The sequence below is a fragment of the Balaenoptera acutorostrata genome, chromosome 1 (genome assembly GCF_949987535.1).
Source record: "Balaenoptera acutorostrata chromosome 1, mBalAcu1.1, whole genome shotgun sequence".
In the NCBI taxonomy this organism is placed as follows: Eukaryota; Metazoa; Chordata; class Mammalia; order Artiodactyla; family Balaenopteridae; genus Balaenoptera; species Balaenoptera acutorostrata.
In genome coordinates this window covers 156,989,884-157,061,972 of record NC_080064.1, presented here as the reverse complement: position 1 = coordinate 157,061,972, position 72,089 = coordinate 156,989,884, and the positions used below count along the sequence as shown (strand labels likewise).

At 37.6% G+C, this 72,089-nt stretch overlaps 1 protein-coding gene and 1 pseudogene across 5 annotated transcripts; one reads left to right on the top strand and one right to left on the bottom strand.

The window, feature by feature from the left end:
- The first annotated feature begins 41,109 nt into the window (after positions 1-41,109).
- CD55 (CD55 molecule (Cromer blood group)) lies at positions 41,110-69,414 on the top strand. 5 transcript variants are annotated; one of them, XM_057549291.1, is made up of 12 exons: positions 41,111-41,442; positions 42,260-42,442; positions 43,857-44,048; positions 44,440-44,539; positions 46,498-46,583; positions 50,382-50,570; positions 54,278-54,391; positions 55,082-55,165; positions 59,006-59,026; positions 63,803-63,875; positions 65,907-66,012; positions 66,895-69,406. In XM_057549291.1, exons 1-12 carry the CDS (start codon positions 41,343-41,345, stop codon positions 66,907-66,909), a joined length of 1,263 nt encoding a protein of 420 aa, XP_057405274.1. In that variant the 5' UTR covers positions 41,111-41,342; the 3' UTR covers positions 66,910-69,406. The 5 variants fall into 5 exon arrangements, with proteins under 5 accessions (XP_007163999.2, XP_057405280.1, XP_057405274.1 ...); XM_007163937.3 differs by having other exon boundaries at positions 41,110-41,442; positions 65,907-69,413; XM_057549304.1 differs by lacking the exon at positions 65,907-66,012 and having other exon boundaries at positions 66,895-69,405.
- Positions 45,917-46,489, bottom strand: LOC103013463 (DNA-directed RNA polymerase II subunit RPB11-a-like; annotated as a pseudogene).
- Positions 69,415-72,089: the final 2,675 nt, after the last annotated feature.

The window sequence follows — 72,089 nt, the reverse complement described above, 5'->3', positions numbered from 1 at the left end:
TTTGAGATGATTAGGGTCAGAGTGGAGACATGCTGGTGGGAAGTGCAGAGCCGATGAAGATCAGCAGAGCTGGAGAAACAGGAATTGGGGCATAAAGATGTCAAAGAGGCCAAAGCAGTAGATACAAATAGACCTGACACATAAATGTTTTAAAAAGGTTAGCTCACGAAATGAATGATAGTAGCAGGAATTTGGATGGAAAATAAAAATGGGAGAGCAAATATCATCAATAAAAGCCATGTGGGGGAATTCCCTGGTGGTCCAGTGGATAGGACTCTGTGCTTCCACTGCAGGGGACTCAATCCCTGGTTGGGAAACTAAGATCCTGCATCCCACATATTGTGCAGGGGGGCAGCCAAAAAAACCAAAACCAAAAGAAAACAAAACCATGTAAACAGTGGGTTAACATTCTGGAAGTTAGTAAGTGTAATGATCAAGGGTTGGAAAGACTTCTAATAAAAATAGATTAATGGGTTGAAAGGCACAAAAGGATAGAAATTTCTCTTCCATCAAAAAACAAGTGGGAGTGGAAGATGGGGATTTCACAAGGAAAGGCAAGCTGGGCATGAAGTAATATCAAGATAGCTACGTTTCTGTTAAGATAAGAGGCAATCAAGGTGAGCCTAACAAGGCCAGCTGTGGGTATAGGCCTAGTAGGAAAGTCTGACGATGGAGAGCAGGGTTGGATTATTTTGACGGGAAAGCAGAGGTGATGGTTTTGGTTTGTTTGTTTGTTTTAGGTTGGGTAGTAGAAGTAAATAGCAAGGATGAAGGAAATTGAAGGCTTAAGTAGTAGGCCGGGAACAAAATTCGGCACAAGGGCAGGGAGGAACAAGCTAGAGCACATCTTATTGGTAAAGGGGGCTGAGGTGGGTGGCAGGAAGGTACCAAATTGATAGCTTTATTCATGTAGGCATAGTTTATTCCAAATAAACACTCCTGAATTTAATTAGACATTCAAGAGCTGAGCAAAAAATGTTTTCTAGACCTGTTTCCTTTTCCAATAAATAGAAAACATTTTGTTTTTGTCTGAATTCATGTTTATGAACTCGGTGGAATCAATAGGTCAGAAGTCCATATCCTGCTTTTCTCAGGCTTCAGAGGCCAAATGATAAAAGTGGAGCCTTTAGTTTCAGCTCATTCACCATTCTTTTTAAAGAAGAGGAAGTTCTGGCCATAAGTCAGCAGGTTCCTTTTCCTATTCATTAGCTTCCTGACATTCATCATGAGGTTAGAATGACTGAACTTATAATGACAAACATTAATGACCAAATATCTAATCCTCTATTTTGGGAACTTGAGCTTGTCCATGGCAAGCCCAGTTTCTCCTAACTATCACCACATATCTTGTCCTTGCAAAGACTCATGCAACCTTATCAAATATATTCAGGGTCTGTGTAGGTTTGGGCAAGCTGATCACATGAGACCAGCGTAAAGGAAAAACTTTATTGATGGAAATCTTATGCAGATAAATCAGTAGTTGTCATTGTATATAAACAGTATAGTGTTGGAAAAGTCATCAAGCCTCTTTGCTTCAATAAACACTCTAATGACATGAACCCAATGATAAGCTACTGGGACAGAAAAAACTTGGTAGTTTTCAATGTTAATTCAGGGGTTGGGGATAGCTTATTTGATTTCTATGGGGGAAGTACAGCTCTTGAACTGCCCCTATCTCCTCACCCACTCTCATTGTATGGACAGGGGAATGCTATATTAATTAATCATTTATGGTATCTTATATTATTGGACTTCTACAGGATGAAGGCATCTTCTGGTGTGTGGGAGTAGGAGTCTCTCACCTAAGGAATGGAGTCCTTCATGGCCATCAATCACTTGACTAAAATAGTGTTTCTCTGGTGTAGGGGTGGAAAGATTTTCCTCTACCCTTCTAGGTTTTTCTGGCTGGTCTGCGAATTAAATTGACGTGAGACAGCTCAATAAGAGAAAATCAAACAAAAGTTTAATAACATGTATACATGGAAGAGACACAGGAAAACTGAGTAACTCATCAAAAGGGCCTAAGCCCTCAATTTAGATACCATCTTCAGCTAAAGACAAAAGAGAATGTTGGAGGTAGTGGTTTGGGACTTCAAAGGGGACAAAGGCAATTTATATGGAGACGGAAAAGCAAACATTTGATAAACAAATGTTTGCTGGGCTTTGCAGAGACAATGGGACACAGAGTGGACTCTGATCTCTCCCACCACACCTAGCCCATATTCTTTGCAGATATCTCTGGTAATAGCTCTATTCCAAGAACAGGTCCTTTATCTAAATTCTTTTAGGCAGTTAAAGGGGAAGAGGTAACAAGAAAAACTTCCTGAATCTTCTATTTCTTAAAAATAATCAGTCTAAAGTATCCTCATGCCAAAGAGAACATTTTGGGGTGGCAAATTTTGCTGCCTATAAGGATCAGAACATAGAAGGAGGCCCTGCTGGTGCTGGTAGAGAGGGGAGGCAGAAGCCCTGGGGACGGAGTGGAAACCCATCTCTCTTGATCTTGACCACAATGTAGTCAAGGTATCTAGAAGGTTATCAGCATGTTCCAATGATTTCGTCCATAGGAAGCTGAGCCAGAACTTTGTAAGTCAGAACACAGGTAGAAGGCTATAAATTTGTGTCAGCCATTTAGGGTTAAGTAAAACCGTCTCAGATAGGGTATAAAATAGGACAAGTTCTATAATTCCTGGATGCACACCCGCACATATAAAATTAGAAAATTGTAGTCTATATGCCACAGAGTTTTCATGTATTTTAGGTTCCTTTACTGTTTTGGTTTTAATTGGCATTTAGAAAAGCTTTTGTGAAAGTTCCACTCTGTCTTAGCTGTGCTAAGGGGGAAACAGAGAAATGAGTTTGTGTCCACACTTTGGCCAAAATGAAATGGCACAGAGTTCAAGTAGGGGTCAGTGTAGGGTGATAGAAACAACCAAAAGCTGAGAGCCTAGAGCAGAAGGTAGATTGGGAGGAGCAGAGCCACTTGCCTAGCTGTTGGACTCATTTGAAAATTCTCTTATAAAACGAAAGGTTAGAAGTACTGCATTTCCTTTTACTAATGGATTTGGCAGTTCCTTTCTAGGCAAACCCAGAACTCTAAAGTGAAAATATCATCACAGCCTTAGGCAAGACTTATTACTGACCTTTAGTTGTTTTCATTCCAGGATACTAGATCACCAAACAGCTGGGTGAGATGATCTCTCCCTTTAAAAACAACCCTAAGTGATTTGTGCAGAAATATTTGACCTCTTAGATCTGCAGGAGACATTTATGACAGAGCTGGTCTTATTAATACTTATGGTCAGTAGTTGCTTACCTTAAATTTAAAAATACATTTTATTTTTCACCTGGACTGGGCTAATGCTGGAATTTCTGTCATTTACAATGCATTTGTGTTGATCATCACTGCTTTTCTGCATCTTCTTAAAAGGATTTTTTCTCACAGAGAAAAGTTATTAAGCTCCATTTGTTTGTAACATGTTTTCTGAAGTCAGGAATAATAGTAAGCAACTGGCCAATTTGTGGTGGAGAATGCAATGGAATCAATCAGGGCAGGGGGCGAGGAGAGGGGGAGATATGGAAACATGAGCACAGGAGGCACACTTAGGACAAATGACCTATGTCTTTTCTGCTTACAATTGGTCACAGTTGTTTTTTCTGGCCAGATTTCCTTTCAGTTTGTAAATAGGCATGACCTTTAGGATTGTAATCGAAATATCATAGGGTGAGTATCATTTAACAAACTTTTAATCCCAATTTTCATCATAATTTATGTAACTTCACTGTATTATCTGTTTTACTTTGTATTCAATGACACTGTAGCTGGAAAATATGTTCTGTGCGCTCCTTCCTCTGAGGGTTGTTGCCAGGTTGAAGGATGAGAGTGGCGAGAGCAAACTGAGTGTTTTATGTTAAGAATATTACTGGCCAGCCCTTCCCAGATGATGACTGTTTGATTTTACTGCAGTGAGTCTCATGAAGACTGATAGCCAGAACCATACAAACAGCTTACTAGTGCTGTACTTGTTAAAAAACAAAATTCAACTGAGTAAACTTAAAGATCTGTCTTTATTAGGTGATTCATGAATCAGGCAGCATCCTATCCAGCAACTGGAAGGGTGCTCTGAGGGGTTGTACAAAACAGAAGGTTTTTATAGGAAAAAAGGTGGGGCAAGGGAGCTATAAGCAAAAGAAAATAATTATTTTTATTCCAGGACATGTTTTGGGGGTGAAGAGATGGGAGGGGTTTTATCATGTAGATTGCTTCTTACTGGGCAGGGTTGGGGGGATGGGGAAGTGGGGGATTGGAGGGTGGGGGGATGGGAATGAAGAGGGCCCAGGCAACAGATTACCCCATTGGTGGACCAGAAAATTCCAGAATGGCTGATCAAGATTATATTTCTGGGTAAGGTTGAAACTGCAATTGAGTCAGGTATTAATTCTAAGTTTGGTATCATGGATTTTAGCACCATTGACACCATTTGGGGCCTGTAGTTTTTCTTTTTAACAGACTCTAGAGTGTAAAATGTTGGGGGAATCAATTTAGTCTAATGGGACTGCTGCAAGAGGAGAAGGGAGGAAGAATCCTTTATTCATCAAGCAAATATTTAATGAGGGCTTAATACAGGGTTATTGGAGCATGTGTTACTAGGAAATAAAGGGAAAGTTAAAACAAGGCCTCCTCCCTTTAACAATTCAAACTCCACCTGGAGAGATAAGACGTCAGTAGCAGAATAACTAAGTAGAAGGTCAGAGCTGTTTTGGTTAAATGTCAGTGCCATGTATAGGAATTCAGGGCTGAGACAGAGAGAGAGACCATTTTAGCTGGGAGGCTTTGCGGAGGTCGTGGTATTTCATCCATGAAATTTACACTTAGTAATTGCCTCTGTCCATTGAGCTTGCCTTAGCTTTTTGAATGTTGCAATTTTTCAAGACACATATTAACCAAGTTCAGGATGGAACAGAAGCCACATGGTACTCCCACAGGTCAGTAGGATTGGGAGAAGAGAATTAACCAGAACTGACATGAGTGTTTTACATTTATTGAGTTCTGTTGAGGCTCAACCTCAGGAGAAAAACGGATTTTTCTTCTGAGAGGGATTCAGAACAAAGCAAAAACCTGTCTTGGTGACTCTGGGAATATAATACAGCTGAAGCTTTTCCATCTCTGCTTTATCCAGCCATGCCTGGAGCTCAGCCAAAGGCATGTGAAGACACTCACAAGTGTCTAGTGCCATAGTTGGGAACTGAGTTCAGACATTTCTCTCCATTCTTTTCAGGATCCTGCCTCATGTGAAGCTGTGACAGGATCAAGCCTGCAAACAAGAACAAAAGTCAAACTCTTCAGATGTTGGAAAAAAATATGCAGAAAAGGAACATTTCTACCACACAAAATTTCAAAATGTGGTGGGCACAGGGATTGGAAATTATAAGGATGTAGAGCATGAAAGGAATTTGAAACACCAGAATGATGACTAGTCCAGTGGGGAATGCCTGTGAATTACCTCTTACTCCTAGGACAATGATTGCAGGTAAGGCTGTCAGATGTATCTTAGTTCTTATCTGTGTATGTGTCTTTTAACTTCCCCTTTAACTTTCTCTTAGCTTTAATAAAGAAACCACATAAAGGTTTGAGTTATTCAGATGGGTGTGATATGTACCCAGCATGGTACATTTTGCAATCATTTTCCCGTAAGCAGGGGGAATCTCCCTCTCCACCTTCACCAGCAACTCATATTTCTTTCCCGTGCTGTTACTGGCATGCCCCAGAGGCGTGTGTGTGCCCAGAACTCACCAGCTTTAACATCGACTGAGCCACTATGAGATGCCTGGTTTACAGATTCTAGCCAGAATCTGCCCTCCCTAGAGCTTTGCATTGTAAATATTGTGGTAAGGAATTTCCCAGACACACAGTAAGATGTTTCCAGTTGAGAGAAAAACGTTAACTGAATCAGTGAAATGGAAGGATGTGGCCCTTGGTCAGTAGGGTTTTTGTGGCTCAGAGTCAATAGTGAGCAGTTTTCAGCTTTCTAGCAGTAAGACTGCTGATTCCAAAATATAACTTCATGAAACATTTAATACACACACAACATGGGTGTGCATCTCTTTCTTTAAATTCCCTCCTACAGAGTGCTTATTTTTCCTTACTCATCCTCTTTTGGATATAGGGGAGCAAAATTTGCCACCCCAAAATGTGTCTCTTTGGCATGATGATTATTTTAGGCTGATTATTTTTAAGAAACAGAAGACTCAGGAAGTTGTTCGTCTGTTTTACCTCCCCCTTAACTGCCTAAAAGACTTTAGATGAGGAGCCTGAACCAGAAGAGAGCCATCACCAAAGATAACTTTGTTGTACATAAGAAAGACTTCTCCAAGTGGCATGGCAAACATTTGTTTACCAAACTGCATGCTCTTCCCATCTCCCAGTGAACTGTCTTCCTCCCCTTTGAAGTCCCAGATCCCTACCCACATCTCCTTAGCTCAGAATAGCATATAAGCCTCAATTGCCTCATTGTCCTTTGGGGCCTCATATTCTTAAGGAGCCCCTTCTGTACAAGATTAAATTTGATTTTCTCCTGATAATCTGTTTTAATCATTGTACCAGCCAGAAGAACCAGGAAGGGTAGAGGGAAATGTTTCCACCATGAATACTGGTGTATCTATTTTAAAAAACTATAAATTGAAAATCAAACCCTCCCCATGAATTAAACATAAAATTCGCAGATTTTTTTTTTTTTTTTAATGGGAAGGATTTTTTCCCCACAGATTTTCATCTGGTTTACAAATGACAAAGGACTTGCTCAGCATAATTGTTGTCTTTGGGTGGGCTGGTCACATTCAGGGAAGCCAGAGACAGGAAGAGGATGCTATTTCTGCTCTGAAATATGTTGTATTTTGACTCTGCATCAGCTATGCTTAAATTAACAGGAAAATGAATGTTTTAGTGTCTTTAGCGTCTATAACTTTTTTTCCTGCTCTAAACAAATAACGCCTCCAGATTTTGCAAAAAATTTCATCTGCAAGGCAGACGTGTTTTTTTGTGGAATGGGGAGAGTTTCCAAAGTCATTTAGTGTCAATAGTATGGATGATAGCATTGGTGTTGTCACCTGGTGTTCGTATAAATTGCATTTCTCTCTTTGGTAAGGACTAGATGGATTTGGGCATTACAAGATGATCTCATCGTCGCATTGTACCATCCTGTGGTCCCAGAGTAATTGCTATATTCCTTCTCCCTAGAAGACATCCCCTTCCAAGAAAAAAATAAGTTCCCTGCCAACTTTCCCATATTTCCAGAAATCTAGGGGGTGGGAGGATTCTATAAATCACAGAACAGTGTATAGGCTATGATGTATCCAAGGACTTTTTAGAAACTGTTAGTTAATACCGGCCTTATATCTTCAGTGGTCTGGAGTAGAGGTCTCTGATCATCAGCTAAATGCCATGATGCTGAAGATTAAGAGGATTCTCACATTTGTGAGGTCAGCAGTTGTATTAACATTGCTGCTTCAATCCCCCTGGACACTTACACAGATACGGTGCATTTGTGTCCATGGCAGGAACTAGAATCCATGTATCAGCCTCAGCTTAACTGAAGACAAAAAAAACTTCTTCTCCCCAGCTCAGGCTACTGCTGAGCAACCTTGGAGCACCCCAAGAGCTGAGGCAGCCAGCTGGGTTAGGCATGCCATTTGGTACATGCACCAAGGGGACTCTGCAGAGCACCGCTGCCTGTAACTCCCAAAGTGAGAGTCCAAGAGGGAAAGGGGAAATAAAGAGATCTCACCTGAAGTACGTTCCAACCAGTCAGAGCTCCCTTTGGAAGAAACAAGTTCAAAATGTCCCTGGGAGTTACTGAAGTAAAAAGAGTAAAAAAGAGTCTAGTGATTACCCCATGAGGGTGTGGCAAACATGAAGGGAAGGTAAAATTTGGGTGAAATGCTCTTAACACGGCCAAGGTCATTGCCCAAATAGGCAGTTATCTGGAGGAAAGTTTTACAAGTGTGGTCTGTTTGTAAATGGGGGATTTAAAGTTTAGCCTTTTAAAAAATTGTTCCCACTGGTGACTGTCTCGTGAGCCAGAAGGAGCGTTGCCAAGCAACAAGAGAAACAAAGGCAAGTTCCAAGTTCATTAAAATCCACAGCTGCAGGGCTTTGCTCTACTGTTCTCCACCCTAGTGGAAGGGACAGACCCAGTCAGAACCGATCCCTTTTCTCTCTCTCTGCCCTCTCCACCCCCTCCTCTGAGCTCCCACAGCTCTCTGTTTACACTGTTTATTTTAGCACTGAATACATTTTTGCCTTGTGCCATAGCTTTTAGTACGTCTATATGTTTTCCAATTAGATCACTGGCTTCTTTCAGGCAGGACTTTTGTCCTATTTGTCTTCTTACTAATTTAGTGCCCAAAACTATCTTCCTGTACATAATAAGTTTACAGTAAATTGCATGTTAACTGCATATAATTATCTCTGCCTATTGAATTTCTAGCCTTCTTTTAAGGCCTATCACTAATACTCCCTTTTTCAAGAAGCCTTTTCTTAACTCTGATGTGCTGTCCTTTCCCTCTGACCTCCTATAGAATCTTTCTTGTACCTCTTCTATGAAACTTATTTTGCTTTCTATTAAAGTCATTCCAGTTTGGCTTTAACTGTGTGCTCCTTCGGGGTAGGAACCATGTTTTCCTTGGCTCTGTATCCTTGGATACGAAGACTTGAACACAGCCTTGCTCATTCATTTACTCACTCATTTGGCAAATATAACTGAGCATCAATTATGTGTATTCTGTTCTAGGGCTGAGGGTATAAAGCAAATTAAATAGACATGGCTTTTATTCTCATAGAGCTTAAGGTCTCAAAGGAAGAATTTTGACAATTTAATAGGAAATTAAACCTCAGTGCTTTGACGAGGTTTAGAAGCCATGAGATCACTTGACCTGATTCAGGGAATTTGAGATTTCCATGAGGAAGTGATATGCTGAGAATTCAAGAATAAAGAAATTGCATGTGCAAGGGTCAGAAAGTGAGAGAGAGACTGATATATTTAAGGAGACGAAGGATGTTCAGAAGTTCAGATTGGCTCAAATGAAGAATGATTTAAATTTAGATCATAATTTTTCCCTCTAGATAACTGAAATCTATAGGGACAAGACATAAAAAGCGGGAACCCAGGTTCATACATATGGCTAAACTAGCAAAAACTCACTTAGTCTGACTCCCAGATCAGTTCTCTTTCCTCTAAATATTTCTATTTCTGCATTTCTTTCAATGTCAAGCCTCTTTTTCCTTATCACACTCGTGGAAACCTGTTGATCGGAAGATAAACATATGCAAGCACTTGATGTAGTTTATGCCACCTTAAGTCATTTCATATATTTCTGCAATCTAGTTAAAGTGTTGTCTCTTGACTGTTCATCCTTAAGAGAATTACTTAAGTCCAAGATCACATGTGGAACTTTGCCACAAGTAAGTTGGCAAGTAAGTAAAAATGTGGGGAACAATTTTATAGTCTTTGAGCACATAGACCTGAATGAGACCTGGGCGAAGCTGACTTCAGGAAATCTGCATTTAGAAGGCTTTTGTTTTGCCCATCTACAAAGTTTCAATTGGGAAGGAGGAACTGAGACTATAGGTAGTGTTAACCAAAATTTGAGAAATTTAGACTTGATTGAAATAAAAAGATGTTGGTTTGGGGTTTGTTGGGACTGCAGGCTGGGAGACTCAGATTCAAGACACACTTGAACCGTGTTCTGCCAGACTACAAAGTGGGGGAGGCTTATAAAAGGCAAAATCTGCAAGGTTACAGTTAGTTATATGGTTTGCTTATCAAGAATTATAATTGGAGCTGGTAAGAATTAAGGGTGCTTGTTAAGTAAGTATTGTTTGGCATCCAACATGGTTCCAAGGGAAGACTTTGCGATCTTAAGGCTGCAGCTGGCAAGTGTTGTTCTGAATACGGCTGGTGGTGTCCTTGGGTCTGGTACAGTTCAAAGAAAGTTCAAGTTCTCAATGGTGCAGAGATGTGTCTGAGACCAGGTCTCCAATGGTCCTTCAGAGTCCATTTTTGTATGCCTGAAGTATGATTACTCCATTATAATTTCAATTTGTCATCAGTAAGGTGACCATATAATTTATCATCCCAACTGCAACACTTTGAGAGTAAAATAGAGAACTCATAATATCGATAACCATGCACCAAGAAAACAGGTGCAAACTGGGGCTGCCCAGGTAAGTTGGGACATATAATTATTCTATCTATAACCAAAAAAATTCATAGATTTAGATATCTTAATGTTCAGCATTTTTCTTTTCTTTACCCTATTCTAGGTCACATTTTACAGAAGATGCTCTGAAAATAGTTGATGTTCAAAGAATGTTAACTATAACCTAGAAAATGTCCCCTTTCCTCATGCCTAGCAAATTGGATCTCTCATCTCTAATTACAAAATCTCTAAATATTGGCCACTCAAACTTTTAAGAATTTTCATGAGTATGAAATAATAAGCAATACATATACTGGTTTCTCCTACTAGTTCCTGCTGACATTTGGTCTTTGACTCCAGTTTCTGACATAGAGCTTGTAAAAGTCTTGTAATTTCCTGAGTGATAGGAGCAACTGACACAGAGGTCCTGACTCCCTTGGATTGCCTGAGTGATAGGAGCATCTTTTGTTCTAATGAGGTGACTCTTGGTGGGCTCCTGAATGGGGGCTGGTCACCAAAAAGACCAAGCCATGATTAGAAACTTGGAACTTTTAGCTCCACCCACCATTCTCCAGAGAGAGGAGGGGACTGGAAATTGACTTAATAATCAATCATGCCTACCTGATGAAGTCTCCATAAAAATCCTTATAGTATGGTGTTCAGGGAGCTTCCAGGTTGATGAACACATCTATGTATCAGGCGGGTGGGCCACCACAACTCCACAGGGACAGAAATTCCTGTGCTTGGGCCCTTCCAAACCTTGCCTTAGGTATCTCTTCTTCTGTCTGTTCATTTGTATCCATTAAAATACCTTTTGTGATAAATCAGTAATAGTAAGTAAATTCTTTTCCTGTGTTCTTTGAGCCACTCTAGCAAATTACTGAACCCACAGAGAGGGTCATTGGAACCTCAGATTTGTAGCTAAGTCAGAAGTTGTGGGTAACCACTACTTGATATTGGCATCTGAAGGGGTAGGGACAGTCTTTTGTAATTGAGCCCTTGACCTGTGGATTCTGCATTAACTCCAGGCAGTGTCAGAATTTCTTGGTGTGGAAAACCCACCTATCTGGTGTCAGAAGTGTTATGAGTATGAGTAGAGGAAAACAGTGAGTTTTATCCCAGACAGTGGGAAAGTGATAAGATCACCTAACATAAGATCTACCCCCTTAGCAAAGTTTTAAGTATATAATACAGTATCATTTACAATAGGCACTATGCTATACACTACATCTCTAGAACTTATTCATCTTGTATAACTGAAACTTTGTACCCTTTGACTACTGCCTTCCTGTTTTCCCTTCCCCCCAGCCCCTGGCAACTACCATTCTACTCTCTGCTTTTAAGAGTCTGACTATTTTAGATCCCTCATGTAAGTGGTATCATGTAGTAATTGTTCTTCTGTGTCTCGCTTATTTCCCTGAGCATAACGTCCTCAAGGTTCATCCATAGCAAATGGCAGTATTTCCTTCTTTTTTAAAGCTGAATAATATTCCATTGCATGTACAGACATCTATATTGCTTCCATGTCTTGGCTATTGTATATAATGCTTCGATGAACATGGAGAACAGATATCTCTTCAAGATAATGATTTCGTTTCCTTTGGATATATACCTAGATGCAGGATTGCTGGATCACACAGTAACTCTACAGTCATTCTAGGAGGTATGAGGTAATATCTCATCATGGTTTTGATTTGCATTTCTTTGATAATTAGCGGTATTGAGCACCTTTTCATACACCTGTTGGCCGTTTGTATGTTTTCTTTAAAGAAATTTCTATTCAATTCCTTTGTCCATTTTTAAATTGAGTTATTTGATTTTTTACTATTGACTTGAGGGGGTTCCTTATTTATTTGGGGTATTAACACCTTATCAGATATATGGTTTGCAAATATTTTCTCCCCTTTCATAGAAGCCCTTTCATTTTGTTGATGGTTTCCTTTGCTGTGCAGAAGCTTTTTAGTTTGATGCAATACCGCATGTCTATTTTTGCTTTTGTTGCCTTTGCTTTTGGTCTCATATCCAAAATCTTTGCCAAAGTCTTTAATCAATTTTGGATAGATTTTTGTGTATGGTATAAGATAAATTGTCCACCAGTAAAATAATAAAAATACTGGGAAAATGTACATAAAGGATGTTTTATCTTTGCCTTATTTACAATAGTGAAAAACTGGAAACAACCTAAGCATTCAACAATAGGAGAATGATTAATAAGTTACTGACAACTTAGAAATGGACTATATTTTAAAAGTTTTTATTCATATAAGAATGTTCACAATATAATATTAAGTAAAAATAATATGAGAGAAAAAAGTCAGGAGGGAATACACCAAGATACTGAGTGGTGACTTCCGATCGTTCAGTTAGAAGTTTTTTTGTCTTTAATTTATATTTTACTCAATGTCAATAATATGAAATCTATATTAGTATGTAATATGTGATTTGACACTAATTATTTTCTCTTTTTTAGAGGTAATTCTGACTAACAGGACAATTGTCAAACTTCTAGAAAGCCAAACACTCATAGATTATGCTTTGTATGCATCTTCATATCTTTTTATAACAAAACTTTGATTGCTTTCTGCCCAGCAGATTAAAAAAAAAGTGGTCAGTATTTGTGTAGGACGTAGAGCAGAAGAAAAAGAAGATAGCAAGTGGGAGAAAGAGAAGTTTGGGCAAGTCCAGGTGTTGTTGTGCATGTGATGTTGTAGCTCTGGCAATCTATTTGGGAATCTGAATTCCCATCAATTCAAAGTTCACTGCACAAAGCTTTGCACATAGTAGACAATCAACAAGTATTGAATTAATTAAAAGTGTAGGAGGTTCATATTTCACCTGCTCAGACTATTTGTTCTTTAGAGTTTTCTTCAGGTGAAGTTTGCCTGTAATTTAAAAAGCAGCAGCTAAAAAGGAGTTAAAATTGTAGAAAAATCTGAGAAAGGTATAAAGAGTCTTTTCCTGGAGGATTTGCCATTTAAAACTGCAATTGTTTTTATTGCCAGGTATCCTTGGTGGCCAGTGCCTCGTGAAAGCTTAGAAGCTGCAGAAAGCAGGGTTCAAGCGCTCCCTGAGGGCATGGCTTGTAGTTTTCCACTCATTATGGAATCAAACCTTGAAAGCCAGTGCCCAAGCTGAGCCCACTGCACTGCCCCGCCAGAGAGAAAGAAGAGGTAAGAGGATCTGAAAAGTAGAAAATGGAAGACATTTGGACAGTTATTAAATTTAAGGAATCTAATTGTTAAAAAGATTTATGCCTCATTTGGATATGAAGAGAAGAACAGTAGAACATATGGCAGAGCAGTAGCTAGGCTGAGGAAAGGGGTAGAAGATAAGGCTGAATGAAATTTCCTGTGGAGTATCCTTGGAGGTATAAGATGCATGATAGTTTCCTACTTCTCTCACTTTTGGTTTCAATAATATCAAAAGGATCTTTCCTCCTTTACTTCCTCCTGATTTTTCCTGCACTTATCTCCTAGGTCCCTGAGACAAATGCAGTGTTTGTCATAATTATGTCTAACACTTCCAAACCACTTTTAACTTAATCAATCCTGTTTGCATGGAAAGAATAAAGGCCTTGGAGCCAGAAAAATTTGAGTCTGGTTCTCCTCCACTACTTCCTAATTGTGTGTTCTTGGGAAGTTGCTTAACCTCTCTGATTCTCAGTCTCCTTGGATGGAAAAGGAGGATCAATGCTGCCCACTTCTAAGGACTATACAGTAGCCCAGTGCCTGGTGCCATAGTAACCACATAGTGAATTTCAGTTGTTAGTATCTGCTCAACAAAATAATATATTTCAGGCTCTTTATTTACTTAATATATGCTATATACTTAACATATAGGTCCTTGCTTTCAAAATCAAGGTAGAAAAATGCAGTGCAACAAACAAGCCTAGGCAATTTAAAAAAGTGATTGAATAACAGTAAATAACATGGGGATCCAAGGATAAAAGAGATGATAGGGATGAGCCACTCTCCAACCTCCCAGTTCATTTGGCCCTCAGTACAGTTCTGTTATGGAGGCAGGGAAGTGATAAATGTGTTTGACAGAATGGAAAACTGAAGCACAGGCAAGTCCCGGCTGCATTTGTGATGGATTAAGAAAATTCTGAAGTTTTTTCCAAGGCTGTATTTCTATTATTCTTTGTCTTTCCTAAAGTAAGACTGCTCGTTACTAGGAGATTTGATACTGGCACTCACATTTCTTGATTCTAAGCCCAGGACTTTGTACCTAAACCAGAAGTGCTTGGGAAGTAGGAGAATCTTGCTTCAAAGGAAAATTAAAATTCCAGCTGTGGAGAAATGTCCTTTTTCCTTTTCTACTGACATCATTTTCATATAGGCTTAAAATCTCAATACAATGACTCTGGCAATGTGTGTTTAAGTGTGCTCATGCCTGAATAACAATTTCCATCTTCGGACATCAAAGAACTTTCACTCTGTTGTAATTACACCTTCTTCCTTTATGGTCATGTTTGTTCAGTTCTCTTTCAAACTCCTCCACACTCAAGCTTTCCCCATACCAAAAGAAACAAAGTTTTCCACCTTTTGGTCTTACTTCCTTTCTTTTTAGTTGTTTACTCTATTAAAATAAGTCAATCTTGCTTTCCAAAAATAAATGTTTAAGTTGAAGTTCTATTCTTCTGTCAAAAGACAAAATAGACATCCTAGTAGAAGAACCAACCACATGTTTAGAGTACTAACAGTGGGAACCCAGGATTTATATTTGTGGGTGCATCAGTGTATATATGAACATATACTATGTTTCTGGTGTACTTTATGGTTGACTTCTTTAGACTCCAATTTGATCTAAAGTCCAAAGTGGCCTCAACTCCCCAAAGACCTTGGGGCTTTATTTTGTTCCAAGAGACAATGCCATAGCAATATCATGTTTGCCTGGTTACAGAGACTTCCACAGAGACCAAGGTATCCCTGGCAAGGTTTAGCAGGCACTGGATTTGAAATAATTACAGCATCTCTATAATTTGGTTCTGACTGCTTTTGTTCAATGAGTCTGTCAACAAGGATGTATGTTGTACCTCCTTATTATGTGGATAAAGGAAAATATACATGACTAACTTTTTTAAATGGATAAATTACATTTGCATTAAAGGTAAAAATTGCTTTTGGGTGTGCTATGTCATCTTTTACAAAATTCATTACTTTATTATAACTATTAGATGATAAGCATCTTGATATGTGGAACTTGTTCTTACTGCCCTCATCAAGGACCTAGAATAGAAATTGGTACAGAAGGGATGCTACATAATGTGTGATCCACATAAATGTTAAGAGCAATATGACATATCTATCAAGATGCTAGATACATGACATAATCCACACTTATTCTGCTAGTCATAAGTAGACCAAGGACTTCAAGTCTAAGAATAAATGGACATTATAGAAGGTCCACTAGAACTCCAAAGGGACTATATGAGAGACTAAGGAAAAGGTGATGAAGTCAGAGATTGCCTGAGTTTGTCAGAAGAAAATACAAAAATACCCAGTACACAACTTAGGCAAAGTCAATATCAAGATGGTCTTTGTTTACATCTTCTTCTTCTTTTCTCTCCTCTGTTACCTCAAATATTTATTGAAATCTTATCATCTCTCGAGCTCTGTGCTAGGTCTTAGATTTTAAGAGCAAGCAAGACAGACTTCCTGGACCTGACAGTTGCTCCTTCTCGTCATTTCCACCTATGTATTGCCTGGAAGCTGGGGACTGGATCCCATGGCCAGACCAAAGCCCAAAAGTAGGGAGAGGACTGACTCGCAGCCCTATAGGACAAGGGGCCAAAGCCATTAAATGGGGTCTGTCCATGAGAGCACTTCTTGTGAATACTTTGACCTTTTCCCTTGTTTTATCTTGGATTATGGTTACATTTATGTTTAGCCAAGAGTTTTGGTTGTTATTGTTTTGGTTTGCTTATCTTTTTAATTTCCCTTTACACAGTAGGACCTCTTTACCTACCACCAACTTGTCAGAAAATTTGATGTATCAGGATAACTTTACATGATAATGTTGCAAAGAATAAATGGATGGAGATTTTTTTTAAAAAGTGTGGCCTGTCCTATATTTACCCCTCTGCTGAAATCCAGCATGACTTTGAAGAGGCTGTGTCCATGTGTTCCACGTGGTGATTGGCAGCAAAGAAAGGTTTTCTCCTGGTGGGTTTAGGAGAGGTGAGGAGAAGCAGACAGTGGAGTGAAGCACCTTCCAAGGGCTCAAGAGACAAAGCCTGCCTTCTCCTGAAACACTGGTGAAGTGAACCTTAAAGTGTGTTTCTCTAATTAGGGAAACTCCTCCACTGAGATTTAGAGAGAGATATGTTGGGGAGAGGGTAGATACTTGAGAAAAGTGGGAAAAGTGTGAAATAGGTGAGATAGAGGATGTCAGAGAGATTTGATGGAGAAACACAGTCCAGATGATTTAGTGGCCATTGGGTTGTCTTTATTTTCTCTAGTAGATTGCCTGAGGATTTAGAAATGGGCTGCACGGGGGTTCATCCCCTTGGTATTTGATCAGGCAGGTACAATGGTAGAACAGGGTAAGAAAGTTAAGGGCATTGAAAAGAAAAATGGAGAAGTGATGGGTCAGAAAATCTCAATCAGAAAGGAAGAAATGAAAATACGAGTTGAGAGAGGGATAGAAAGTAGAGGAATCTATGTATTGGAGGTCTCACTGAGGACAAAGAATGGTAGATTGAGAGTAATTGATTAAAGGTTATGTTCAGAGTCTGATGTCTAACAAAATATTTTTGGAGCTAGAACAATTCTAGGTGAAAAGTTCCAGGGTGTGTCTATGGAAATGGGTGGCTGAAATAGGGGAAGTCATTTAAAATAAGGAAATAAGTGTCTAGGATGTTAAACATGGATATGATGACATCCTGAAAAATGGGTGGATGTTGGATGGAGAGGAAGCCTCTGAGGATGCCAAAGGCTTCAATAAATAAAGAGCAGTGGTGAAGAGAGGTCAGGAGCTGACAGCAAGCAGAAGGCATGGAATAGTATTGCTCAATGGAACTGTTTCCATAGAGGCTGGATATTTTTTAAAGAGATGGTGGAAGAGAAAGAATCTGAAATTGACAGTGTGGAACAAAAATATTATTTACTAATAGAAACCACAGAATTGGCAAGGCTGAGTTGGCATTTTTAACTTTTTCTTTTAGAAAATTTTAAATAGGAAATGAAATAGCATCTTGTAAATGGCATGTATTTTGTTCTCTTGCTTGTATATTTTCTGTGTCATGTTTTCTGCCTCTTGAGTTTATCCTAGTTTAGGCTATCTTAAAACGGATCTGTTCTGCTCTGTGTCTGGTAGAAGAATTGACTTGTTTGCAAAGTAAACAGCCCTGTAGTATATTATGACAGAGCGCATCATGTACCACCCAGATCCCTGTGACTCACAATTCCTAGGAAAGATTGAGAGATATTTAATCACTCATTTGCAGCTACGTGATCTGATACTTTATTATTATAAGTCCATGAGATGGTGGCTACTATGTGCACAGCCCCTGACAAAGAGAGTTAATGAAAGGAAAGAGAATTGAATCAAATCTCTGTCCTTGGCAACTTCACTCATTTATCCATTTATTCACATGTCTATTGAATGTATCTTCTACGTCATACACCGCTAGACAAACAAAAAGTTAGTTGCTAGAAACATAAAGGTGTTTAGTTCCTAATCTTTATTCTTGAGAGACCATGGTTTGGTGGCATCAGCAAATATAGTTGACCATATAACAGCATGGGTTTGAACCTTGTGGGTCCAATTGTATGTGGATTTTTTCAATAAATGCTACAGTACTGGTAGGATACCTTCAAGATGGCAGAGGAGTAAGACGTAGAGATCACCTTCCTCCCCACAAATACATCAGAAATACATCTACATGTGGAACAACTCCTACAGAACACCTACTGAACGCTGGCAGATGACGTCAGACTTCCCAAAAGGCAAGAAACTCCCCACGTACCTGGGTAGGGCAAAAGAGAAAAGAAAAAACAGAGACAAAACAGTGGGGATGGGGCCTGCACCTCTGGGAGGGAGCTGTGAAGGAGGAAAAGTTTCCACACAGTAGGAAGTCCCTTCACTGGAGGAGGCGGGGGTGGGTGGGTGGAAAGCTTTGGAACCACGGAGGAGAGCGCAGCAACAGGGGTGCAGAGGGCAAAGCGGAGAGATTCCCGCACAGAGGATTGGTGCCGACCAGCACTCACCAGCCTGAGAGGCTTGTCTGCTCACCCGCCGGGACAGGTGGGGGCTGGGAGCTGAGGCTCCGGCTTCGGAGGTCAGATCCCAGGGAGAGGACTAGGGTTGGCTGCGTGAACACAGCCTGAAGGGGGCTAGTGCGCCACAGCTAGCCATGGGGGATTCTGGGAAAACGTCTGGAACTGCTTAAGAGGCAAGAGACCATTGTTTCAGGGTGCACGAGGAGAGAGGATTCAGAGTGAGCTCCAGAGATGGGCGTGAGCTGCAGTTATCAGTGCGGACACCAGAGATGGGCATGAAATGCTAAGGCTGCTGCTGAAGCTACCAGGAAGCCTGTGTGCAAGCACAGGTCACTATTCACACCTGCCCTCCCAGGAGCCTGTACAGCCTGCCACTGCTAGGGTCCCGTGATCCAGGGACAACTTCCCCAGGAGAACACAAGGCACGCCTCAGGCTGTTCTAACATCATGTTGGCCTCTGCTGCCGCAGGCTCGCTCCACATTCCATACCCCTCTCTCCCCCAGCCTGAGTGAGCCAGAGCCCCTGAATCAGCTGCTACTTTAATCCCGTCCTGTCTGAGTGAAGAACAAACGCCCTCAGGTGACCTACACACAGAGGTGGGGCCACATCCAAAGCTGAACCCCAGGAGCTGTGCGAACAAAGAAGAGAAAGGGAAATTTCTCCCAGCAGCCTCAGGAGCAGCAGATTAAATCTCCACAATCAACTTCATGTACCCTGCATCTGTGGAAAACCTGAATAGACAACGAATCATCCCAAAGTGAGGCGGTGGACTTTGGGAACAACTGTAGACTTGGGGTTTGCTTTCTGCATCTAATTTGTTTCTGGTTTTAGGTTTATCTTAGTTTAGTATTTAGAGTTTATTATCATTGGTAGATTTGTTTATTGATTTGGTTGCTCTCTTCCTTTTTTTTAATATATAGATATATATATATATTTTCCTTTTCCTCTTTTTTGTGAGTGTGTATGTATATGCTTCTTTGTGTGATTTTGTCTGTATAGCTTTGCTTTTACCATTTGTCCTAGGGTTCTGTCTGCCCATTTTTTTTAAATATAATTTTTAGTGCTTGTTATCATTGGCGGATTTGTTTTTTGGTTTGATTGCTCTCTTTTTTCTTTCTTTCTTTCTTTTATTAATTTAAATTTTTTTATTCTTAATAATTTTAAAAAATTTTTTATTTAAATAACTTTATTTCATTTTATTTATTTCTTTTTTCCTCCCTTTTCTTCTGAGCTGTGTGGCCAACAGGGTTTTGGTGCTCGGCCCAGGTGTCAGGCCTGAGCCTCTTAGGTGGGAGAGCCAAGTTCAGGACATTGGTCCACAAGAGACCTCCTGGCTCCACGTAATATCAAATGGCAAAAGTTCTCCCAGAGATCTCCCTCTCAACTGTAAGACCCAGTTCTATTAAACGACCAGCAAGCTAACAGTGCTGGACACCCTATGCCAAACAACTAGCAAGACAGGAACACAGACCCACCCATTAGCAGAGAGGCTGCCTAAAATCATAATAAGGCCACAGACACCCCACAACACACCACCGGATGCGGTCCTGCCCACCAGCAAGACAAGATCCAGCCTCAACCATTGGAACACAGTCACCAGTCCCCTCCACCAGGAAGCCTACACAACCCACTGAACCAACCTTAGCCACTGGGGGCAGAAACCAAAAAGAACGGGAACTATGAACCTGCAGCCTGCGAAAAAGAGACCCCAAACACAGTAAGTTAAGAAAAATGAGAAGACAGAGAAACACACAGCAGACGAAGGAGCAAGGTAAAAACCCACCAGACCAAACAAATGAAGAGGAAATAGGCAGTCTACCTGAAAAAGAATTCAGAGTATGATAGTAAAGATGATCCAAAACCTTGGAAATAGAATGGAGAAAATACATGAAACATTTAACGAGGACCTAGAAGAACTAAAGAGCAAACAAACAATGATGAACAACACAATTAATGAAATTAAAACTTCTCTAGAAGGAATCAATAGCAGAATAACTGAGGCAGAAGAACGGATAAGTGACCCAGAAGATAAAAGAGTGGAAATAACTACCAAAGAGAAGAATAAAGAAAAAAGAATGAAAAGAATTCAGGACAATCTCAGAGACCGTTGGGACAATATTAAATGCACCAACATTCGAATTATAGGGGTGCCAGAAGAAGAAGAGAGAAAGAAAGGGACTGAGAAAATATTTGAAGAGATTATAGTTGAAAACTTCCCTAATATGGGAAAGGAAATTGTCAATCAAGTCAAGGAAGCACAGAGAGTCCCGTACAGGATAAATCCAAGGAGAAGCATGCCAAGACCCATATTAATCAAACTATCAAAAATTAAATAAAAGAAAAAATATTAGAAGCAGCAACGGAAAAGCAACAAATAACATACAAGGGAATCCCCATAAGGTTAACAGGAGATCTTTCAGCAGAAACTCTGCAAGCCAGAAGGGAGTGGTAGGACATATTTAAAGTGATGAAATGGAAAAACCTACAACCAAGATTACTCTACCCAACAAGGATCTGATTCAGATTTGAAGGAGAAATTAAAAACTTTACAGGCAAGAAAATCTAAGAGAATTCAGCACCACCAAACCAGCTTTACAACAAATGCTAAAAGAACTTCTCTAGGCAGGAAACACAAGAGAAGGAAAAGACCTACAATAGCAAACCCAAAACAATTAAGAAAATGGTAATAGGAACATACATATCACTAATCACCTTAAATGTAAATGGATTAAATGCTCCAACCAAAAGACACAGACTGGCAATGGATACAAAAACAAGACCCGTATATATGCTGTCTAGAAGAGACCCACTTCAGACCTAGGGACACATACAGACTGAAAGTAAGGGGATGGAAAAAGATATTCCATGCAAATCAAAAGAAAGCTGGAGTAGCAATTCTCATATCAGACAAAATAGACTTTAAATTAAGACTATTACAAGAGACAAAGAAGGACACCACATAATGATCAAGGGATCAATCCAAGAAGAAGATATAACAATTGTAAATATTTATGCACCCAACATAGGAGCACCTCAATACATAAGGCAAATGCTAACAGCCATAAAAGGGGAAATCGACAGAAACACAAACATAGTAGGGGACTTTAACACCCCACTTTCACCAATGGACAGATCATCCAAAATGAAAATAAATAAGGAAACACAAGCTTTAAATGATACATTAAACAAATGGACTTAATTGATATTTATAGGACATTCCATTCGAAAACAACAGAATACACCTTCTTCACAAGTGCTCATGGAACATTCTCCAGGATAGATCATAACTTGGGTCACAAATCAAGCCTTGGTAAATTTAAGAAAATTGAAATCGTATCAAGTATCTTTTCAGACCACAATGCTATGAGACTAGATATCAATTACAGGAAACTATCTGTAAAAAATAAAAACACATGGAGGCTAAACAATACACTACTAAATAACCAAGAGATCACAGAAGAAATCAAAGAGGAAATCAAAATACCTAGAAACAAATGACAATGAAAACACAACGACCCAAAACCTATGAGATATGGCAAAAGCAGTTCTAAGAGGGAAGTTTATAGCAATGCAATCCGACCTCAAGGAACAAAAAAGAACTTAATAAACAACCTAACCTTACATCTAAAGCAATTAGCGAAAGAAGAACAAAAAACCCCCAAAGTTAGCAGAAGGAAAGAAATCATAAAGATCAGAGCTGAAATAAATGAAAAAGAAATGAAGGAAACAATAGCAAAGATCACTAAAACTAAAAGCTGGTTCTTTGAGAAGATAAACAAAATGGATAAACCATTAGCCAGACTCATCAAGAAGAAAATGGAGAAGACTCAAATCAATAGAATTAGAAATGAAAAAGAAGTAACAACTGACACTGCAGAAATACAAAGGATCATGAGAGATTGCTACAAGCAACCATATGCCAATGAAATGGACAACATGGAAGAAATGGACAAATTCTTAGAAAAGCACAACCTTCCGAGACTGAACCAGGAAGAAAAAGAAAATATAAACAGACAAATCCCAAGCACTGAAATTGAGACTGTGATTGAAAATCTTCCAACAAACAAAAGCCCAGGACCAGATGGCTTCACAGGTGAATTCTATCAAACATTTAGAGAAGAGCTAACACCTATCCTTCTCAAACCCTTCCAAAATATAGCAGAGGGAGGAACACTCCCAAACTCATTCTACAAGGCCACCATCACCCTGATACCAAAACCAAACAAAGATGTCACAAAGAAAGAACACTACAGGCCAATATCACTGATGAACATAGATGCAAAAATCCTCAACAAACAGAAACAAGAGCAAACAGAATCCAACAGCACATTAAAAGGATCATACAGCATGATCAAGTGGAGTTTATCCCAGGAATGCAAGAATTCTTCAATATATGCAAATCAATCAACATGATACACCATATTAACAAATTAAAGGAGAAAAACCATATGATCATCTCAATAGATGCAGAAAAAGCCTTCAAGAAAATTCAGCACCATTTGTCATAAAAACCCTCCAGAAAGTAGGCATAAAGGGAACTTACCTTAACATAATAAAGGCCATATATGACAAACCCACAGCCAACATTGTTCTCAATGGTGAAAAACTGAAACCATTTCCACTGAGATCAGGAACAAGACAAAGTTGTCCACTCTCACGACTATTATTCAACCTAGTTTCAGAAGTTTTAGCCACAGCAATCAGAGCAGAAAAAGAAATAAAAGGAATCCAAATCAGAAAAGAAGAAGCAAAGCTGTCACTGTTTGCAGGTGACATGATACTATACTTAGAGAATCCTAAAGATACTACTAGAAAATGACTAGAGCTAATCAATGAATTTGGTAAAGTAGCAGGATACAAAATTAATGCACAGAAATCTCTGGCATTCCTATACACTAATGATGGAAAATCTGAAAGAGAAATTAAGGAAACACTCCCATTTACCACTGCAACATAAAGAATAAAATACCTAGGAAAAAACCTACCTAAGGAGACAAAAGACCTGTATGTCGAAAACAATAAGACACTGATGGAAGAAATTAAAGATGATACAAACAGATGGAGAGATATACCATTTTCTTTGATTGGAAGAATCAACCATGTAAAAATGACTATACTAAACAAGGCAATCTACAGATTCAATGTAATCCCTATCAAACTACCAATGACATTTTTCACAGAACTAGAACAAAAAATTTCACAATTTGTATGGGAAAACAAAAGACGCCAAATAGCCAAAGCAGTCTTGAGAAAGAAAAACAGAGCTGGAGGAATCAGGCCCCTGGAGTTCACACTATACTTCAAAGCTACGGTAATCAAGACAGTATGGTATTGGCACAAAAACAGAAATATAGATCAATGGAACAGGATAGAAAGCCCAGAGATGATAAACCCACACACAAATGGTCACCTTATTTTTGATAAAGGAGGCAAGAATATACAATGGAGGAAAGACAACCTCTTCAATAAGTGGTGCTGGGAAAACTGGACAGCTACATGTAAAAGAATGAAATTAGAACACTCCCTAATGCCATACACAAAAATAAACTCAAAATGGATTAAAGACCATAGTGTAAGGCTAGACACTATAAAACTCTTAGAGGAAAACATAAGCAGAACACTCCATGACATAAATCACAGCAAGATCCTTTTTGACCCACCTCTAGAGAAATGGAAATAAAAAGAAAAATAAACAAATGGGACCTATTGAAACTTAAAAGCTTTTGCACAGCAAAGGAAAACATAAACAAGATGAAAAGACAACCCTCAGAATGGGAGAAATATTTGCAAATGAAGCAACTGATAAAGGATTAATCTCCAAAATTTACAAGCAACTTATGCAGCTCAATATCAAAAAAACAAAAAACCCAATCCAAAAATGGGCAGAAGACCTAAATAGACATTTCTCCAAAGAAGATATACATATTGTCAACAAACACATGAAAGGATGCTCAACATCGCTAATCATTAGAGAAATGCAAATCAAAACTACAATGAGGTATCACCTCACACCAGTTAGAAAGGGCATCATCAGAAAATCTACAAACAACAAATGCTGGAGAGGGTGTGGAGAAAAGGGAACCCTCTTGCACTGTTGGTGGGAATGTAAATTGATACAGCCACGATGAAGAACAGTATGGAGGTTCCTTAAAAAACTAAAAATAGAATTAACATATGATCCAGCAATCCCAGTACTGGGCATATACCCAGAGAAAACCATAATTCAAAAAGACACATGCACCCCAATGTTCACTGCAGCACTATTTACAATAGCCAGGTCATGGAAGCAACCTAAGTGTCCATCAACAGATGAATGGATAAAGATGTGGCACATATATACAATGGAATATTACTCAGCCATATAAAGAAACAAAATTGAGTTATTTGTAGTGAGGTGGATGGACCTAGAATCTGTCATAGAGAGTGAAGTAAGTCAGAAAGGGGAAAACAAATATCGTATGCTAAGACATATATGGTATCTAAAAAAAAAAATGTTTCTGAAGAACTTAGGGGCAGAACAGGAATAAAGATGCAGACGTAGAGAATGGACTTGAGGACAAGGGGAGGGGGAAGGGTAAGCTGGGACGAAGTGAGAGAGTGACATGGACATATATACACTACCAAATGTAAAATAGATAGCTAGTGGGAAGCAGCCTCATAGCACAGGGAGATCAGCTTGGTGCTCGGTGACCACCTAGAGGGGTGGGATAGGGAGGGTGGGAGGGAGATGCAAGAGGGAGGAGATATGATGGTATATGTATATGTATAGCCGATTCAGTTTGTTATACAGCAGAAATTAACACACCATTGTAAAGCAATTATGCTCCAATAAAGATGTTAAAAATAAAAAAAAAATACTACAGTAGTACATGATGGGTGAGTCTGCGAATGGTTGAATCCATGAACCCTATAAAGGGTGGAGGTGGGGAGATGGAGTCAGATTTGAGATGTATTTGGATATAGAGACAACAAAATTTGCTGATAGATTCTACGCAGGATGTGCAAAAAAGTGAAGCATCAAATAAGACTCCCAGGATTTTTGGCCTGATCTGGAAGGATGCGGTTGTCATTAACTACGATGGGGAAAACTGTGATGTTGGAGGTGGGATGAAAAATAGGAGCTCGGTTTTTTACCTGGTAGGTTTGAAATTCCCATTAGATCTCCAAGCAGAGTTGTCAATTAGACAATTGGGTAGATATGTTTAGAATTCATGGGAGTGATTCAGACTGGACATATAATTTCAGGAATCATACCATTTAGACTAGATGTCATCAAGGAAGTAAGTGTTGATAGAGAAGGGAACAGGTCAAAGGACTGAGCACTAAATCAATGTCTTTAGGACTGGGGGAAATTCAAAGGAGGCAGCAAAGCCAACTGCGAAGACACAACCAGAGAAATAGAAGAAAAACCAAGAGAATGTGGTATCCCAGAGAAGAAAGTGCATTAAGAAGACACAAGTGGTCAACTGTGCCACGTGCTGCTGCCAGTGCCAAGAAACGACCATTAAGAAATGTGAGCATCATTAATGACCTGGATAAAAGCAGTTTTAGTAAAGCGATGGGGGGAGGGGCAAAATCCTCATTGAAATAAGTTCAAGGAGGAGAAAAATTAGACCCAGAAATTACTTACAAATCTTTTGAAGAGCCCTAAGGGAAATAAAAAATGAGGCAGTGGGACTTCCCAGGTGGCACAGTGGTTAAGAACCCACCTGCCAATGCAAGGGGACACAGGTTCGATCCCTGGTCTGGGAAGATCCCACATACCATGGAGCAACTAAGCCCAAGTATGCCACAACTACTGAGCCCACATGCTGCAACTACTGAAGACTACACACCTAGAGCCCGTGCTCTGCAACAAGAGAACCCTCTGCAATGAGAAGACCACACACCACAATGAAGAGTAGCCCCTGCTCGACGCAACTAGAGAAAGCCCGCACAGCAACAAAGACCCAACGCAGCCATAGATAGATAGATAGATAGATAGATAGATAAATAAATAAATAAATAAATAAATAAAAAATGCTGCAGTGGCTGAAGGGAGAAGTGGGTCCAGAGAGGACTTCTGTTTCTTTGAAAATCAGAGAATTAACAGTATGTGTGTATGTTTGCAGGAAAGATCCAATTGAGAGAAAAAACTGATGATGCAGGTGAGAGGGGAGACAATTGCTGGAAGAATGTTCTAGAGTAGGAGAGGTAAAGATGGGATACAGGGCCTGAGTGGAGGCTTGGAGCCTAGACAACAATGCACACTGAGTCCTGGGTCCAGCATGCAGGCCGCCAGTTTGCAACATCGGCACATTTTATCTGCCTATCCTGAAAATATACTGGACATTGTGGGTCCTTCACAGCAGAAAAGGCTTTCTTTGGAAACATCACCAACGTTCAGATTTTCCTCATTGTAAACATTGCCAAGATAAAGCTGCTGCCCATAATTAGTGGGACTTTGAGGGAATCATGTGCTCTGGAAATAGCTGAATTTGGGTTCGAAATGTAGAAATAAAGCTTGAATTGATTTCAAATTGCATCATCCACACTAGAACTACTTACATTTCTTTTTAACATTTTGGTCTTAGTCCACCAGGAACAGATAGCCACGTAATTTCAGCCCCTAGATTAAAACCACTGACATCTCTCCAAGAATCTGATTTGTCTTTTAAATGCATGTTGATATCATCACAGAAAAATTCTAAGTTTGGGGACCTCCTCTTGGAAGCTTGGACTTGTCACATATTTGAAATGATAAAAACTTTATTTCTGAAACAGTACTTCAGTTAGAAATAAAAACATTAGTGCTCTGTGCACAGATTGAGCACCTGTGATCCTTGGCAGCCCTTCTGTATTGGCTGCTTTGAGAAGGAAGGCTCTCCTTGGGTCAACATGCCCCATTACTTTATCCATGGTGAATAGCACTTTGTCAAATGATTTTATTAGGAAACGTGACTAGAACCTGAAGATTTTCTTTAATAACTCACAAGTTAATTGGCTTTGGAGGGCATGTATTGACACACTTTGTTGCATTTGAGGTAATATTTTGGATAAGAAGAGCCTACTCTCTAAGCCATTTAAAAGGAAACAACTAATCCAGTTTGCCTTACTTGCCGGATGTTTCTGTCCTAAAAACAAAGAAGATTTTTAAACTCTTGCCTCTTTTCTCTATTTTTAATTGATATATCCAGTTTTCTCAAAGTTCCTACCCAGATGCTAAATAAATATTGGCTGATAAAGATGTTTCTGTTCTTTAAGTGATAATAGCATCACACGAAATAGTTAAGCAGTAAAAAAAAAAAAAAAAAAGATATATACACACACAATGACTTCTGGTTTAAAATGATGAAAAATGAATATTCATGTTTATTACTACTCTTTCCAAAAATGCCACTAAAGTGACAGGAAAGGAATTTTTAAAAATAAATTTATTTATTTATGAATGATTTATTTTTGGCTGGGTCGGGTCTTCATTGCTGCGCGCGGGCTTTCTCTAGTTGCCGCGGGCAGGGGCTACTCTTCGTTGCAGTGCGTGGGCTTCTCATTGTGGTGGCTTCTCTTGCTGCGGAGCATGGGCTTTAGGCACGTGGGCTTCAGTAGTTGCAGCACGTGGGCTCAGTAATTGTGGCTCACGGGCTCTAGAGCCCAGGCTCAGTAGTTGTGGCACACGGGCTTAGTTGCTCCGCGGCATGTGGGATCTTCCCAGACCAGGGATGGAACCCGTGTCCCCTGCATTGGCAGGTGGAATCTTAACCACTGCGCCACCAGGGAAGCCCAGGAAAGGATTTTTTTTTAAGGCAGAAAAACACAAGAGAATGACAATGGGTGAGGAGATGCACACGGGTGTCCGAACGGTAACTAATTTAGCAGAGAGTAGGAAGCTAAAACCTAACTGCCTGCAGAGGGAGAAGCTGGCCTGTTTATGTTGAAGAATCTCACAAAAGCTGAGAAACTGGAGGCACCAAGAACCTCTGAAGATGGGGGAATGAGGGTTTGGACTGAAATTAGGAGAATGGGTTGAAAATATACGTGAAGTATATAGACCTCCAAGGAGCCTTCTCATATCCAGAGCATCCAAGTGACTACCTTGGCAGGAGGAAGCGGGTATTAAGTGGAAAAATCAAGGCAGAGTAATTCTCGATTCTAAGATAACAGAAAGCGAAAGAAGAGGGGTAGGAAAGACAAATATTAAGATCCCAGGATGTTAGTAGCCAGGCTTATACCTCTCTGTTCCATCCCAGGCAAGGCTTTGGAGGATTTCTTTCTAGAGAAACAGATAGACCTAAGAGAAAATATTTTCAGACAATAATATATGGAGCTACTTCCTACTCTCAATAACTCTACAGTCAAGCCAACGAGGAAACCAACCTGGACCATACACACACACAGAATTCTGTACCAACTTTTTGGAGCCTTACTCTTCAATATTAAAGGAAAATTATGAATCATAAGAGAGCTGAGAAAAGCCTCCAGCATGAGAAACAGAGGCCAAAACTAAAAAAACAGAGACAAAAAAAAAAAGCAACTCAGAAGACACAGGCAGACAGTGCAAGCAGTGGAAGAGTTACCCACCACCAAAACAAAACAAAACCTGCATAATTAATATCATCATCTATAAAAAAATATATTATATCTATGAAACGAGAAAAGGATGCTGGTAAAAGCAAAAGAATATTCAGAGACTAAGTAAGAGCTAATGGTAACTGAAAAGATCATAGCAGTAATAAAAGTTCAATAGAAGGACTAAATGATAAAATTGAGGACATCTTTAAGGAAATATAACAAAAGGACAAACAGATAAAAGATAGAAAAAAAAGACACAAAGTTTAGAGAACTAATAGGAATCTTAGGACTAATAGTCTAACTAATAGGAGTTCAAGGAAGAGAATACAGAAAAAAATTATCAAAAGAATAATATAAGAATACTTCCCAAAACTGGAGGATATGAATTTCTAAATTGACTTGTCCAGCAGAGTGAATGAAAAAGTCTAATACAAGGCATATTGAGATAAAATTTCAGAGTTCCAAGCTCAAAGAGAAGAAAGTATAGCGTTATAGAGAATAAAACTGGGCCAAACATAAAGAATTTGGAGTCAGAATGACATCTAAATTCTGGAAGTTAGTAATCCTGAAAATAGATGACAATAAAGAAATGCCTTCAAAATTCTAAGGAAAAGAAATTTCAACTTAGATTTTAAAAACCTAGACAAACTTTCAGTCAAGTTTGTGGGTAAAACCAAGATTTTTCAAATATTCAAAAAATTTAAAAAGAGAAAATTACCTCCAATACTCCCCCTCCCCCTTTCAGGAAGCTATCAAAATGAGGAGAAACACAAGACAAGAAGACAGAGGTGCAGGAAGCAGGAAATCCAATAACAATAATAACAAAAAAGGCAAAGTTAATTCTCAGAATCATGATAAAAGGAAGTCCCAAGATGACAGAGGTACAGATTGGTATAAGATAATGAAAGACTACAAAAGTTTGTACTCCAAGAGGAAGAAAAAAATGGAACTCATAGTTTATTTAATGTCTGACCATATTTTAGGGAGTTTTACAGTTCTGTGTAAAGTTAGTGAGAGGTACATAGAAAAACTGAGCAAACAGTAGAATGAGGCAATTATCAATGGAAAGAAATATTTTAAAAATTAATGCAAAAAGAAAAGTTAATGCACTACATACTAATCTGTTAATATTTATAGTACTAATATATAAATACTGAATATTACTTTAAGTAAGGATTGTTATATAACTATATTGAGAGCATGAGGGAGAGAGACGGGAAGTATGTGGGGAGAGTAGGGGTGTAAGAGAGTTAAATTCTAATCTTCCATAAGAAGAAGTCAACAGATAAGGTCTAAAATTGATAAAGAAATAGTAAGACATGAAGAATAGAGTTATGGAGGTACATACCTGAAGATATAGTTAAAAATGCTGAAAATTGCTACCTTTTAGGAGGATGCTGGGTCAGGGAACTACTGCTTCATGCCCTTAAAAAGTACTGTTTGGATTTTTAAATTGCACATACACACACATATAGCCTAAAATTTATATTAAAAGTCACATATAAAGCCATGTAGGAAAAAAGATTTATTGTGAATATTTAGTAAAATAATGTGTGTACAACATATAATATAGTGTTGATACATCATAGATTATTAATAAATTCCTAAGATTTACCAGTTTGTAATATAAAGGCGGTCTCATTAACAGAATAATCAGCAAATACATGTACATCTTTACTCATCATTCTCTAGTAAAACATTTTTTTTACTAAGAGTTGTGGAAGATATAAAGAACTATGAAACATAATCCTCACACTAAAATAATAGCCATGACAGCTAATTTTTAATTGGTGTAAAATGCACACCAAGCATTGTTCCAAGTACTTTAAATTAACTCACTAAATTCTATGAGTTAGATACTATTATTATCTACACTTTATAGATGAGAAAACTGAGGCCCAGTAAAATGAAGTAACTTATCCGGGTCATGGAGCTCATAAGAGATGGCGCCAGAATTCAAACCCAAGTAGAAGGCTTGAGAGTTGATGTTGTTATCCACTGTGTCACACTGCTTTATGTCCTAGTTGAGAAGAACAAACAGAACTAAATGACCTTATGAGATTTAAAAGAGTTCAACATAATGCTAGAAGAGATGTCTCAAATGCATGTAAGCATATTTTAGGGAAAATAAGTGTATTACTGTAAGATTCAGAGGAGAGTGAGAACCCTTCAGGCTAATGGTCAAGGAAGAATTTACTTGGACCAAGCTGGGCAGGGAGGGCATTCCTTGTGAGTGAGTCAGGATGTGGAGGTGGGAACTTGATGCCAGAGGTCAGCAAGGAAGGTGATTTGACCAGGGCATTGCAAGTTTTGTTCATCCACACACGAGACCAGTGAGAACAAGGCAGGAAGGACCTAATGTCAAATTACAAACGGCCTTGACGGCAGGCTAAGAAAACTGAACTTGAGCCTGTAGAAATGGGTAGTCATCATTGAGCAGGTGGGAGCTTAATCTGGACATGGTACCCATAATCAATGGATAGGGAAGAACAGGGAAGGGCTTATTGTGACAGGCTGGATGAGAGTTTTCAAGATCAGACTGGGGTTAGTGAGAGTGCTAAGAAAGGGCTGGATTCTGGATGGGAAAAACCATCAAGACTTGCCAAAAAATGTTGGATTTTGTCTTCTCTACCAAGGAGAAATTTTTTCAAACTAGAAAGGATGGAACTGATATGATTCAAATGGAATTAAATTGCAAGAAGTTCAAGTAAATAAGTTCAGATCACTAGATTCAAACAAGTTACAACCCAGAACAATCAAATACTGAGCAATTATGATCTTGAATCAGTTGATAGGATTTCTTTTAAAATGAGTGTAAGGATTTCTAGAATTAATAGTAATGTATGCTCAATAGAGAAAATAAATTAAAATAGAAAGAAGAAAAAATCAGTAAGCATACCCCACAGATATATCCTTAGCTGACATTTTGGTTTATTTTTTTCAATCTCTTTTATATATAACTTTTTTTTCATGTTGATACATAGTCAGATTGATGATCATAATATGTATAGAATTTATAATTTTTATCTTGCTTGAATAACATTGTAATAAAACATTTCATATTCTGTTACAAATTTATTTGTATATATAACTGAATCACTACATAACATTCAGTATTGTGGGTATACATACCAAAAGGTATATAACCAAATATCATTGGATATTTAAGTACTTTAAAATAAATTTTTTTAATATAAGTATAGTATCTTTTTGCTTAAAGTCTTTTTTTCTGAATTGTGAATTACTTCCTTAGGCTAGTTTTCCAGATAAAGATCTTTAGGAGAAACAAGAGAGTATGAAATGAGCAGCCAGTTTAAACATAACTTCTATTTAGGTGGAGGTGAAAGAGTTAAACTGCAAAACCTTAGTAAGACAACAAAATGACCGTTTGTTTTAACCACACTGCTGCCCCTGTAGGACAACTGATAATGACACATGGGAAATAGCTCATAGAAAACATCCAAGTAGGCACAACTATGGTCTGATAATTAACATCAGAAGCACACTCTAGTTGTGTCTATATTTATGTGTTTTTATATTGCATTTACATTTACAGGTATTTACTAAGTTAACTGGGAAAATGAACATAGTACGTTCTTAAGTGTGGGTATAATTATTCTCCTAATTCATCCTACTGTTGTTTAAAAATCCTGAATTCATGGAAACAGTAAAGATTATGGAAAAGAGATATCTGATCCAGTTAGTACTCACTGACGCTTAGAGTGAAAATCATGTGCTTGGAGTGGTGCCTGCAGGAGTTGGCGTTTCATTTTGCAGTACGTATATTGGGACCTGTGAGTGGTGTGATGGACCAAGTGAAAAATCTGTAGTCAGATGATTTGGGTTCAAGTTTCGCCCTGATCATTACCACATGTATGACTTTGGACTAGTTAGGTAATCCTTGAAACTCACTTAGGGGAGGATCATAACACCTATCTCAAGGAGTGGATGGAGGACTAACTGAGATACCAGTGAAGAGCACCCTAGAGGCAACGAGACCCTCCAAGCATCTGAATTGTTGCTGTCATCACATCTGTCCCCCACATTATGCTGGCACAGGGTTTAGTGGGGATTCACTACATGGGAGAGGTCATTGGAGGAGAGCCAGAAACTCTCCTCACTAGCTCTGAGAAATCAAGTTAGTGGCTTGTTCTCACAGCTCCTCAGATGGAACAGTAAGAACAAGCAGGGGTCAAAACTGTACAGTTAATGGAATCTTCCTGGTTTCCCTTTGATGGTAAGTCACGCTGGAAGTTCCCACGGATGTTCTGGTAATGGTGAGCCCTCTGATTTGACCCTGGACCTCTCAGAATATAGTAAACAACCAGGATTATACTACCCAAATCAGAAGATTGATCCAACATGCTTAAAATTTTTTGTCATGTTGTCAATTTTCTCATATATAATAACTCAGTTTTTTGGAAGTCAGCAGAGGCCACTACTGTTGTTCATTATAGGCTAAGATTATTGCACAACCAAGGTTAACTCTACTTAATTAAAACTGATCTACTAAATTAGGGGGCAAAAAGGGAAGAGGTATATTTGATTGTGCTGTCCTCGATATAATGACTTACTTGGTCCTTTGTTGCTAAAGCCCACCAACTCCAGAACTGAAAACTTTGATCTCATTTTATGGTTCTTAATCAACTTTATGGAAGTGCAATTTACATAAGCCAAATGGAAACATTTAAAGTATTCAGTCTGATGAGTTTTGACAAATGCAAACATGCATAACCACCACCCTGATCGATATACAGAGCATTTTTGTTGCCCTCAGAAGTTCCCTGTTGCCCTTTTACAATCAGTCCTCCTACCCCTTTGCAGTGCCCACTCTAGACAGCCACCAATTTGATTTCTATCACAGTAAATTGATTTTGTATGTTCTAGAACCTCGCACAAATGGAATCATATAGTATGGTCTCTTACGTGTCTAGCTTCTCTTGGCTCACCATGTTTTTGAGATTCATTCATGTTGTTGTTTGTATGACTAATTTGTTCCTTTTCAATATTGAGTAAATATGGAAGTACCAATGTATGCAGGCACTACAATTTGTTTATCCATTCCACTGTTAATGGACATTTGAACTGTTTCCAGTTGTGGCTAATTAAGAATAAAGCTGCTAAGAACATTTATGTGCAAGTCTTTTGTAGACATGTTTTTATTTTCCCTGGGTCAATACTTAGAATTGGAATTGCAGGGTCATAAGGTATCTGTTTAACTTTATAAGAAGTGACCAAAGTGTTTCCCAAAGTGGTTGTACTATTTTACATACTCATTAACAGTGTATGAGGATTCCAGGTGTTCTATCCTCACCAATAAAAGGTCTTTTTAAACTTTAATCATTCTCATGGGTGTTTAGTAGTAGCTTATTGCTTTTTTGCTTTTGATTTTCATTTCCTTGATGAATAATGATATTGAGCTTTTTTTCCCCCTGTGCTTATTTTGGCCATTCCAATACCTTTTTTTTTTTGTAAAATGTCTTCAAGTGATGAAAGTAATAGATGGCGAGACACCTAAACCTGGGTGGATAAAGATACCATTCTTTGAATGAAGCAGGTTTGAAGTAGAAAGAGAGGTGATTGATTGAATATAAAACTGAGCTTACTTCCATATAGTTCTCAAATAAACTCAAAATCTTCTTTATAGTTCTTTTATCCTGGAAAATTATTTCCTCTCTTTTCTACCTACTGAAGTTCTAATCTGATACAGAGGTCAGGGAAGATTTACCTAAACTATGAATTACGAGGGAGAAATGGCCAAAGGTTGAAATAATGTTTTCAGTCCTCATCTTACTTACTATATCTGCAGTACTTATTAAACAAGTCAATAAATTTCAGGGTCATAAAGAAGATAGACCGGTAAATACAACTTAACTACAATTTATTCAGTGCCTATTCTGTGCATGGAATTACACTAGGGAATAAAAGACAAAATGATAAATTAGATCTTATACTTGCCCTCAGTAAGTTCAAATCTCCTTGCAGTTTAGACTTGTCCTTCAATTAGCCCATATGTGGCAGAACGGACTAAGAAAGTACCAGCAGGGAGAGGCCAAGTGCTTCGAACCACAAGGATTAATGTGTAGGAGAGGGGAAGAAAGGATACCATGGAAGTCTTAGAGGAAGTGGTAATAGATGGAGACCTTGAGGAAAGAGCATTGACTGATTGCAGTTAATGCTTGTTTGAGGTAAATTGCCTTCTTTATAGCAAACTATTTGGCTTTATATGAAAAAGTGCAATTTATCCCAAGGAAATGCTCATCTTTAGGTAACTGGGTTTTATTTGACAACTAAAAGAGAAGTGGTAGGAAAATATTTACCCACTAATGAATACTTCTGAGAAATATCAAGGAACAGTTAGCTTTAATTATATACCAACAAATATAAAGTAATGTGTAGTGGAAGTAGCATAATTTTAAAGCTACTTAGACCTGGATTCAAATCTTGGCTTTGCCGTCTGTATCCTTTGGTCTGATCATTTTCTCCTCTGAGCCTCAGTTTTATCATGTGAAAATGGACGTAACAGTAGTTTACTCATGGCACTGCTGTGATGGTTAAGCAGTGAGGTTAAGCCTCAAACTAAGAGTAGCACATTATGTGATCCTTAAATACAAATTTCTTTCTTCTCTTCTTACCCTTGTGCAATTCTAATGAGCTCAGATTGAAGTTCTGCTTTTTAATTTGCAAGGTCATAAATCAAGGCAAACAAAACACAGATGGGACTACAGGGGAGGAAGGGAAGGAGGACAATGTTTAAACAAATCTGGATCTTTGTAAATGACCTAATCTTTGCCAAAGAAGAAATTCTACTGGGTGGGAAAAGAATAAGGAGGATAACTGAATGATCTCAACACTATTAGCATCTCCTTTATATTTCTTTTATAGATTTTTCAAACTGTCTGTCATGACATGCTCTTTTTTATAAATTACATGAAAAGTGGGCACATCCTGGTATATGAAGTGTTCATTCATGCCTGTCATTGCCATCAATTGTTGCCAATATTTATTGAGTATTTATTGTGGGTCAAACAATATACCAAATGCTTTACATACATCATCTCATTTGTCCATCACAAAAACCCTATGAGGTAGGCAACATTATCACACCTGAGTTATAAATGAGCAATTTGTGTCACAGAGCGGTTGGATACCAGCCCACACAGAAAGTAAGGGAGCAATAGAGTCAGTATTTGAGACTAAGTCAGTATGACTTCCAAGCCTGCCCACTCAGTCTTTGTGCTATGTTGTCTCCCGTCACACACTCATACACACACGCTAATACACATACACATATACTCACACACACATGAACATACTTACATACCTACGCATGGATGTACATACACCACACATACTCACACATCCACATCCTCTCAGATGCACAGCCACACACACATTAATACACATAAATACATGCACATAGACATATACTCAAACACACACACACCACACACAAGTTTCTGGCTCCTGCCACCACCTCCACTTTGGCAAAAATTCATGCTGTCTCACAAAATTAGGGCTCGGCAAAGAAACATTTGCTTATGTGAGTCAAGCATCACACTTCCATTTGGCTGCTGAGCCCTTCCTCACACACAAGGAAGCCAGAGGCAGGGCAGGATGCCATTGTGCCAGGTGAAAATGTCTCACGGTATTAGGCCACTTTTACTGGGTACTGCTCAACCTGTACCCAGTGGAAAAAAAGAAAGCTATATCTGATGTAGTAGACTGATGCCTTGATTAGTGAATTCCTGGAGAATAAACTCCCTTTATAAGAAATGGAAGTCTGCTCATTTGTTTTCACTTACTTTTTAAGAATACACTTTACTTATTCTGCACAGCACAGCTGCTCTGGTTTGCAGCTGCATGACAAAATACCTCAATAAAAAGTTTTTGTTTGTGTTGGCCATCTTAAGACTGCTTGGGGATAATTCTAGGCTGAGTTATGAATGCAAATATGAAACAGACTGATTTCCTAGAATTGAGGAACTGAAAGACACTGAAAGACTGGGGTACTTTGGTACTAGGTCTGATGTCGTGGTCAGGGAGGTTTCCCAGAGGAGGTGATGCTGAGCAGTGTAACAGAGAGTTAAGATCCTAAGCCCCAGCTCCACCCCTTATAAGCCAAGTGATTTGAGGCTAGTTACTTCCCTAAACACCAACTGTCTCACTTATAACTAGGGTGATAATATTTGGCTCATGGTTTTGTGTCTCTAGGCTTTCGGGAAATTACGTTCTCCTCTTCTCTTTCCACTATCCTCTCTTTCCCCTTTATTATTTGTACTCTAATGCGGGGGGTGGCAGGGAGGGCGGGTAGCAAGGCTCACTCCTCTGGCCTCTTTGAGTTTCTGTTTACACTCCTTCCCTTGGTTACCTCGCCTTCAAGCCATGTCTCATCCACGCTCCAGCCTAATCTCTCCTACATTTTCATCTCATGCTGTACATCTCCAAATGGACACCGTGCCCAGGCATTTTGTATTCAACAAGTGCTCAGCCAAATTTTTATTTCTTCCCTAAATTACCTCTTAACTTTGGAATAGATAATTCTTTCAAATAGGGCCTCTAGTCTCACAGACACCAAACCACTGAGCCGGCTTTAACGCTTTTTTTCCTTGTTCCTTATCAGTCACCAAATTCTGAGTTCTTCCATTGAAATGTATTTGGTTGGAGCAAACATAGAAACTGAAATGGCTATAATAATTGTGTCAGTGGTTTTTCAGACGAACAAGATTGTTTCCTTAATATAGATTTATTATTTTAAAATTAAAGATGTTTCTGTCCTCCAATATGAAGTCAATGGACCATTGCATAGTTAGCTAAATTGAGTCTTTACTCACAGTCATTCCCACTGCAACATCTTATACACAACTGCCAAATTAACCTCATACTTCCTGCTTAAAATCTTCAACTGGCCTCCAATGCTTCTGAATAGCATAAAATGTGGAAGCCTTCTGTTTAAGGCTCTCTCAAGTCTGTTGCCAGCCTATCTTTCAGCCTTTTTTTCCATTAGTCCAATTCAGTTCCCCAAGCTCTCCCTAAAGGAAACTCCTTACTATTCGTGGAATCAAATGAGCTTTTCCTGACGCCAAACCTTTGCTCATACCATTCTTATCTTTTCTCATATTTTCCCTATTGCATTGATATTCATTTGTCATATTTAGCTGAATCACTAGGCCGTTAGCCTCCTCCACCCCAATTGACATGTTCCTTTTTCTCTTTTCTGAACCCCCATACTACATTGATTGTGGCATGCTCACAGTATTTATCATGTAAAACCTCTCTCCTAGGTTACAGATTCTGGAACACAAGTATTGGCCCTTTTTTAGTGTGCTTCTGAGTACTAAGTGGCCCTCAATTTATTAAAAACCTTTGATGTAGTCATTGGATGGTTACTGGGACAGCGGTGGGAGCCGTGTTTCCTAACCTCTGCCAAAATCATAGATCTATTTTCTATTTTGTTGAATGTTTTTCAATTTAATTATATAAACATTGTTTTGGAATTGGAGAGCTCTATAGAGACTATTTTAGTCCCAAACTCTTTCTTAATCAATGGGTACATGAGTCCCTGAGAATACATAGCTGGTTTTTGGTAGGTCAAGTATGAAGACTCAGCACCACTGCTGACACCAAATGCAGCTGGGTCTCAAATCACCTCCCCAAATTGCCTAATTTAGTGTCCTCCACACAGAAGAAACCTTTGCTGACTGATTCCAACAAAAAGAATGTAGTGTGGTAGGGTAAGATAGGTAAGTGTACTTTTGGGAATCAGACAAACTGGATTTAGATTCTGGCCTGGTCACTTAGTAGCTGCACAGATGTGGGTAAATTGCTTACTTACACAGCTTGTTTCCTCATCTATAAAATGTGGACAGTTATCTCCACTTCATGAAGTTGTATTGGAAAAATTGTATATAATGTATATGAAGTGACTGGAACACAACAAATTGAGGCCAAAACAATCTTCAGTAAATTATGTTTGTATATTTAATTTTTCTTAATCATGTATAGATTTTTGTCATAGAACCTTTTTCTAAATTGAATAAATGGATACTGGATTTCTTTTTTTTTTCTTTTTGCAACATTCTGAGGAAATGTTGAAATTTCCTGGGAGTGGTATTTACTAAAAGTGTTACTAAAGAGTCCACCCAGTTATTGCTCATAAAAGTTCCTTTAAATAATGTATTATCAACTAAGTAGTTTGGAAGGTAAATGCTTAGAGTATTTAGTGTGGCTAAGCTGGGTGAGAGACATAATTTATTTTTTTTTAATATTTGCAGACCTCATTGTTTTCTTTGGATAAAAAGCTATTATATTCACTTAATAAAAACTTAGAGAGCTCTAAGTTAAGTCTTAGGCCTCAAAGTGAAGTCTTCTAACAGTTCCATAACTGGACTTGGTCTTCAACTATTTTTTATGATGCCACCTTGCCTTTCACACCAATTCTGTGAGCTCAAGCAGGAATGTACACTACCTGCCTATGATGGTGTGGCAGAAGGGAGTGGTAGTTAAGGTCATGGGAGGCTCTTTGGAAGAATAAATGAAGACCTGGTATTACTTCTAAAACACTGCTGGGCCCTGATATACTTTGTGTTTTTATGTCAAATGTGGGAGTAAAAATAAGGTGTTTTAATATCAAATATGAAGATCATATTAGATGGTTTTAAAAGCACCTCCCCTACCCCCCTTCTAAACTCTAGAATGTTTTAATACTGATAGGTCATGAAAGCCTATAGGAGTTCCTTTCCTGGAATCCGTACAGGACTGGTTCCAGCACTGGGTGACACAAGGTTCCGTTCAGTACAGTAAGCATGAGTTAGAGAAAATGTTGTCATCAAAACTGTTGTTTTCCTCCTTATAAAGCTCATACAAACCAATAAAGAGTCATCAGGAAGCATTTTGGAAAGGATAGGAGGCATGGATTCCACAGCTGGTCTGTGGACCAAGGCATAATTCCAAGTCAGGAATTCCATTAATTAGGTAAAGTGTTTGAGGGCATAGGAAACCTAGGCTAGGACTCTGCTAACCAGATCAGGTAAATTACTTAAGGGAAACATGTACTTTGAGTCACTCTCCTTGAAGATGAGTAAGTGGCTTTCTCATCAATGCCCTTTAGTGTTTTTGACAGAGACAGTCCTGGGCTAGGTGGATCTTCACTCTGACCAGCACCATATAGCTCTGTGGTTCTCAACCTGGCTGCAAAGTAGAATTACCTGGAGCGCTTTAAATAATCCTGATGCCCGGTCCTATCTCCAGAGATTCTAATTTAACTTATCAGGTTTAGCTTGACATCTGGATTTTAAAAACACCGCCTCCCCTGCCCACCCGCCCCCCCACCCCCGACACACCCCATGCGATTCTAAGGTATGACCAGCCTGGCAAACCCCTGGCATATACTTAAGGTCTTCTAACAAACCTTCCTCTTAAAATCCACCATCCTACCATTTAGCTTTTTAGCTTTCTGGCGCCCGGTTTTTGTTTTGTCATCTTTCTCCCGGCCCGACACACAGGCATACTCCACAGGATGGTGACTTTCTATCTGCAGTCACACTACAATAGTCCCTAAGTAGAATTCAAGAGGTGTCCTTGGTATATAAGAAGAACCCTGGAGACGAAAGCGATTCTCATGCAAACATGGTAAAAACAATGTTCACTCCCTGCTGTGTTTCTTGACCTGTTTTCTGGGGTCGTTTCCCACTTGCTGTTTTCGTATTACAGAGTCTCCTAGGAGACAACACACTGTGGTGTTTATTCTTCCATCCTCCTGTTGGCATTTGACAGACCTCCTAGTTGAAGACACCACTTCCCTGGGTGGGCCCTATTTCTCAGCTCCGGGAGCAAACAAATTCCACCGCACCTACAGCTCAGCTTTGCAGCACTCAAGTGCGCTTAATTTCCACTTAAACTAATTCAGATTGCCGGGGAGCAAAGCCTGCGCCACTTAACCATTCTGCTCTCTCTTCCGTTCCCCCCATTTTTTTGTTTACTTAAGAAAGCAGATATTTACATTTCCACTTGGCGGCTCATTGCAGCCCCCCGCCCCTCCCACCCCGCCCCTCTCCCCCCTCCCCACCCGCAGCGTCCAGCGCCGGAGAGCTCCTCTCCTTGCCCAGGATCCCTCTTTCCTCTGCTTGGGTCCCCTGAGGCCAGTGACGATGGAGCCCCCGCCCTTACCCGGCCCAGCACCTGGTGTGAGCAAAGTCCTTCTCCACCCACCTCTTTTGGAGATTCAGAGCCCTGGCCCCGCCCAAGGCGCTAATTTAACTCGAATTGCAGAACTACCGGGCGCTGCTCCTACTTCCAGCTCCTGGCTCGAGCCTGCTTGGTTTTAACCTCAGAGACCGCGGAGCCCCGAAGCCGGATCCCCGTCCCCGCGCGCTATGAGTCCCGCGCGGCGGAGCGCCTCCGCCGTGCTGCGCCTACTGGGCGGGCTGGCCCCGCCGCTGCTGCTGCTTCTCCTGTGTCCTCCGCCTGCGTCGGGTGAGTGGGGGTCGGGGACCCCCCCCACGGGGACCCCCCCACCCCACCCCTCAGGCTAAACCTTTAGGCAGTGTGGGAGGGGCAGGGCCCGTCTCTACAACAACCGAAAAGTCGGCGGACCAGGGTAGCTGAGGGGTGTCGGCATCCCTAATTGTTCCCGTAATCCTCTACCTTTAAGGACCAGCGCTCCTACTGGCACGATCCCTGGGGACGGGAAGAAGCTCTCCGCTGCTAGCCGGCAGTTAGGAAGCTTGCTGTGCTGGACCCCAGCTGGCAGGGTTTTAGGAGTGAGGCGTGGAGGGTAGAGGGAGCAAACACCCGGAAGCCGAAAGGTAGGGCTCGAATAGAGTGAATCCTCAGCATCTCCTTAAGGGTGGAAGACCAAATAGTTGACCACTCTCACCTCTCAACAGGGTCCAGTCGTGTACAGACGTGGCGCTACAAGTTTGCGCGTCATCTCCAGGTGTAACGTTCCAAGGGGACGTCTGTCTTTATTGTGTGCCTAGCAACATTATGTATGTGAAAGTCTAAAACACTATATATATTATATATATGTGTGTGTGTGTGTGTGTATATATATATATATATATGTATATATTAGATAACGAAGGACAGGAATTTATTTTCGACTATTTTAGTTTTGAATTAATTGACAGACAGGAAGCCTAGCAAGTTCTCGGTATGTCAGCTGAGCATTGGATGGAAATGTTATGTGGGCATAGAAAGCCATTGCTGCTTCCCTTATTCGTCTTGGGAAAGGAATGCTGCAATGAATTGAAAAGTGGTATTTCCTTCAGTTCTGTTTTTTCCTCCCTAGGTGACTGCGGCCTTCCCCCAGATGTACCTAATGCCCAACCAGCTTTGGGAGCTCTTACAAGTTTTCCCAAACAAAGCACAGTAACATACAAATGCAACGAAGGCTTTGTAAAAGTTCCTGGCAAGGCAGACTCAGTGGTCTGTCTGAATAATAAATGGTCAGAGGTTGCAGAATTTTGTAATCGTAAGTTTTTCATTTCATTTTAGAAAAGTTATGGGAATGGAATGTTTCTTAAGTTTAATTTTATCCCTCTTTGCAGTGACTGGTAATTGATAGTTTTCTAGCATTATTAATCGCCAGGTTATACCTGTTGGCACTTCACAATCTAGCTAATTGACGGCATTGCTTTCTGGAATAGGTCCTGCCCTTCGTTAACTTTTTTTTTTTTTTTTTTCCCTTAACACTGTAACTCTTGAACTGATTAATAGCAAAAATAAACAATAGGTACTGTTTAGGGAGTAAATTATATATAACTACATTTGGCAATTACCTTGAGAAACATAACAGAGATCCTCTGTTTTCTTAAATTTCATTTTGTAAAGTAGGACTTACCCAATACAACTCTGTAGTGATATTTTTTTAAATTCTCAATTTTTATCTCAAAATCTATCATTATAGGCATAGCCCTAGATTAGCTTTGACATATACAAGTAAAGATAAAGGTAAGACTTGATTCCTGCCTTTGAACAACTTGGAGCAATGGAAGCTACAGTAAAGATAGAAACTGCCACAAGTATTTTTTGAAATCAGGTGTGAGATCAGCTTTAACTTTTTATCTATCCATGATACAAGGCAGGAGGTTGAAGTACATAAGTCTTTGCACATGTATCATGTTTTAGAGTTTATGACTCTTCTGCATATAGTACTTCATCTAATCCTTCCGACAACTCCCTGAGGTGAGTTAGGGACTTATCCACATTTTACAGTTGAGAAAGCAACCCCCAGTTAAACAACTTCCTTGAGATCAGGAACTCCCTTATGCAGGGTGGAAACTTGAGTCTTTTGACTATAAATCCAGTGCCCCTTCCACTATACCATGCCACTATAAATTCACATTTGCCTGGATGTTTACAGTTTGTAAATACTTTCAGGTACACCATTGGCTCATCTGATCCTTGTCCCCATAGGTTGTTCTGAGGATTAAATGAGTTTATATGTGTAAAACATTTAGAAGCACTCAATAAATATTAGCTATTATTGTTAACTATTATCGTTGTCTAGGACACTAGCCCAGGGATCTGGAAATACCAGTTCTCATCTACCCCTGTGCTACATGGGGCAGGGTAAGGGAACTGGCATTAATTGAGTCAGTTCCAGAACTATGCCAGGTAACTTAAATGAGTTATATTTTCTAAATTGTGGGCATAGTGACTTCTATGTACCAAATCTACTTCACAGGCCTCTAGTAACTAGGAAATGAAAATTTATATGTGAATATGCTTGATACACTGTCAATGCCATAGTGACATTAATATAAATACCAAATATGTACAAAGAAGTATAGAAAAAGGAGTGATATAGGACCAGATAATTAAACATAGGTTATAAAATAAAGTGATATTAATTTTTTTGTTGTTGCTTTTGTTAATAATTTTAGGTAGCTGTGATGTTCCAACCAGGCTACTTTTTGCATCTCTCAAAAAGTCTTATACCAAACAGAATTATTTCCCAGAAGGTTCCACTGTAGAATATGATTGCCGTTTGGGCTACATAAGGGACCATTCTCTCTCAGGAAAACTAACTTGCCTTCAGAATTTTACGTGGTCCAAACCTGATGAATTTTGTAAAAGTGAGTATAATTTTTAAAGAGTATTCTTAATCATATGGTGTTTGGGGAAAATAGTGTTTCTTCCTTCACTCATAGTGGAAGTCTATGTGTACATGTTATTATTTAGAATGATTCTTAAATGAACCATTGGAACCATTTTATTTTAAATTAGGGAAACTAAATACTTGTGAGCTACAAATATTACTTTACTCACTGATTTCACATTTAATTAGTTTAAGGTTACCTAAAATGAAATAGTGTATAGTCTAAATATGTTGCTTTCTCGAAACTGATAAAATGAAGGTATCATTTAAATAGTCTAAAGATAAGTAATATCAATGGTTCAGATGATGAATTTGCATAGATGTGCCTGAAAATTGAATTAAAAAAATCAATTTGTATTCTCTTCTAGAAAAATCATGTGCTAACCCTAGAGAAATAAAAAATGGTCATGTCAATATAACACATGACCTATTATTTGGATCGTCCATCCGTTTTTCATGTAATACAGGGTAAGTTTGGATATATGAAACACTATATTTAACAAATGGAAAAACAAATTAGGATTTAAGATGGAAGCTTTTAGATTTGTGGCCAGTGTTTACAAGCTAGTAGCAATAAAACCACCCCTCTGTTCAAAGATCCTTTATCATGAACTCATCACAGTTAAATTTAGTAAAATGGGGCAAGAAAGGAAGATTTCTTATAATACCACCAAAATTCTCTCAATGGTTAGATTTCAGTACATATGTGATTCATTATAAAATTTTAAGTGTGATTTGTATAGGACAAAACTTGTGATAAGTTGATGATCCTTGGAGAAATTAAATCCTTTCAGTGTTAAATATGAAACCAATCTTTACCTAAATAATGAATTTGCATTTGCTTTTTCTGTATGCGAACAATCTGTTATAAAATATCATGGGTTAAAAACAATTATTCCTAGTGTGAAAATATCATTCTGACCTAAGATCTTTTATAAGTTCTCTATGCAGGGAAAAGGAACTTACTCATTGAGTATTGTCAATGTCTCAGGTGCTGCTAAAACCTGTATACTCATTCTCTCATTTAATATCTGCAAATTGAATTATGATATTTTATTCTGTATGTGTATCCCTGTTCTTTATAAAACTATCAGTATCACTTGTCTCCTGTACTAAACATAGATGTTTGGATCACTAGTATCATTAATATTAAATCTGGGGGTACTTTGAACCCTTTAAACCCATTCTATTATTCTATGGCATCTGTAGTGATCTTTTAGAACTCAGAAATACAAAATATTTAAGCATCTGTATCTTTTAAAAATGTTTTAAAACACTTTACTATTTTCTAACATGTGCCCTACCCAAATTAAAAATACTTTGCCTTATACTTTTTTATTCTTTTTTTTCTTTTTAGTCGGTGAATATTTTTATTAAACTCTACTATGTAAGAGAAGCCTGGGGAGAGCTGCCGGGAGGCAGGCCCGGCAGCTGAGGCTTCTAGAGTAGAGACTCCTGGAAGCACATGGGTTTTCAGTTTCCTTCTGCTTGAGACGCTGCCTGGCAGCCCCAGGTTCCCAGGTTTTGTCCAGAATGAGTTTGTTCCTGCCACCTTCTCAGACAGAAATCTGGGTCTCTGGGCCAGTCCTGAAATGAGGCCCCTGAGTGGCTTTGGAACAGGTCCGCAACCTCCACTGAACTGATGGTCCATTTGCTTTGAAGTCACCTCTGCTTCAGCCCACAGCTGGGTCTTTTCCTGCCACATTTTATTAGGAAGATAAAACTATGTACAGGCCACGTCGGTGTCGGGGGTGAGGGGCTCACTGGAATTTCTACAAGGAGGCCCACAGCTGGAAGAAGTTCTCTTGTCCACCTGGTGCCTGGAAAAGGGCCAGGTGCGGCCCACTACTCAATTCCTTCTTGCTTGTCTTTGATGGCCACCTGGAATCACTCTTCCAGCAGGGAGAGCTCACTAATGAGATCTGTGATGGCATTGGCGAAGGCCTCCTGGGGCCTGTAGTCCCTCTGCAAGCGGATGATGATCTTGTGTTCCAAGGTGGGGGGAAGGGTGTGCTTTGTAGCCAGCAAACAGCACCTGTGGGTCCATAAGCAGCTGCGATTTAATGATGTTTCCTAGAGTGGTCTTCCTTTTTGACGGTGAACAAACAGGCATTGGGTACCTTGGTGTCCTTGTTAATGGTGATCTTCTTTTTGCCCTCAAAGAGCAAGAATGACTCGAAAGTGGGAGGGGCATTCACCCTAGCATCGCAGCCACCTCCAAAGCTGCCCTTTTTTATTCTTTAATGTCACCCTTTTAGATATAATTTTTTCTTTTCCTTTAAACTGCCACATGGACTTTTATCAACTATTGTTTTGTCTCTATCTACTGGTGTCATAAATATTTTAAGATGATATTCTGGAGAATTTAAGGGAAGTCAAATATGTGTGAATGGAACTTAACTTTTTTTCTTCCCTCATTGTTTTAGGTACAAATTAGTTGGTGCAACTTCTAGTTACTGTTCTCTTGCGGGAAGTACTGTTGAGTGGAGTGATCCGTTTCCAGAATGCCAAGGTAAGACTGAAAAATTCTAAGCACTCAGGTGTGGGACTGAATAATTAATAATAAATTGCTTTCTGCTCTTTAAGAATAACCCACAGTATGTATTTGTAGTACCCTCACCTTCCAATGTGTGTGTGTTTTATCTAATTTAAAGATCTCTATTAGTAATGCTTCTTAATTTATTAACTGTGCAGATAAAGGATTAAAAACAAACTAAGGTTTATATTGTGCTTGGTCATCTTACCATTCCTTCTAACAGTCAAGTAAAATAAGTATGGGTTTTTTTCCCCCATAATTTTTAATTTTATGGATTAAAATACTGTTGACCAGAGGGTGTGTATGACTTGATCCTGTATGCCAAAATAAGAGGCAAAAGAAGGCATTTAACCCAGATCTCTTGATTTCAAACCCATAAGTCTTCTAACACCTAGTGTTACCTGTGTGTTCCTTTAAGGATTATTAACTGAGGTAGTTATGTAGAAGTGTTTTAAAGTGGTATTTTTTTTATCATTAGAGAAATAACCTTATATAATAAAGAAGAAGTATGGTTTCTGCACTTGAAAATCTTATCTTCTCAAGGGGGGAATAGGACACAGAGATAATTTCCTAAATGGATATATCAAGTTAAATGTATGTGCATTAGAGACATATGTCTACCTGAAAATTGAGAGGAGTAAATATATGTAATATTCTAAAAAGTAGGCTTTATTTCTCTCGTTGTCATTAAAGTTATTGCTAAGTGCAAGTTTTGGGGGTTATTAGGAGCAGGAAACTAGAGTAGATGCAGTGTAATTTATCAAGCATTTATTGACTGATACTCTATGGTAGGGAATGTGTGGAGTCAACTGATATGAAGACAAATAAAATGAAGCCTTGCCAACCAGGAGTTTACTCCAGCCACACCCATCTGGCGCCCCGCCCTCCTATAGCTACTATTTCTCCCTTTTTCTCATTATTATTTTCAAATATCCATCATTACTACCCACCATCACCTTTCCTATTTCCACCATCCAGTAAGGGGTGCTGTAAATGATACTGAACCAAATATGGAAAGCAAGCAGGAGCTGGACCGTATCTTTTTCTAACACAGGCAACAACTTGTCACAAAGCCTGGACAAGCGGTCTCCCAGTTGAGGCCAATATCTTTACAAGCAATTGCTGTCATGAGTGTCAGAAATGTGGACACCAAGCACGTATTCCAGCACAGAAGAGCTTTTGCACTGCAAACCCACTTTCTTTTTGTGCTTGCCCACGGCTAGGCCGGGTCCTACTCTCTGTCTGGTATCTTCAACTCTGTGGTGAACAGACTGACGTTCATACTTTCCTCTTTGATTCTTTTATCTGTCTCTGCAACTCAGCAACCACTGACATCTGAACCCTGCAGGAAAGAACCCTTTTTCCTCAGCAACCCCAGTGTCTTCAATTATCCCTATTAAAGCCCTACTTCTCCTAGGGTTGATTTTCCACATAACTTTTCTGTTTTGACAATACCAAAAACATCAAGTGGAAAGTATAAATTCTTAAGCAATGAGCTGTTTTACCTCAAGTATGCATCCCTGGCCTCTATCAACACATGAGACAGCATTGATGTCCATGTGTGGATGTGGATATGGAGGTGTGGATATAAAGAATGAATGAACAATGGACATATTCAAAAATTATCCTTGGTTATACATCAATCAAGAGTGATAGTTGTTCACGTCTGAACAAAGCTTCAGTATCAGAAAGATCTGTTTTCCTCTCTCTCTGCCAGTATTTTCTTTTTCAAAAATAATTTTAGTAGACTGCTAGTACATGCTAGCCTGGAATCAATCCCTGCTATATAATATCTGTCGTCCCGGGCCCCTCTCTTTATCTTCTCACTTCTAATCACTAAATCATTTTCCTTTACTCCTTAATCTATTTCTCAAACCTGTGTTTTATCTTCCACCTATAACACTTTTAATATAGTTTATAATCCATTATCTGGACTATTGCAATAAGGGCCACGCCTAATATTTTCAGGGCCCAGGACAAGGGTATAAATGGAAGTCGCTGGCCTAAGACCCAGCCTTTCTCAAGTCAGCGCCCCCTTCTTGCACTGTGAGGGGTCTCTGATGCGTGTAAATGGATAGCTCGGCCTACACACCCAAGTCACGTCCCCTGTAACCCTTATCCCCACTCCACTGAACTTTGGCCTAAAGGTGAACACATCCACAGTATAGACCATCCTCAAGAATATGGACCAGGAGAAGACTTGAAAGGGATGTTGGCACAGGGAGTTCTGGGTGCCAGTTCCTGGAGCATGATTTAGAATGGGGTGGGGGAGGAGCTCTCATTGAACATATCCCCTCAGCCTGCAGATTCCCCATCTAGTAGAGAGAGGCCCAGCCAGAGGAGGGCCAGAGCATGGCCTTTTAAGATGTGGGAGCTAAGGCAGGAGTCCCATTTGCTCAAGTTCAAAAGTTATACTGATTGCAGTGGCCTCCAGCCTCCATTCTTACACTCCATTAATGTTTCATCTATACTCTACCCAGTGATCCATCTAAAACACGAATGTGACTTGTCTCTTTCCTTCTTAAAGCTTATTAGTGTCTCTTCATCGTGTACAAAGTCTAAACTCCTTCATATAGTGTACAAGGCTAGACATGGTCTACCTGCTTCTCCATGCTTATGTCTTGCCCTCATCCTTTGCAAACTTCTGTAGCTGTCCAGATACCTCAGACTTCTTCATGCCCCCCATCATTCCTTGTGACACTGCCTCTGCCTGGAATGTCCTTCAGCCCCTTTTTTGCTTAGGTTTTTTTTTTTTTTTTTCTTAAGGGTCTATTCTTGTAGTTGTCTTAGAAGATTTCCCTGACCCCCCAGGCTGGTTAACTGTCCCTCTTCTCTCTTTCCACACCACTGTGCATGCTTTTGTGATAATCCTCACCATTTTGTATTGAAATGATCTCTTTGAATGTCTTTTTCCACTGTATTTTAAGACAGAAGAACTGTATCTTATTCGGTTTTGCACTTCTATTTATAGAACAATGCCGGGTATGTATTAGGTGCTCAGAAAATGTTGGAACTGAACTGATGGTAATATGTGTTGTCATCGCCCACCCAGCCCAGTGTAAATCAGATTAACTTGTTCTTGTTCCTTGCTTTGATCAATGGCCTAAAAGTAATTCGTAAATTGCTAGTATTCTCTGGGTACTTAAGAGTATTTGTGTAATATAATTTGATGTTCACATGTGATCACATTGCTTTCCTGCTTAGGAAAAAAAGAGAGAAAGAAAAACAACTTCATGGCTCCAGAGAATGTGGAACCATTTAATTTTTTATCAGGGCAACTGCCAGGGAGAGGCTTCTTTTTATAATATAACAAGCAATACTCTGCTTGTATTTGTTTTACAAATTCAGCTGCTTAGTAAGATTTACTTTAAATAAAAGGCCAAGAGTTAACACATGCTTAAAAAATTTTACCCTGAAAGTCAAAGTCTAATCCTGACATTTAAAATCTTTTGCTCTATCCAAAATTCCTGTTTCCCAAGCTTGCCACTTACATTCCCAACTCCTTTCATTTGGCATCGTTTCTCCTTGGAATGAAAAGCAGAGCCCTCTTCTCTGGTCTAAGGAGAAGGGTACATCTTAGGTTTAAACTCAAGTCCATTTACTCCCTAAATGGAAATCTCTGCCTTGCTTTCATCTCACCTCTGAGATGAAATGTTTAATTTAGAAGAATAAGTTTTTTCTGTAAATAAAATCTTTAACAAATTTTAGTCTTACTTGTTTATAAAAATACTTTGCCAGTTTAATTAATTTAAAATATGTTGGGTTTTTTTAAAGAAATTTTATGTCCAGAACCACCAGAAGTTGACCATGGAATGATTGAAGAGAAACAAAACAGTTACGCATATAGACACTCTGTAACATATAAATGTATGAAAGGCTTCACCCTGCATGGAGAGAGCTCTATCTATTGTACTGTAAAAGATGGCCAAGGAGAGTGGAGTGGCCCCCCACCTGAATGCAAAGGTAATCAGTTTGCAGAGTTATATTTCTGATTTATTCTTGCCCTTAGGTCTATATATGGGCATCTGAGAGTTTATGAACTCCCTGAGAAATGAATGTAAAATGTTATACATATGCGTATTTGCATTCTTCTGGGGGATACAGTTTTTCATCAGACTCTACAAGGGGTCTATGACTTCCAAAAAGGATGAACCACTGATGTGGAGAACATATGGTAACATATAAATAAGTAAATATAGACATAACCTTTATGAATATGTATACACACACACACACACATACACATTATATGTCTCATGTTTTTAGTGAATTAGCTTAAATTTGCTGTTTCTTACCATGTTACTTTCAGTAAGTTAATATAGATATCTCTTTGTTTATACAAAGAGTGTATAAAGTGGTTTATTTTATTTAATTGGGAGAGAATCTTAGATTGAACTAAGGGATCTAGATAATGATTATATATGTGTGACAACGCAGAGAAACTCTTGCCTACCTGTTGACTTCATTGAATTATAGTATATTTGTTTTCTGCCTCCAGAATTTCTGTCTTATTGAGAATGCTCTCTTCTTCATCTTTCTAGACCTCTTCTTCCCTCAGTGCTTTTTGATACTTAGGCTGTACTCTCAGAATATTTAGAATTGCTTTTTAAGTATATTTTTGGAGAGATATTTAGAAGATCAATGAAGCTGGGTTATAACATTGCACAGGACCAGGAGGTGGCATTTATTTAAGCAGTGTCATATTTGAAAGCCAATATAATTCAAGCAAATACTACTTTTATAATTATACTTGAATTCTATTAGCATGAATTTTTAAATACTATTGCTTGTTAATAATAGTTTTTTCATATAAATGGTATACATAAATATAGTAAAGTAATATTAAAACCATGTCGATGATTGTATAAAATGAGAAGTAAAAGTCTCCTCCAGTCCTACTCTCAGAAGTAGCCACTGTTTACAAATTTTTGTGTTTTATTCTAGAAAATAAATATACATACACATATTTCTTTTTTTAAATCATACTCATTGTATGGATATATTATTTATTTAACCAGTCTCCTATTGAAGGGAATTTAGTTTTTGTTCTAGTTTTTTAAAAAATTATTTTACAAAAGGTGCTACAGTAAATATTATTGTATATCTGTTCATTGTACATGTGTGCAAGTACATTTTTTACAATAAATTCCTTGCACTGTAATTACTCTATATCAAAGGTATATGCAACTAAACTTTTGAAACATTAACAATATTGTTTCCAAAGAAACTGTACCAATTTACTGTCCCACCAATACTGTATCCTTGTTCTCTGCACCATTAATGAAAATGGTTATTATGATATGAAGATGTGATAGTATAAGTGGTGAAAATTTCATTTAATTGAATTCATTTAATTGTGAGTAAATTTTGATATTTTAAAATTTAGCCATTTGATCCACTTCATGTTTACTTTCCCCTGTTTTATTAAATCATCAGTTATTTAGAGCTTACAGCTCTATGGTAATGCCCAAGGAAGTCATGGCAGGCCAGTGCTCCCATGACAATAACTACAAAACCTGGGTAGATTTTTTTTTTTAAATCATATTTTAAAGGCATAGGTTGTTCCCTCAGGGGAACAACTAGGGCTGAATGAACTAAAATTCCTGGGGGTAGGGAGTGAAGGCAAACCATTCTGAGGCCCATCTGGGCTGAGGATCCATCTTGACCCAGATAAAAGACCATTGCCAGGAAAGAGAGACTCTAGCAAAGCTTTCAATAGTTGTGGTGAGCTAGGATAATGCACTGGAAATTGGAAGTCCTCAAATGCTGACCCAGTTTTTCCCAAGAGCCATTTGCTGATTTCTGGGAGTGCAGGTGAGACTGGGGAGCTAGACCCCAAGCTTATGGTATTTGGACAACAAACCCATCACAGGAAGAGGCTTGTATCAAGCATACAGCCAGTGTCCTCCTTACGACATTTAAGCTCATTTTGAAGCTGTGTGGGGAAGGAGGCTACGTTGCTGGACTGGGGCACTGCTGAAGGACAGACTTGGCTCTCCTGCAGTCTCTCAGGGCTGAGGAAACAAAGATCCACCAGGCTGTCAAATCAAAAACCCAGAAGGTCCACTTCCAAGGAGCAGAGACAAGAGCAGAAGTAGACTGAGTCTTACAGAATCAGTCCCTCATAGGCTGAGTCCCTCATAGGCTGAGGATGTGATCACTTCAAACCAATCTGCCTATCAGAAAAGGAGACCCTCCCTTTGGTGGATCATATCATCTGAATTGTATGGCATATAATAAAAAATTATTAGATATGGAAAGAAGCAAGAAATTATAACCAAATTAGGAGAAATGAAAATCAAATAAAAAAGATCTGGATAATTGAGTCAGCAGACAAGGACTTTAAAATAAGTGATTAATATATTTAAGATGCTAATGGAAAAGATAAATAGAGAACTTCAACAGAGAATTGGAATCTATAAAAATAGTGTAAAATAGACATTCTGCAATGGGAAAATATAATATCTAAAATTAAGAGCGCAATAGATAGGTTTAACAGTGATTTGGATGTAGCAGGTGACAGTATTGGGAACTGAAAGAAAGGTTAATTAAAACTGGAGAACAAAGAGAAAAATGAATGTAAAATATAGATCAAATTTAAGAGACATTTGAGACATGTTAAACTCTTCTAACATATGATAAAAAAGAGGGGAGAGAGAGAGAGAGGGAGGGAAAAAGAAGAAATACTCTAAGAGATAATGACTGAGAATTTTCCCAAACTGATGAAATACATCAACCAACAGATTACAAAAGCTCTCAAGACTCTAAGCAGAATAAAACCAAAACCACTTCCAGGCACCTCACAGCAAAACTTTGGCAACTTAAAGCAATGATAAAAGCACTAAGAGACATTGTTTTCAATTCTCGTTTTACAAATGAGAAAACAAGCTTAGAGAAGTTGACAACAGTCTCTAGTATGTGGTCAAACAGGCTTAGGCACTGCTCACTACTGCCTTATGATGGAGATTGCATAAGCAACCCAAAGTCAAACAGGCACTGAAGATCTAAAATTTTAATGTTAGATTTGTGACTCTCAGAATAGGATCTTCACAGAATTTTCACTTCAGATATTTATTATCTCACCTAAAATCCAAAGAGGAACTAAACTAACCTATGTAAAGTTGGTAACCAACACAAGAGGAGAAAAAGGGCGTTATTTTTTTCTAATTGAATTTATTGCTTTAAAAAAGAAGTGAAACAAAACAAGTTCCCAAGGTCACTAACATGTCCTGAAAGCTTTGGAAAAAGTAACTATGTTGTGATTATCTTTGTTGGTTCAAGGTAGCATCCTGCCAGTTCTTTGGTCTTGGCATGAGGGAAAGAAGACAATTTATGAGAAAAAGTATCTTTATTTGGGTTGTGTCACAGAATGAGATCACTGCCAACTCTGACTTTGGTTTCCTTTTTCACATAGAAAACAGTTTTAAGAACCTCAACACTACTTGGGTGTAAATTCACTTTAGTTGCCTAAAGGTATAATTTATTTCAAAGCAAAGACAATATAGCATTTCAGTTCTTTGGGAAATACATGAGAATACTTGGTTTCCTAAAAATCATATTTAGTTGTTTGTGGGGAAAGAGAAGAGTCATAGAGCAAACAATTGGTTCCTAAATTTTAACTTGGACAGCATTATTTAGCTAATTTTTTAAATAACATTTTTCCTCCACAGAAACTTTTCAAATTTACAAAGTCACACCAGCAGTTCAGAAACCCACCAGAGTACATGTTCCAGCTACAAAGGTCCCACCAACTCCTCAGAAATCCAGCACTGTAAATGTTTCAGGTACAGAAGCCCCACCAACTCCTCAGAAACCCACCACTGTAAATGTTTCAGCTACAGAAGCCGCACCAACTCCTCAGAAACTCATCAAAATAAATTCTTCAGCTACAAAGTCCCCAATAGTTTCTCAGAAACCCACCACTGTAAATGTTTCAGCTACAGAAGCCCCACCAACTCCTCAAAAACCCACCACCATAAATATTTCAGCTACAGAAGCCCCACCAACTCCTCAGAAACTCATCAAAATAAATTCTTCAGCTACAAAGTCCCCACTAGTTTCTCAGAAACCCACCACTGTAAAAGTTTCAGCTACAGAAGCCCCACCAACTCCTCAGAAACTCATCAAAATAAATTCTTCAGCTACAAAGTCCCCACTAGTTTCTCAGAAACCCACCACTGTAAATGTTCCAGCTACAGAAGTCTCATCAGCTCCTCAGAAACCTTCCACAGCAAATGATTCAGCCACAACAGCCCCAAATTCCCCCATATCAAACACTGTCTCTACAGCAGCTCAGAATCCCATCATGGCAAATGCTTCTGCATCACAGGCCACACCAACAACCCAAAGATTCACCATGGCAAAATCTTCACTTACACAGAATCTTAGAGCAACACAAAAGTCCACTGCTGTACATACCCCAGTGACCAAGAGTCTCCATGCAACACAAAGATTGACCTCTGCTCATGTTACAGCAACAAGGAGTCCAGCTGTTCCCAGGGCAACAACACGTTTTCATGCAGCAAGCCCACCTAAAGGAGGAGGAAGCTCTCCTTCAGGTCAGTTGACTACTCTGTTCAGGTTTCCAAGTATGGATTTTATGTGCTATGGTGGAAATTTCAAATTGATTGGGATTATAAGATTATATAGTCTCTGGTTTATTGTAGGCAGAGTTTCTTCATACTGATGTTCTGACTTTCTTCAGAGGCAGACTTGGATTGTGCTAGGGCACACCTTTTTTTTTTTTTTTTTTTTAGATTTATTTTTTTTTTATTGATTAATTGATTGATTGCTATGTTGGGTCTTCGTTTCTGTGCTAGGGCTTTCTCTAGTTGTGGCAAGTGGAGGCCACTCTTCATCACGGTGCGCGGGCCTCTCACCATCGCGGCCCCTCTTGTTGCGGAGCGCAGGCTCCAGACACGCAGGCTCAGTAATTGTGGCTCACGGGCCCAGCTGCTCCGCGGCATGTGGGATCTTCCCAGACCAGGGCTCGAACCCGTGTCCCCTGCATTAGCAGGCAGATTCTCAACCACTGCGCCACCAGGGAAGCCCTAGGGCACACCTTTAAGAAAGAAACATTTTGCAGTAATATAGAAAAATGTTGTGGCTCCATAAAAGCAATGCTAAATTAAGGTCGGTGAAGAAATTCTGTTTTTTATGTTAGCTTTAGGGAGTCACTGAATTCCTCAAGACCCCTCAAAGGACCAAATAGTATAATCCTTAAGGTTTATTTCTGGGTCTGATTCATTGACAGAGACCCATCCCTCAAGCATGCTAAAGGAACTCTCCAGATTCCCTAGAGTTGCTAATTTGGTAAAGCACCTTAATAGTGTCTTCTAAGTAATTAAAAACAAGAGTTCTTTGAAATAGTTCATATTAACCCTTTAAATGACAGTTTTCATGAAAGCAGAGTAAAATATGCTGTAGATTTCAGAAAAACCTGTTGAGTGAATGAAACCCCTCTTACTAATTAATGCTGTTTCAGACCACCTGGATGTCTTCTTGTTTTATAACTTGCTTAATGTATAGCTATATTAATAGACATTCTTGTTCTCTAATAGAGATAGGTGCTTTTTGTTTGTTTGTTTAGTTTTTTGGAAAATCTCAATAGGACTGAGCCAAGAGATAATTTTTTGAATTATTTTAATTTTTCATTGATGTCAACACACAGAAAACTGTGTAAAATATACATATAAGGCTTAATAACTTTTCTAAAGCAAATACTGGTATAACCACCACATATGTCAAGAAATAGAGCATCGGCAGCCCCTCACTTTCCAGATGCCCTGTCGATTCTGAACTCTATTCTCTGACTTCTCCAACCAGTGAGACTGTGGCTTTCTGCTCCCTGCACCAAGTGGCCTAGGGATTTCCCCCTGCTGCATCCATGCAAATCTCACTCCCTGCAGCTTACCCCTTGCCTGAGCTCTTCAGCTTTGATTAGTTTCTGTCTGAGTTACTTTGCTCTTCCATGCCTTCAAATCATTGTTATTGTTGTTTTTTTAATATTTTGTCCAGATTCCATAATTGCCATGCTCAAGTTCATTTGGCTATTACCCAGAATCTTTAAGAACTTAAAACATTACAGGTATTATTGTTGAAATTTCCTTTGTATGTTTCTTTTTTCCTTTAGGTAAAAGGCCAAATACCCACAAATACACAAACTCTCACTCCATTGAGTTCCCTTCTTTAAAAGGGGAACTTCAATTCCTGCCTTCTTTCTTAAAAAAAATTTTATTGAAGTATAGTTGATTTACAATGTTGTGTTAATTTCTTCTGTACAGCAAAGTGACTCAGTTTTATATATATATATGCATATATATATCTTTTTCATATTCTTTTCCATTATGGTTTGTCACAGAACCTGCCTGCTTTTGATCACTCTTCAGTGGCATCAGATAGTTGTGTTTTTTAGAATCGTGTTTTATACATTGTGACCATACTTTCATAATGATTTCATACATTTAATAATGGTTATCTTGAGGCCTATTTTGCCATTACCTGAATATTTTTAGGAACTTAAACATTACAGATCTTACTGTTAAAGTTTCCTTGCACATTTCCCTGCTCCCATTTCTCTTGCTCTAAGGCAATCACTGCAAGCTTCCTCTCTGTGTTTTTATTCTTATGCTACATGTATGTCACCATAAGTAGTATATATTATTTTTTTTTTAATTTTTATTTTATATTGGAGTATAGTTGATTTACAGTGTTGTGTTAGTTTCAGGTGCAAAGTGATTCAGTTATATACATACATATATCTATTCTTTTTCAGATTCCTTTCCCATATAGGTTATTATAGAGTACTGAGTAGAGTTCCCTGTGCTATACAGTAGGTCCTTGTTGATTATCTATTTTATATATAGTAGTGTGTATATGTTAATCTCAACTTCCTAATTTATCCCTCCCCCCAAACCTTTCCCCTTTGGTAACCATAAGTTTTATGTTCTAAGTCTGTGAGTTTGTTTCTGTTTTGTAAATAAGTTCATTTGTATCATTTTTTTAGATTCCACATATAAGTGATATCATGCGATAGTTCTCTTTCTCTGTCTGATTTACTTCACTCAGTATGACAATCTCTAGGTCCATCCATATTGCTGCAAATGGCATTATTTCATTCTTTTTTATGGCTGAGTAATATTCCATTATATATATGTACCACATCTTCTTTATCCATCCATCTTTTGATGGACCTTTAGGTTGCTTCCATGTCTTGGCTGCAAATAGTGCTGCAGTGAACATTGGGGTGCATGTATCTTTTCGAATTAGAGTTTTCATCTTTTCTGGATCTATACCCAGGATTGCTGGATCATATGGTAACTCTGTTTTTAGTTTTTTAAGGAGCCTCCATACTGTTCTCCAGAGTGGCTGTACCAATTTACATTCCCACCAACAGTGTAGAAGGGTTCCCTTTTCTCCACACCCTCTCCAGCATTTATCGTTTGTAGATTTTTTGATGATGGCCATTCTGACTGGTGTGAGGTAATACCTCATTGTGCAAGTTTCCTCTCTGTTTTTGTTCTTATGCTACATGTACGTCACCATAAGTAGTACATATTATTGTTTTGTATATTTTTTATAATTTAAACAGTATGTCATATATTTCATTACTTGACTTCTTGCACTCAACATTGCTTTTGTGGCTTATATTGATATACTTAGATTCAGTTCATTAATTTTAACACATACGTGGTTACTGACTTCTTAAAATTTTATGGCATCTCTGGGCCTAAAAGTTTTAGGTTGAATACATCCAATTTTTAATAGGGCAAGGCAAAGAGAAACAAGTTTCACTTTATATTAATTTGTTATAGAGCTAACTTTGTAATATTTTTTTCTGCAAGAGTACAAGATAATTTAACAAATTTAACCTAAACCTGAGTCAATTATTATGATAAAAATGCAAACAAATATTTGGGATCAAATTTCTCTCATATACAATTAATTTACCCTTTAAATATTATTTACTTTTTTTGCTCTTATTGAAAAAATAATAGTAGCTACTACTTACTGAGTGTGTTCCATAGTGTCATGTACCATGCACCTTCCATTTGTTAGTATTAATTCTTACAATAACCTTGACTTGCCATCAAGTCATACAACCAAATTTACATGGTGTTTGTTTCAGTATTCAATAACTCTTTATCGTATTTTATGTTTATTGTGTTGACTCTGTTTAATAGAGATAGCACTGCTTTATATGTTACTTGATTAACTTAATAATGTATAATTGTTTTCATCAATTTATTTAAAATTATTTCTTTTAGTTATGAAAATCTGTGTTACTTTTGAACTTTCAAGTACAGTTGTTGATAAATTTATATATTTGTTAAATTGCTAGCAAATCAATGCTTTAAAATATTTTTATTTTTGTAATTCTTTCCCTTTTTTTTCTTTAGTTGCTAGCATCATTGCATCGGGTAAGTGTGGCTCTCTGGCAGTTAACAGAACTTGTCCTCGCTTTCGGACGTGTAATCTATGTTCCTGGAAAATTATATTGTCTTTTAAGTGTCTTAGGAATACTATTAAAATACAGTGTTTATGGGTGCCAAAGAGAAAACAGGTAAATGCATTTTATCGATGTGTTTTGTACTACCATCGGGTACTTGGTATGTTCCTAAGTATTCCCCACCATGTTCTTGTTCCAAGGTAATTTTAGGACAACTTCAAATCATTTGGCCAATTGATCAAGTATTATTGCGTGCCTGTTGTCTCAATACATCTCATTCTAGTGGCTAAAGAACCACAAGGGGAGAGAGTTATCAATACAGTTTCTATCCTCAAGTATTTTATAATTAATCATAAACTACTCCTTGACCATTTCTAGATGTCTGTCTTATCCCAAGTAAAACAAAGGGTCTTACCTTTGGTTATATCCTCTTTATTTTCCCTTCCCTGTCAATGGTTTAAAGTTATCTTTAAAAAGTATTCTGTTGCTATAGGCATGAGGCCAAAAACATACCTGTGTTGCAGCATTTGGTCTAGTCCTTTTCTTGTTCGTAAATAAATTATTTGATGTTATGCATTAACAAGAAGATTAATAAACTCCTAAAGAAGATGGTAAAAGAAATGTTTGTTAAGAAGCAATACAGATAAATAGGCATATATTGATAAGTAATGTCTAATGTAAAATATAAAAAAGTGAATTTTTTGATCTATGTGTTAATAAGCTGAAGTCTCCTATCTTATGCATGCATGAATTAGCCAAGGGACTATAAAACTGAAAGCAGGTACTTGTTTTATTATTTTCATTGTTATTTATTATAGTTTTTATATTTTAAATGAACCTCTTTTAAGCTAAAAGATTTATCTTGAAAGATTCCAACAGTTGGAATTCACTTTGTTCATTCTATATTTTAAACAAAAATAAATGTATTCTAAATGAAAATCTCATGATTTAATGATTTGATGACATTTTTAATAGATGAGCTTAAAAATTTAATAGGTGAGCTTTTTCTTACAAGCTCAGTGACATTCAATGAAGGTTTGAGGTGCTTATTATTTTCTCTGAAATTCTTTAAGTGTATACTGTGTGTTTTCCCAGAAACCTTCCCTTAGGGTTAGGTTTAATTCCAACATGTGCTCAAAAATAAAGAGGAACTCCTTCCCTCTTAGACATATGACAATATTTTTCTTTAGGATCCTATACTTGTAAAATATAAACCTGAAAATTATTGATATTTTTACTTCTTAAATGTATTCTGTGAATGAGGTCACTTTTCTCATTTTAAAGATAAACTCTATTGCAAGGAAATTGCTTTTATTGATTGCACTGCAGTGCACATGAATGATACAAATGATATTAGAACTTTGCAAGTATTTAATATTTTTCCTATTTAATTCTGCTAAGAAGTAGAGACTGACAGCTCTTCCCAGAACTTTCTTATCTGCTATGCCAGTGAAGCCTGCATTTTGATTTTTAAAGCTATTCTCTGCTGGCTCTGTATCAGTGTTTTTCAAAAAAAATTTTTTTCATTATTACCCTCTCCCCCTCAAGGAGCTTTTAAGGCATTTTTTCTTAATCATCCCTATGAAATATTAATACTACAGATGTAATATAAATCTATTTATGTACTGTATGCACATCTGTACTTTATACATAAAAAAGTGAGATTTTTTTTCCCCTCTAGGGATGATAGCAACCCCATTGAGAATACATGCTCTATATAGTTGTGGGGTTTTTGTTTTTGTTTTTGTCAACAGTGTCATATAAAAGAAAGACTTGTGCTTTGGAGTCAGTCAGACCTTGGTTTCAATCCTCTTTTGGATTTTTTTTTTCATTTAGTAATAATTCAACCCAAGTGATTTACTTAATCTCTCTGACTCCCAATTTTCTCATTTATGAGATGGTGATAATGATTCCTATTTAAAGTCTTGGAAGCTTAATGAGATAACGAATGTGAAAACTACTAGCATAGTGCTAAAAATTGAATAAATCCTAGCTCTAAGAATTCATTTTTATTTAATCACTATTTTCCTAAGATGGATTTCTGATAATTTTATCATTCTCTCTGGCCACACCAAAGAATAAGAACAGTCCTTTATTAGAGCAATATTTGTGTGTTTGGTGTGTGACAAGGACTGTACTGAAATATGCCTATGTATTATTTCATTTACTTCTCACAACAATCCTATAATGTAGCTATGTCCCACTTTTTAGCTGAGAGAACTGTGGCTTTGCAAGATTCTTAACTTGCTCAAGGTCACACGGCTATTAGGCTCTTAAATAGACTCAGATGACTAGCTTCTTCAGCACTAGTACTTGAAAGGATAGAAAAATTCTTCTCCTAGAGCTGCACAACTCAAATTTGACAATTAAGATAGTCCTGATTCTTTACAAGTATTGCTTTTTTTCCCTCCATTGCTGAAATCCTATACATTCATAAATCCCTTGTGAGAAATAATAGGTCAATTGGAGGAATATTAAAGAAAAAATTAGAGAATGCTCAGTGAAACATCTAAAATACTCTTTCTTTTAAATATCACATGCTTATTGACATATTTTTATGTTAAATAGGATTATAAGGAAGAACAAAACCTATTCATAGCTTTCTTAGTTTTTCATAGTATATAGACTGTATTTCCACTTTATGAGATGTATAAGTGAGACCTTTCGAAATGACTGGATGAATCCACATTTCCTCAGAAAAGGAGACAAGCCTCATTTGATAATACCAGATCTTGTAGTTAGGTTCTGACTTGGGTTGTTCAGGAATGGAGATGATACTCTATATATTAATGTAATACCCATCTAATACAAATTTTGTTTGAGTAATCTCAGGTATTTTTATTGAGAATATTGTGAACAGTTAAAATCATGCCTTGAACCAGGGGTTAGGTTAGAAATAAGTTTTCTCTGGTGATAAACTGTTTGTCTTATTCATTTTCAGTCTCAGTTTTCTAATCTGTGAAAAGAATATCATGCAATGCAATTTAATAAATATTTACTGAACACTCTTTACTATTTACAAGTACCATGCCAGTTATTGGAGATAATGAGATAATAGGTGACAAACTGCCTTGCAGTGTTTTAAGTACTAGGTAAATATGATTCTACATAATGGGGAACATTACTAAACTACTCCTTTCACTCCTTTTGCATTTTCTAAAATTATGTAATTTTCCTACCTATGATCTCTTCAATGAATAATTAAAGACATTGGAATCATAATCATAATTTCATTTATAATTTTATATATATTTTATAGTTTCATGTAGCTCAAGTTGTGCCAATCTTAAATTAACACTGATTCACCTTTGGGTGAATGTTAAGGTCACTGCCTCTATACTTTAAAGTTTTCTTTGTTTCTAATTTGCAAAATAATACTCTCATTAATTATTAATTATTGCAGAATCATTTATTTAGAATTATATTTCTCAATTTCTGTAGTTTGCACTGGTTTTCTGTTAAAACATCAACCTCCACACACTTTCTTCCTGAATCACTTATATGGACTGATAAGTGTTCTAAGAATATTCCTAACTTATGTCATCCAGACATTCTGGATCACTTTAAAATTTTCTATTTTCATTTATCATTCAAACTGAAAATGGGATTTTTCTGCATCATTTGAAAATGGTAGGATTAATGGGAAGTGGTGAAAGGAAAAGAAACCCCAAATTTTTGAGGAGCCGTGATTTATTTTATGAGTACAGTCTTTTCAAACTAATGCTATGGTGCTAAGGGATCAATTAAAGAAATTGGGTAAAATAGTGTAAAACCTGTGGTGGAAACAGCTGTTTTTAAAATTATGTATCGACATGGCCATTCAGTTGTGCGACATCTGTAGTATTTTGCTGATTTGGAACCAGATACACTTGTTAGTCATATTACCTTCAGTTGCTTTTCTAGTGTCATCTATAATTTTCTTTGTAGTACAGATCAAAAGAGTAGAGTTCAAGGATTTGGAGGGTGGAGTGGGGAGGTAAAGGGAGACCCAAGGTGGTGAGGGGAAAGGGCAATGGGTGGTTTTAAGAAGAAAGTTTATGTGTAAAAGTCAAGGTATAAAAGTTTTTTGCTGTTATTCAACTTATTTAACCAATTATTTTCTGTTGCTCAACTCAAAATAGTGCATTTAATTTTGAAAGTAAATATTAGTTTTCCTAAAAGAAATTTTATCTGCAACAGACTAAACACTGAAAAGCATTTCGATAGGCAAAGTATGTTTTACTCTCGATGCTCAGATGATGATACCTTTCCTATGATGGAGAAATACGTACATCTCTGTTACCTTTATGAACTAAGTAAATGGCCTTCCCATTAACCACATATGGACGCTTCACCTTTCTGAGGCTCAATTTAATTATCTACAAAATGAGCGTGAACTCCAAGATGCCTTCTAGTGCTGAAATTATATAATACAGTCATCATATTTAAATCAATGATCAAATCATTTAAAATTAAGCATGGTGGGATTGAAACACTTTAGAATTCTCTCAAACCTGTCAAATTTTATTTGAGCATTGTGATAATTCATTCTAAATATTTCATCTTTCCTTGAAAGAAAATAGGATAAATAACATGCAGTTTTTACTGTCAGACTTGTGACATAAGCAAGCAAGCAAAATGTAATTCATGTCTCCTATTTTTTCTTTAACTTGCCTCATAATCAATATGTTTGTCACTGTGAACTACTGTATATATAATTGTTCATGTTTCTATATTAACTGTCTTATCAAATTCTTTCCCCCTCAAGGATGTGTTGCTGGTACTATAATAATTGGTACCATAATTCTAGTCAAAATTTTCTGGGGCAGTGGAAAATCAGGGTGAGCAGAAATTCTGATGATTTTAAAAAATTTATTCTTAGCTTCTTTCCAGTAAAACTTGACACTATGCCAGTAGATAACTTTCTTAGCTTAATTGCATTTTTTTGATATGCTGTCTCTTTATTCCTTTTGTCTATGATTACTATCCTGGATGAACAGACTTTTTGTCTTAAAAAATTTTTAGATTTCTCATTATATACGAGGACATTGATTTGAAAGCCAAAGTCTCATTGCAATCTATTAATCAATTCACCTTTTTCTCTACTCAGTACAATTTATGAGAGTACCTGTGTGTTGTACAGAAGTGAAAAAATTTAGAAAGAGAAACTCTAACATATTGTTAAATTGCCTGTGACTAGGCCTATTAATAAATTGCATTTATTAACAGATGCCAGTCTAGCCAAAATCAGCCCAGTGGTTAAGAGGGCAGGCTCTGGAACCTGACTGCTTGATTCCAATTCCGGGTCTACTATTTAAATGCCATGTGACTGTGAGCAGCTTAACCTCTCTATGCCTCAATTTTCTCGTTTGTAAAAATGGGGGAAAAATAGTACCTACTTCATGGGATTGTAGTATCTATTTCATGGGATCAAATGAATTGCCATCTGTAAAGAGGTTAGAACCTTACTTGGCACATGGTAAGCACTCAGGTGATAAAACAACAACACACAGAAAAAAAAAATCAGTATTTGAAACATCTGATCTGCATTGAATTTACATGTGTTAAGTATAAAGTCATGGTTGGCTCTGATGTATCCTGTAGTCAGAGTATTATTTAAATTGAGTCTCTTCTGTTTTGTAGACTTTGTTGCTCAGAAAACTAATTGTGGAGTTCATATAAACTTGAATTCTTTCTGAAGTGCCCTAATACCTATTTTTTCATTACTTAATTAAGAACAACTATATTTTAATGCTGTCACTAAATTGCCTATTTAAATTCTTTGGATGATGTGAGGTATCTACTATTTACCCTCCATGGCTCTTTCCCTTCTCTTTAAATTAACAATATTATTTAAGCCTATTATAACCTAAAGTATGTAAACGTTCTTTAAATCACTAAATGGTTCAGTCTTTTACTAAAAATATTTGACCATTAGGTCCTGGGTTGCTTTTTTTTTTTTTTAATAGCTTTTACAGATATTTGTTTACTGCCAATAAAATATTCTAGATGCTATAAGAGCAAATGTAGTAAAATATAACTTTCTCTTCAGATTTTTCAGAAACTTTTAAAGAATGTGGTTTAGAGCCCAGCATAAATGAACAGAATTCTAAGTCATATAAAGTGAGTTAAGTTGGTACAGAAGTCTCAGCAAAACTACTCTGGAAAAAAGAATAAACCACCAATCTTCTCTACTTCCTTACATTTGGTCCAGCTCTCCTTTTGAATTGGAGCATTATTAATTTACTTCTAAAACCATTGCTCTGGGGCTTGGTAGATGAGGGGGGTGGAATGTGATGAGTTGGCTCCCTCTTGGCTCTCTCTTGGCTATCATTAGTTTCTTTAGATACTTTGGTAAAATAATAGACCATCATATTTTTAATAGAATGAAAAGTGCTGAAATGTAGAAGGAAGGAATATTTGTTTTATATTTTATTGGGGTTTTGCAGTAAACCTAATCTATTTCTGAATCAGAGGAAATTCATGCAAACCTCTAAGAAAGAATTTGCCTTTTTTAATGTGCACTTAAAAACACTCCACTTGCCTTATTTTGGAAGTATAAGATGTTGAGGGTAAGAGCTAACTTTATACATTCCTGGTTATTCTCTCAATTTCATACTGATTTAATTAAAATTTGATCTTAATGAGACAGGAGAAAAAGTTAATGCATGTGAAGGTGTAATGTACCTTCACCTGGTGATCCTTTGTGTTTGCCTATCAAAGGATTTATTTACATCTTTTAGAAGTGTTGGATATATATGGTAAATTTTAGTTTATGAAAAGAATGTGATTGTAAGCAAATGCTGATACTGCTTTTTGAGTGAACTTAAACTTTTATAATTCAATCAGTATTTTCCTTCTCTACTATTCAGCTCTTACTACACACATGAGAACAACAAAGCACTTAATGTTAAGTTTCATAATTTAACTGTGACTGGTGATGCTACGGAAGTAAGACCTTCTAGTAATTTACAACAGGTATATGGTTCAATAAAATCAATTTCTGTATCTTGGAAAATGTCCATTAACACAATTAGCTTGATATCTATCTGTGACTATTAAAGGACAATAGAGGCTTAAACCTCTGTTATTGTCAGAATTGTTTTTCTTTGTTGAACGAGTGACTAACACATTGAATCTTTCATTAATATGACATGTCTTCAGTCTTCCACTCTTCAGCAGTATACTCATTATCTCATCCTGTGCTTTGTACTCAGTTTATTGAAATGATTGGATGCTCACAATGCTACAAATATCTGGAAAAAACAAAAGGTTGATATATTAGGGCTTACAAATAGGAATGCCTTCATTGTGACTACTTGCATCATGAGATGATTGGCCCATATTGTATTTGCTTCTCCGTCTTGCTTGGTGACTTTTAAAGTTTCCAGTGTTTAAGAAATATTAAATCTATTTTAACCTGTCTTTTCTAAGTCAAGTTTACAGATCTTATCTGTTTTACGTTGTTAGGCAAAATTATCACACAAAACTAACTTAATATGTATGTACCCGTGAAACCTTCTACGTGTCTTCTTTTGATTAAACTTTCTTCTATTCCAGGGAGTTTTCACTGACTTTTAATCTGAAAGTATCTTAGTTGAATCCAGCTTGGCCACTTAATCTCAAGAAACTAAAAACTTAAGTGTCATGTTTTAGTTGGTATTGCTATAGCTACCGAACTTTATACTGTGCTGGCCAAGGTTGTCCATACTCTATAACTTACGAATTTTGCATTTGTTTTGCACCCCAAATTAACCAACTAATTCTTTTTCATGGTTTATCACATAGTAACTAAAAAATTAATGTTTATCACCAGTAAATACAATTATTTTGATTTAAACTTTTTTTTTTAACTTTCAGGACATATATGTATGACATTGACAGTTTTGCTTATGATGCTAGTAACCATTGGCTAACTGAGCCACAGAAGAGTTGAGAAGAAAGTGCATATGAGTACACAGAATATTTCTAGTTTTGTAGAATTTTCTGGTGGAGTGGACACAGTATATGTGGTAGTGTTCTTCGTTTTGCGTGTTATCTTGTCTTTAAGATGCATAAGAATGTCCACGAAGCAAGGAAAAACGAATCTGTCCTGGAATCACGTTCTCAGCACTCCTAAGACTCTTGAAAATAGAAGAATTCACAAGATTGAGAGTGATTACTTTCATAAAAGTGTGGGAAAGTGGAGAGATTTGTTGATACTTAGAATGTGAGCAAGAAGAAAAGGAAAAAAGTGAATTTTTTTTCACCAAATGTGTAATGTTATTTTTACTTACAAAGGACACAACAAATTAAAAACATTAATTGGATATTGAAAACAAATAAACCACTCTCTTCTAAGGAAAATTGCCCAAGAGTGATGAAACATTATAAAATAATCCTTCCTGACAAAAAGGCATTTTCATCTTTTCTTTTTCCATTAAAATGAGTCTGAATCAGTTGGCAAAATTTTTTAAAGGAAAAGCATGCCAATCACCCAAGAATGTTGAGTTTCTTGGGTTATTTGGTGACAAAGGAGGAATACAGAATGCAGGAATAATTCTTCCTTTGTCATACAAGCATAGATAGTGAATTAGCTCCTTATTTGTCAGATAGATCAGCTATAATTTTGTTCTTAAGACAATTAAAAAAAAAAAAAAAAAGCCCCGTGAAAGGGTGAAAGGTGTCTTTATTGACTTAATGTCTTTAAAGGTCTCCAGATATATTATAATATTAATATAAGAAAAGATTCTATATTTCTGAAGTGAGATGTTCATATTCAAATTGTAAATCTTATTCTTTTGTAGTATTAAACTTAATTTATATTCATTTAGATTTTATATGTATACCAAAAAAGTTCAAGAAGATACGTAAAGAAAAATTTGTTTTCCCAAAATAGAAATAATTGATCACATTTTTGTCTCAGGTGGTATTTGACATTTATTTTCTTAAATGTAAATAATTTACTTATAAATAAGAGAGTCCCTTCCTGCCTTTCATAAGTAGTTTAGAATGTTGCCCTTTGGTTATCCTAGTGTGAATCAGTTTCAGTTACTTTTAATGTATCACTTGTTATTGACTTACCAAACGGCAATCACATCAATTTCTAGATACTTAATATGCTCTTGTCATCTTGCCAATTACATGTTGTGTTGGAATAGACTAGAATATATACATAACTAAATTTAACAATAATTATTTTGTCATATTGCTTCATCTACTTTGTTGTTAAAGTATTTTAAAATAAATTCCATTAGCATCATGGCATTTCACTATAAATACTTAAATATGTATTTCTAACAATAGACTTTTTTTTCCTACCTAACCACTATCATCACAACTAACAAGATTAATGGTAATTTCCTAATAGTTTCTAATTTTAGGAAATTCTTTTAACTTCCTTAAGAGTTCTGCAAATAGGCGCACATCCATCTATTAATTCATTCGTTTGTTAATTAGGTGGGCCTACTCTGCTTACTCTGTGACAATCTGCTGCTTCCTGGGGTAGTAGCAAGGATAACACTGATTCAGTTACTCTGAAAAATACATGAGAGCCCACTATGTGCGGGTTATAGTGCTAGGTGCTGAAGCTACCAAATGACTACCACACAGTATCTACCCACACGTTGCTTATAAGACCAAAATGATAACACCTATTGAGAGAAAGAATGTAGAGTTGTAAGTGTTACACTTTTACAGAATATACAGAGTGCCTAAGTTGTCTTTGCTAAGTGGTTGAGTGGTGGGCTGAGAGCCATTCAGGACAGGATGAAAATTGACAAAGGACAAGTAGATGAGATTCACATGGCAGGATTGGGGACTGCAAATAGTGCAGCAAGCTCAAAGTAGGAAAGGCTTGGAGAGAGGACTATGGTATGTCATGTGTTTAGTGTAAAAGTAAAATTATAAATTCCAAATAGTTTATTCTGCTGTGATTAAATTAAAAGTTGGAATCAATGGTCAAAATTTATGGTAGCAAGAATTTTAGATATTGGGAAACATTGAACTTTGACAATAAAATACATTGAGTTAGCCTTTGTATCTTATTACTTAGATAAGGGTAAAAGCTGAAAAAATATCTAACAACCAGTTACCTCGAAGAAAATAATAATAGGAACAGGTATGTTAGGGGTAGTGGGATTTTCTTGTAGGACTTATTATTTGTATCCTGTTATGAATAGTTCTATATTTTCCCACAGTAAGCTCTCCTATAATATTATACTTTATTTTAAAAAAAATTATTTATTTGGCTGTTCTGGGTCTTAGTTGCAGCATGCGGAATCTTCATTGCCTTGCGTGGGATCTTTAGTTGCTGCATGCAGGATCTTTTAGTTGCGGCATGCAGGATCTTAGTTGCAGCATTCAGGATCTGGTTCCCTGACCAGGGATTGAACCTAGGCCCCCTGAACTGGGAGCGTGGAGTCTTGATCACCAGGGAAGTCCCCTAAATATTATACTTTAATTGCCAAGATTGTATTGCCTTTACTCTAGAGACTGATAATTATTTGTTGTAAGAACTTATACTTGCTCACCATAGAAATTTGCATTTTATAATTGTTAACCCACAATTACTATCAAATTTCTTGGAACACTTGAACATTAGTAGTTTTTGTCTTATCACACCCTGAGACTGTTTTTTGGTTAATACCCAAAGTGGAAATGCCTCATTTTCCACCCATCCACCTTGAGTATTCCCTCCACCCCCTTGCCTAAATTAAAAACAGCCTCTTCCCTAAAGTTGATGCTTCCTTTGCAGCCCATTCCAGTGGTGGCTGGTTCATTTTCAGGCTTCAGATGCCTCAGTGTTGAGAGGTGGTGGTGGTGTTTTCCTGGCTTCCCCTTGTCACTACTTGCATCTCAGGTCTCCTATACATTCTTTAAAAAGAGTAATTGTTCTTTTACTCCGGTAGGGTAATTAATTTACTAAAGTGTTAAAATTTTTTCCCTGTAGTTTTTCCTCTCCCAATTCCAAGCAGCTAGCCAAATTTTGGTCTTCCTTGCCATGGGAACCTCATGACAAAATGGAAGCAGAAAACTTAAAGAAGTTTAAAGATGGCTCTCTTCCTTGTTTTTCGTTTTTTCTCTGAAATCCTATGCTTTCATCATAGACTAAGCTGTGGAGAGGGAGGTAGAAGCAGAACCAGGAAGAGAGAAGATTCCTGTAAACAACAAAGAAGACAGATGTTGCTCACAATCTCAAAGTCTCCAAGCCAAGCATCCTGAGGGTTTCTGGGGTGGGGAGGTAAGGACCCAGAGATGAGTGATGGGAATGCATCTTTTGAAGTTGCATACTTTGAAGTTAAGTTTAGCAGGATTTGCTAAAGCATTAGGTGTGCAGTTAAAAAGAAAGGAGTCAAGGATGACACCAAGATTTTTAGCCTGAGCAACAAGAAGGAAGAGGTTGCCACTTACAGAGCAGGGGAAGACTTTGTAACAGAAAGATCAGTTTGTTTTTTTGTTTTTAGACATGGTAAGTTTGAGATACCTTTCAGACATCAAAGTGGACATGTTGTATAAATAGTCAAAAATACAAGTCTGGAGCTCAGAGAAGGTGTCCAGGCTTGATATATTTGGGAGTCGTCAATAGGAGAACATGTGTCAGGGAACCCAAGAAAGAAAGATGAAGACGAATATTCAACTTTCAGGTTTATAATATGGAGGCTATTGGTGGCCTTGTCCAAAATTCTTTCAGTACAGTGGTTGTGGGTAAATGCCTAGATTGAAAGAGAAATCTTACTGACACTACATTAGTCAACTGATCAAAAGTAACATTACCAATAATGGGACAAATAACATGAAGTTGATCCTTATAGAACACCTTGAGAAGAACTCAGCATCATTTGGGTGTGGTATTCCTGCTAAAAATATATAATCTAGATCAAGTTATAAGAAAACATCAGAAAAAACAGTTTGAGGGCCATTCTGCAAAATAGCCAGCCTGTATACTTCCAAAGTGTTAAGGTCACGAAAATCAAGTCCAAAAAAAAAAAAAGGAGATGATAAAGATAAGTGCAAAAATCTTTGAGATAGAAAGCAGAAAAATAATAGGAAAAAAATGAAATCAAAAGTTAGGTCTTTAAAAAAAATCAATATAACTGATAAAATTCCATTTTGGCTGATAAAGAGTAAAAGCAGAAGACAAAAATTACCAGTATCATAATGTAATAGAATACATCACTCACTACAGAGCGTGGTCATTAAAAGAAAAATAAGATAATACCAATAAATTCAACTTTATACCAATAAATTCAACAAAAAAAAATGGATGAAATGAACAAATTAGTTGAAAGACAAAAATTATAAAGCCTGACTCAATAAGAATACAAAACTTGAATAGCCCTATATTAATTCAGGAAACTTGAGTTTTCATTTAAAATCTTTCCAAAAAGAAAATCTTATGCCCAGATGGCTTCACTGGTAAATTCTAACATTTAAGGAAGAAATTATACCAATCCTACACAAACTCTTTCAGAAAATAGAGGGAGAGAGAATACTCCCAAACTCATTTTATGAGGCCAAAGATATCAGAAAAAAGAACTATGCACCAATATCTCTCATGAAAATAGACACAAATATCCTTAACAAAATTTTAGCAAAACAAACCCAACAATATATAAAAGAATATGGTGCATCATGATCAAATCGAGTTTATCCCAGGAGTAAAAGGTTGATTTAACATCCAAAAATCAACCAGTGTAATTCACCATATTAATAAAATAAAGAAAAAACCATATGATCATTTCAATAGATGCAGAAGAAGTTTGATAAAGTGCAACACCAATTCATGATAAAATCTCTCAGCAAGCTAAGAAAAGGGAAATTTCTTAATCTAATTAAGGCCATCTTTAACAAACCGACAACTTTCATTGTACTAAACAGTGAAAGACTCAATGCTTTCTACCTAAGAAAAGGAACAAAGAATGGATATCTGTGCTACTACTTCTATTCAATATTTTACTGGAGGTTTTAACTAGTGCCATAAGGCAAGGAAAAGAAATGAAAGTCAATGAATTGGAAAGGTAGAAGTAAAGTTGTCTTTATTGGCAAATGATATGATTACATAGAAAATACTAGAA

What these genes read in the sequence shown, in the direction of transcription:
- CD55 (XM_007163937.3), top strand. Translation starts at nt 41,343, where the DNA reads ATGAGTCCCGCGCGGCGGAGCGCCTCCGCCGTGCTGCGCCTACTGGGC. An exon ending in GTGTCCTCCGCCTGCGTCGG is followed by an intron (nt 41,443 to 42,259) that starts GTGAGTGGGGGT and finishes TTTCCTCCCTAG; the next exon opens with GTGACTGCGGCCTTCCCCCA. An exon ending in GGTTGCAGAATTTTGTAATC is followed by an intron (nt 42,443 to 43,856) that starts GTAAGTTTTTCA and finishes TAATAATTTTAG; the next exon opens with GTAGCTGTGATGTTCCAACC.